The 60,689-nt window shown below is 37.9% G+C and overlaps 8 protein-coding genes across 10 annotated transcripts; 2 read left to right on the top strand and 6 right to left on the bottom strand.

Moving 5' to 3' along the window:
- Nucleotides 1-12,250: 12,250 nt before the first annotated feature.
- LOC127799652 (LOB domain-containing protein 18-like) lies at nt 12,251-12,763 on the bottom strand. Its single transcript, XM_052333872.1, has one exon. It carries the CDS (start codon nt 12,761-12,763, stop codon nt 12,251-12,253), a length of 513 nt encoding a protein of 170 aa, XP_052189832.1.
- A 5,808-nt stretch (nt 12,764-18,571) lies between these two features.
- On the bottom strand, nt 18,572-19,084 carry LOC127799653 (LOB domain-containing protein 18-like). Its single transcript, XM_052333873.1, has one exon. The coding sequence runs from the start codon at nt 19,082-19,084 to the stop codon at nt 18,572-18,574; it is 513 nt and encodes a 170-aa protein (XP_052189833.1).
- Nucleotides 19,085-24,887: 5,803 nt separating this feature from the next.
- On the bottom strand, nt 24,888-25,400 carry LOC127799654 (LOB domain-containing protein 18-like). Its single transcript, XM_052333874.1, has one exon. The coding sequence runs from the start codon at nt 25,398-25,400 to the stop codon at nt 24,888-24,890; it is 513 nt and encodes a 170-aa protein (XP_052189834.1).
- Nucleotides 25,401-31,204: 5,804 nt separating this feature from the next.
- On the bottom strand, nt 31,205-31,717 carry LOC127799655 (LOB domain-containing protein 18-like). Its single transcript, XM_052333875.1, has one exon. It carries the CDS (start codon nt 31,715-31,717, stop codon nt 31,205-31,207), a length of 513 nt encoding a protein of 170 aa, XP_052189835.1.
- A 5,817-nt stretch (nt 31,718-37,534) lies between these two features.
- On the top strand, nt 37,535-44,255 carry LOC127800159 (uncharacterized). 2 transcript variants are annotated; one of them, XM_052334615.1, is made up of 9 exons: nt 37,535-38,075; nt 38,813-38,855; nt 38,952-39,030; nt 39,139-39,184; nt 39,272-39,370; nt 41,777-41,845; nt 41,925-42,273; nt 42,413-42,567; nt 43,106-44,255. In XM_052334615.1, exons 1-9 carry the CDS (start codon nt 37,608-37,610, stop codon nt 43,898-43,900), a joined length of 2,103 nt encoding a protein of 700 aa, XP_052190575.1. In that variant the 5' UTR covers nt 37,535-37,607; the 3' UTR covers nt 43,901-44,255. The 2 variants fall into 2 exon arrangements, with proteins under 2 accessions (XP_052190575.1, XP_052190576.1); XM_052334616.1 differs by having other exon boundaries at nt 38,813-38,849.
- A 1,707-nt stretch (nt 44,256-45,962) lies between these two features.
- LOC127799491 (glycosyltransferase family 92 protein Os08g0121900-like) lies at nt 45,963-47,733 on the bottom strand. The gene has a single exon (XM_052333561.1). It carries the CDS (start codon nt 47,697-47,699, stop codon nt 45,963-45,965), a length of 1,737 nt encoding a protein of 578 aa, XP_052189521.1. The 5' UTR covers nt 47,700-47,733.
- On the top strand, nt 47,543-54,557 carry LOC127799492 (peroxisome biogenesis factor 10). The gene is made up of 12 exons (XM_052333563.1): nt 47,543-47,782; nt 48,033-48,584; nt 48,671-48,702; nt 50,312-50,401; nt 50,737-50,831; nt 50,942-51,149; nt 51,460-51,529; nt 51,627-51,705; nt 52,318-52,451; nt 53,247-53,338; nt 54,151-54,242; nt 54,354-54,557. The coding sequence occupies exons 2-12, from the start codon at nt 48,401-48,403 to the stop codon at nt 54,454-54,456; spliced, it is 1,179 nt and encodes a 392-aa protein (XP_052189523.1). The 5' UTR covers nt 47,543-47,782; nt 48,033-48,400; the 3' UTR covers nt 54,457-54,557.
- Nucleotides 54,558-55,644: 1,087 nt separating this feature from the next.
- On the bottom strand, nt 55,645-59,802 carry LOC127799493 (uncharacterized). Of its 2 annotated transcripts, none has more exons than XR_008022643.1 (4): nt 59,699-59,802; nt 58,258-58,923; nt 58,011-58,125; nt 55,645-55,901 (listed from the first exon to the last, which is right to left on the bottom strand). XR_008022643.1 is itself a non-coding variant. In XM_052333564.1 (4 exons), exons 2-4 carry the CDS (start codon nt 58,895-58,897, stop codon nt 55,789-55,791), a joined length of 837 nt encoding a protein of 278 aa, XP_052189524.1. In that variant the 5' UTR covers nt 58,898-58,923; nt 59,699-59,802; the 3' UTR covers nt 55,645-55,788. The 2 variants fall into 2 exon arrangements, 1 of the variants encoding a protein (XP_052189524.1); XM_052333564.1 differs by having other exon boundaries at nt 58,011-58,094.
- Nucleotides 59,803-60,689: the final 887 nt, after the last annotated feature.

Here is a 60,689-nt window from a genome sequence, read left to right on the forward strand (position 1 = left end):
TTTTTTGCTCTTATTTATTTATCTTTGATTGTCTTTATTTACCAATATTTGTATATTTATTTATCATTTTTAAATAGCATTTTTAGTGATTTTAAAGCTTACTTGTACCAGATTTTTAAACTGCGATAAATCACAACAAACTAAATCTCAAATGCATTTTTATTTTCTACATTTGAGGTTTGGTTTGTTACAATTTGGCCGCACCCTAACCAGAGGTCAGAAAACTGCACCAACGATTTGACGTGCTGAAAATAGTTTAAACCAGTCAAATTGCATCACGTATACCCTTATTCTTAAGTTGTGTTTGGGAGAGGTTTAATAATGAAATTGAGTAAATTAGAAACGGGTGAAATGAAATATTATGTCTCTTCTGTTTTGAAGAGGAATGAGTTAAGAAGTAACAAAATTTTGATATAAATAATGGATATATAAATCTATCTCTATCCCAGGGGACAGTATAATGCTCCTTTTGAGTAGATTAGATGGAAAAGTGTTTCGTTCAATCTCCTTTTGTTCCGTTATTAATAGGCTTTTCCAGCAAAGATACTTTATTTTCATTTGTTGCCATTTCATTTAATTCAATTAATATTTATAATAATTTAAAATACAACGTTAGTTTGTTGATGGTAAATGTGAGAGGTAAGAGAGATTATAATCGTACAACGCTTCAAATTTCGTAACAATATGCCTGATTTGTTTTTTTTTAAATATATAATATAATATAAAATTGTAAAAAATAATATATAATAATTATATTAAGATAAAATATAAATAGGAAACCTTGTCTTTGTCACGTTATCTATACTCGATGAGCATTTTAAATACTTTACTTATATTACTTTATGAGTATTTTTTAATCTTAAATTCTCTAAAATAATATAGAGTACTTATTGTCATTCATATTATTGGGATTATCGCCTTTGCGTGTTCCATGTCCCTCGTTCTTGATTTCGACAGAAGAGATAAATCGCAACAGACTTTTGATCCTTATCTAAGTCAAGTATCGAACTCATAATTTACTAGTATTAAGTCTAACGTATCACTTGTCCACTATTTAAACTATGTCATAGGGGCAATTGTCATTTATATTATTATTATTACTAAACGTAGAGTAAGTGTTGAGTCAACTTATCCATATTAATTAAGTTTTAATAATTAATAAAAAAAATAATTATTAATATACAAATTATAGTATTTTTTGTGATTAACAAAAAGAGTATTTTTCTTAAATATATTAATTATAGTATCGAATTATTTTTTATTAATTTGTAAAATATATTTTTCATAACATATGTATTACCAAAAATATTATTTTATGTTAAAAATATTTTTTAAATTAATTTATAAAGTATTTTTTTAGCTATGTATAATAAAAAAAAATAATAAAACCAACTAGATGCCCATGGCTTAATCCTAGCAAATCAAAGTTGTCATAACATTTCCTTGTCAGCTCATCTCTAAGCTTTCTTGGTTATTTGAGTACATGTATTGATTAAGTTATAATTCTATGTTTTTCCTTCCATAACGATTATATTTTATAATTCTATGTTTTTTTTGTCATAACGATTATATTTTGGACTGTTGGGAAAGTGGTTAAAATTGTTATAAATACTCTCCAAACTCATTTTTTTAGTATCTAAGTACTTCCACTACATATCTAAAGCATCCGAAAGGTCTCAAATGCTTTCAAGTAAAGCATCTAAGCAATATGAGGCTCTCAAAATATTATTACACATCCACCAAAGAGCCATAAGGTAAGAGAATAAAAGTTCTTCAAATCTTTTACAACAAATCCGAATTTCTCTATTTGAGGTTACAAATTTATTTAAATAATATTACCTTATATAATTTGTTCTTCATTGCTTATTTGTGTTCAAGTATGGACAAATTATTTGTAAACATTTAAATTATTATTGAGAATTATATAGGTTTTCTATAACCATTAAAATTTAAGTGAATCTGGTTTCCAAGGTAAAATATAGAAAAAAATATTGGTGTAGTGGTTGCCTAAAACTCATTACAATTTAGGTGTATATCTAGTTTTCAATGTGAGCTAATGTGAAAACCTTGATGATTTTGATTTAGTGGAACCCTAATAGTGGTTAGACCTCGAAAGAGTGAATTAAGTGTGTGTGAAAATACCGAACTATTATAAATTGTGTTATGTCTCATATTATTTATTCTTGTTATATTTTGTGACTTGTATTAATTATTAATCTTAAATATATTTTATTGTATTTATTAAATATATATTTTTAAATAAAATTATTAATAAAAAATATTTATTAAAAAAATATATTTTTAATTACTCAATTCACCATAGTCGTACTCTAAGGGACCAAATAAGGCCATGGTTTGAGAATGTATTAAGAAGAAATAGTATATAAAAGAAAATAAAATGAATGGATTGAAAAAGAACAAATATATATATATATATATCTTACCCTTAAATATTTGGATGTTTAATGCAGAAAATGATAGACTTAAAGTTACTTTACTCTTGTTTGCATATTTAATATAACTCTCAAATTTTATATTCTAATGCATACGACACAAAAGTAAGAGAGTGAAGAAAAGTTTTTCTAATTAAAGGATATTTACGCTTCTGACCTCAAACAAAAGTTATTTTAGTGGCTCTTAATAATATAAATAAATATTATATTTTTTAAAATATATATTTTTATTTTTTAAAATGTAAAATTACTAATTAAAATTTTATATTTAAATTTAGAAAATAATTTTTTTAATTAACAATATAAACAAAAAAAATAAAAGCATAAAAGTTGAATAAAGGAAAAATGTGGAGAGTCTGCGACTAGATCCTATGGAGTAATGTCTAGATCAATATGGATTCTCTAAATCAAATTTTCTTTGTACAAATAATTTTTTTATCAAATTATTTTTTTAAAATAATGTCATTTTTTATTTTTTTCGTTGCGTTACTAGTTTACACCTCATTATTTATTGTCTAATATTTACACATCACTATTTATTGTCTAATATTTATTGAGAGTTGAGGGCCTCATCGTTTAAATAACATATCATTATTTATTATTTAATATTAAAAAATAATTCATAGATTTGAAAAGTTGGGAAACCTCATCATGTCAATGACACCTTACTATTCATTGATTAACATTAAAAAATGATCTATCAGCTTTGAGAGTTGGCGGCCTTCTCATTCAAATAAAATAATAAAATAAATAAAACATAAATTTAAATAAAAAATTGTCATAAAATAAAATTAGTGATTTTGCATCTCAATAAATTTAAAAAAAATTAATTAATTATCAAAATTAATGATTTTGAGCCCTATTTTGGGGGGCCCTAGTGGCCGGTAAGAATGAATGAGAGAATTGCTATCTCTTTTTTATTTCTCTAAACCTTTTTCTTTCTCTCTATCTCTTTAATCCAAACATAACTTAAGTAGCGAAATGATTTACTGACCACTTTTTCAAAGTTAGAAATGACAATTTATTTGTTCTTTTCATTCTCATTGAGTCATTTACTTTATGCTAATTGTTGGGGGAAAGAGAGTGGGGACAGATAAAAATGACGAAAATTTCTATTATGGCGGCCGCAATAAAAACCTTATGATTTTGCCAATGAGAGAGCAGGGAGACTAGGCAGAATTTAAGAGTTAAATTATCAATTCATTATATTTTTTAATAATGACGATGTCATTATAATTTTTAAAATGGAACGCTTTTTTTTATATTTAAGTCAAATCTTATTAGTGGTTCATAATAATTTACTCAAAAACCAAAATTTTATATATAATAAAAATAAAGTATTTTAAAATTAGTGTTGTCATAATACAATAATTAAAACTTGTTTGTTTCGGAAAAACTCAGCAAAAAGTAAGTAGAGATAGATGAAAGAATAGGATTTGCTCAGAAGGGTCACCTGAAGAAGAAGAATGATGGCTTTCGAATGAGAAGAGTCTTCGAGTATGAGAAACCGTGGAAAGACTTATAAGAGAGCTCTGGATGGGTCTTCTAAATAAGCCTTTCGGATCTTTCAACCTACAAGATAAAATATCGTCCGAAGGTAAGTGAAGATTTCTACTGCACGAGTCATTCGATACCTAAGTTGGACGTGATCATGCCATTGAATGATGTAGGTATAATGGATGTAACATCATATTTTCCAAGAGTGTTATATCTTAAGACAATTATAGGATAATAATTTTTTTCCTTCAATACTAATGCTAAACTATATCGTTCCTCATATATCCCAAAATTTTCATTCATCTATCTCGAATGAGAACATCATAAACATCACTTGCTGAAGTTATAATTGAACCTTAACTTTAACATTAACCAATAAAAGGTTATATATCACCACTCTTCAAATGTTCAGAATTCAAAGTAACAGAACTTAAATACATAGGCTACATAACATACATTCATTACATAATACACTTTGCTAAGTGCCCTTACATGCCTATTTCATCCTCGTTTCTGTTACAATATTTACTTGTAATGTTTGAATATTCTAAGAGTAAAACCCACATTAGATGTTGAATCATCTAAGTAAGAGTATATCATTTAATACGCATGTATGTATGCAATGCACATTCATCATTACTCTATGTTTGGGTCGACTGCACCCAATTGTTGCCCGCCATTTTTACAGTCTCCCTGCCAAACCGAGGTATATGGGTGCACTATTGGCAAAACAACGACGTTAGTCCCTAATCCCAAACTCATGTAGCGTATGACCGTGAATCTTATCGTGCTCATATGCATAGTTCATAATCAGAAAATATAAATGCACTTTATGTGATGCATAACATACCAAGACATGACAATATGATAATAAAACGTTTACATGAAACTAGATTTTTGGGTTGAACCACTTATCTTAAACATATCTCATAATATCTTGATTCTCATGTCACGCTTTCAACGTACTCAATTCGAACCTCAACATACCCTGTCCATCATGTTTATTCAAGAATATCAATATTATATTTTTTCATAATTTCCTCATAATTTGCCTCTATTTCTTCTTATTTTTCCTCAATAAATTCAAATTAAATATTCTCTATAACAATTCATAAAATAACTCTATTGATTTTTAGAATTTTTTTAGGAAATTTTACTCACATTAACTTAGTCTCTCAGGCTTCCTTGGTATGCGTGTCCTAACCTCGAAATATGCGCTCGATCAATTTTCTGGTTCCGGATATACTCCTCAAGCCCAAAACTAATTCCTAGAATTTTCAAAGATTTTTCCATAATTTTCCTTTTTTCTTTTTCCTATATTTTCTTTTCTTTTTCTTTTCTTCTCATTATTTTTCCTCCTTCATTATTCTTCTTCTTCATGCGGTCGCGCCTACGCACCAACCCAACCACGGTCTGCCTGGCCTTCTCGTCGGCCGCCACTTGCCAATGCCACCGCACGCCACTGCCAACTGCCCCCGCGCGATTTCGGTCGCCCCTACTAGTAGTTCTTGTGTGCTGTCATCGCGCCACCCAGCTATTGCGATGGCAACTCTGATGCTGCCATGGTCGCCTCTAGCCATTGGAAATGGCCACATCGGCCAGCCATTGGCCTCCCCTAACCGTCACGCACCCGCCAATTGCTACTGCTGCTAGCCTTGCCTCGCTTACTTACTACTACTGCACACTGCCATGGCTACTGCAACAACAGCTTTACGACTGCCATGGCCGCTTCTCTGGCCATTTCCCTTTCTCTCACTCGATACGATCTCTCTCTCCTTCTCTCATGCATCAGATCTCTGCCTCTCCCTTTGGTTCTCTCGACCATGGCTTCAAATAAGAGAAAAAAAATTAGATTTAATTTGTGCTATCTACTATAGCATACTTGGCCCCCAAGCCACACATATATATTATAGACTTGCTTCTCCAATATTTTATTAATCCCACATAAGGAATTTTATTATGTACACTTAGGCCCTCAAAGGCCTTAAATTAATACCATCAAACCCAAAAACTCTTGATTTCTCTAAAATTAATAACCAGCGTTTACTCGATAAAGGTCGATTTTGTCTGTGCGCCTACATAGGATCTTTTCTCCACTTGAAAACATCTCAGGGTTGCCTCACTCTCAAAAGCGGACCACCTTTAGAGTCCCTTTAGCTTCCCAAAGGTCATCTTCGACCATTCAATTTTTTAGCCTGAAACGAAGTTGTACCGAAAACTGTTTCAATTCTGATTTCTTTTAATACCATAAATTTTATCTCGGAACGCTCATTGAGATCATATCATTTTCCTTAGGCATTTACACATTAGGGCATTCTCTGCAATCGATTTAGTACTTATAACTGTAATAAATTATACTTAAATCCCTAATCTTTTGATAATTTCACCTATAGCCCAAGTTAAAATTACTTTTTAGCTCTTTTAAAAATTTGAGATATTATAATGAAGATGAGTATCAAATGATATTTCTCAAATAATTAAAGGTCTTCAAAAGAGTTGGAAATAGATATTCAAATCCAAAAGATGGATCCAAAAGGTAAACGGTTAGAGGGTATTTATACCCATCGAATGATTAAAACATCTGGCAATCTATGACACATGACACATATACATGAGGGCACATGACACAAACCCTACTTGGGTGATGTCATCTAATTGTCCCTTGGTTAGGCTTTGTGCGGACTTGGTAGGCTAAGTCTTCAAGAAAACTAGTCCTTAAAAGGTCTTCAGAAAATTACCCAGATCTTTGGGAAAAGTTAGTTCGTGAAGAATTTTTGAAAAGTTGTATAAGTTTTCGAGGAATGAGGTTTTTAAAGACCCTTTTGAGGGAAGGCACTCTCTCAAGCCCAAGTTGACTCATTTGAAGGAATTCCCTCTGAAGTCATATGAATAAAATCTCGTGAAGAATATGTTACAACAAAAATATATGTGAATCGAGATAGGAGAAGAATACAAACATCTTGTACCCAACATTTTATCTTTAGTAAGTAACTTTTTTATTTCATTAATACACACCTTGTTGAATTTATTTATTTTTTGTTGTGAAATTCATCCATTGGCTAGTTCTCAACAAGACGAGTACCCATTTGCATTTATTAAATTTGCATATTTTGAAAAAATTACACAAATAACCTATTTTAATATTGGCTATCACTTTGCCTCTTTTATATACAATTACAACATCAAGGCCTTTATTTTATATAGAATGGTTAATTCGTCCTTTTGCAAAGGATTTCATAATTATTTTTTTTCATTGTTTAATGTGAAATCAAATAAGAAAAACAAAACTTTAATTGCATTGTGTACCCTCCAAGATTTAACAAAAACTACAAGAAACACTTCTCACAATAAAAAAATTATTTTAATCTTACTTGTGTTTACCATGTTATGTTGGACAAAAATAAAAATGAAAAACGTTTTCAATACTAAATAGAAATGCAAAAACGATATTTTTCAAAAAAGTTAATAAACTAAAATGCGAGATAAACTATAATTTATAAAAATATAGAGATATATATGAAATTAATTTATAATTTATATACTATAAATAATATTAAGTTGTGAACCCTATAATTGCATATCAGTGTTCAGTGTTCATTATTCTTTGCCCTGAGAAAGACCCATGCCTTCAATTTGTCTTATCGTTCGCTGTCAACGGCCGACTGCCGCCGCTTCCTCTGTCTCTACCACTATAGTTGTCTCTCTTGTTGTCGACGCGTCTCTTATCCTCATTCTTGCCGTCAATCTCGCTTCTCACAATCGACGCGTCTCTACCACCATCGCTCGCCTCTCGCCTTTATTGTAAACTGTCGTGGCACACTTCATCTCTTGCCTCGCCGCTAATTATTGTCGCATATTCTATATCTTGCCTCGTCGCGGACCTCCGTCGCTTCGTCTCTCGGTGGCTCTAGTTGTAGATCTGGTGATCATTGTCTTCCCCGCTGTAGGTGACCATTGTTTTTCCCGCTGCAGGCGACGTGGTCACTGGGAACGCGTTCTCAGTAAAAAACGCGTTTCCCACATTTTTCTGTAAAATTGCGAAATAGCCTCAGAACGTTTTGCAATTCACAAAAATAACCCAAAAATTGTTTCAGGCTGTCTTCGTCAAATTGGAAACGATTTGAAAATGTCAAAGCAATAGCTCTGAGCCATTTTTGTGCTCCATAGATGAAAAATAAGGGTAAAACAATGACTATTTTTGCCTTTTAAATAAACTTTGTATCTTATAAAAAATATATATATTTCGAGACACAAAACTGCCATTTAATAATCTAAAGTTATTGTCAGCTAACCAATCCCGACATCTAAATTTTTAAAATCCCTTTATTTTGTCTAAATTTAATTTGAATTCGAACTCAAATTCAAATGCATGCATTTAAATAAATAATTTTAAATCTTAAATTCCAAAAATTTACTGTAACGACCCGTTAGTGGGTCTAGGTGTTATGGGTATTTTAGTTTGCACATTAGAGTTGTTGCCTTTATTAATTAACTGTTAAAAATATTATATGAGTTGGTAATGGGGGTAAATTAATGAAAATAATATTTGGTGTGAAAAAGTCTCAAAGTTGTGGGCTAAATGGGTTTGGGCCTTATTTGAATTAGACCATTGATAAATAATTAAATCTTAAGTGTAAATGAATTGGGTTGAACCCAAATCTCAAGAAAAGTGCATTGGGCCTTAAATTGGATTGGGCCATATATTTTGACTTGGGCTTGGGCTATATATTTTGACTTGGGCTTGGGCCATGGGCATAGAGAATGGTATCTTAATTAAAAAGAAAAAAGATTAAGAAAATGATAAAATGACCAAAATGGGTAAGAGATATGTGAATTGTGTGTGTTAGTATGAAGGGCAAATTAGAGAAAATTAAAAGGGAGATGGATTGAAAGGAGTTGGGAGACAAGTCTCCCACATTTTTTCCCTCCTTTTCTTCTTCTTACTTTCTTGTTCCCTTCTTCTTCTCCCTCTCCCGATTGTCTCTTCTTCCTCCATTGTTCTTCTTCATTGAAGCTTTAAGTGGAGACTATGGAATTTTCAATTTCAAGGGGGTGTCTTCATCTCTTTGGATTTGCAACCATCTAAGGCAAGTTCCCTTCCTTCTTGTTTCAAATTCAAGATCTCCTTCTTCTTCTTCTCCTTATGATTGTGTAAGTTCTTCTTCTCTTGATTATCTTTTAATGCAAGTTCTTCAACCTTGTTTCCATCTTAGAAGGCTTGTTTCCTTCATTTTTAAGTTGTTGCTCTTAAATTCTTATTCTCGGATTCACTGACCATGTTATGTTCTTTGGTCTATAACTCCTTGTGTTTATATCCAAATTGAGATCCGTTTGTTGGGTTGTAAACTAGACATCTTAAGCTTCATTCTAGACACAAGAATCGAATTTTTTGACTAATATTTGATCATGTTATAGCCTTGTAAATCCCTGCTAAGATCTGGAAATTTTACTGCTTTCGAGTAAACTGACCTTGTTGTACTCTTTAGGGTATAACTCTCTGTGGTTATATCCGATTCAAGGTCCGTTTGTTTCTGTATAAACTAGACTTGATAATCTTCATTTGGTAAATTTTTTTAGAATTTTTGGCTGTGTTTTGAGCCTACAGTATCCTTGTAAATTCTTGCCCAGAATCTGGAAATTTTCTGCTCTGTTTTTGAATAATCTGTTCTTGCTTCGGTTTTTGGGGTATAATGCTCTGTGGTTATATCCAAATTGTGATCCATTTATTTTTATATAAAATAGACTTCATGGGCTTCGATTCGGTATAAGATTTGAAATTTTTGGTTATGATTTGTACCCATAACAACCTTGTTGAATTCTATGTAGAATTCTGTAAATTACTGTTACAAATTCTGCCTTGTTTCGGTTTTTGTGGAATATCTCCTTGTGGTTATTTCCGATTTCAAATCCAGTTGATGTTCCAGAAACTAGACTCATTAGGATTTGATTTGGTATATCGTTTGTGGTATTTGACCAAATATTGAGCCCAGATTGGATTTTTGAAAATATGCTTGAAATCTGGAAATTTCTGAAATATGTTGTTATTCAACTCTTCCTATGTAGTCTATCCTTCCTACGTTTAAAATTATGATTTTTGTATAGTTCTTCCATTGTTTTTTTGAATTATTCTTGATAACCCTCATTGTTGGATAAAAGGGTTTTATTTTCCTTATTTCGATAAATCTTGCAATATTAATTCGTTTTCTTGTTGAACATTGCAAAAATCTAAACAGGGTTTTGTGTCACCCTACATTTCTTAAGGAATGACATTTATTCATTAGGGTCTAGTGTCATGCAAGATTTAGTGTTTCTTGCATGTATAAATTTTGATTCCTTGCGATTATCATTGGGGTAAAAATATACCGTAAATATTGGTTTGGGCATTTCTATAAGTATGAGTCAATAAATGTATTAAAATTTACCCTGTGATCATAAGATAGTGCACACTTTAATTTATGTAATTGTGCATGTTAAGCATGATTTGAGATTTTTCTTAATCATTGAGGATTGATATGAAATGGGGATATGCATATGTGATGCATGATTATGCTGATTTGCGCACCTATTATTTTGCGCGACGGCTAAGTCCGTGGATGAGAAAGGATATCCTATGAGCGCTTGACGCGGGTGAGGTGGCCATCAACCCAGAAGGCGTGGCTCAAATTGTTATCATTTGTTGATGTATTTTCCTGATGCATGTATATTCATGAATGGATATATATATATATATATAGGCCGTGAGAGCCTTGAGAATTATGCAGAAAAAAATTCCCTACTATTGGTGCATATGCATGAGCATGGGAACGAGTGCATAATATATGTAATAATCACGGCATGGGAAATTAATGTAAACCGAGAACTTATGAGTCGCGTTATACTAATATCTCCTCATAGAGTTGTTTATTCTATCTTGATTATCTCTGCCTTTGATTCTATATCTCCATGCTTTATAAATACACTTGCTGAGCCTTGTGGCTCACCTTGTTTACTCTCATGTCATTCCAGGTACAAGTAGAGCAGTGGTTGAGGGCGAGCCCAGTGGGGCTAAAGCCCAGGGTTAGAAGTGTACAGAGACCTTCCAAATTAGATGGTCTATGTTAGCATTTGTGATGAGGGCAAGTGTGAGAAAATTTTATGTTGTAAAATTTGTTAGTGCCCTTGTATTTCATTTTGTTTAGACTATGGTCTAAGATGTTGTAAACCTTTATGTTAGCTTCCGCTGAGTTTATCTAAGGATAGTATTATGGTGTTGTATGTTATTGTTCTATATCACACTTGTGATGACCTCCTTTCGGATATCCTATGCTAGCGGGACTATCCGGTAGTGGGCCACTACAGTTTTGGTATCAGAGCAACTCGGGCCGTGTGTTGGGACCGTGTACTAGCCTAAGGCTGGGGGTACTGGACCAGTTACCGTGTATTAGCCACAGGCTGGGGGTACTGGACCGGGGACACTGGACGGGGGATTATTGGTAGGTTATAAGAGCAAAAGTTGGGATGAGAGGAGTCTTTGTACACATAGGAATGACAAGTAGAGTTAAGGGTGTGTTTAGTGGTTTGAATGAAGTTAAGCTAAGATAACGTTCAAAAGATAATTTGATTGTGTTTGAAAATGAGGGGTTAAGTCCTTTATAGCAGTGAAGAGGTGATGAAGTGGTTCGCCGAATATTGAGACCATGTATTGTCTCAAGATGTCCATAGAGAGTGAAACCCACGGAATGAGGAATGGCTCTAGCATGGAATAATACTACAGGTGATGCCTATCAGTGACGGGTTTAATGCTAGGGACCACTGAATGCAGGTGGGAGGTGGCCACTAGGTTAGCTCATGTTGAGGGACCGTGACCCTCTATATGGAATAACCAGTCTGTTGTAGAGACGATTAAACGCCGAAGACCTAGAGTAAACTATAGGTTATGTCTGGACTAAGCCTAATTTTCGTGGGGATTGTAGTGTCATGATAGTGCCACTAGCATGGCGCGGCGGTTCAGAAGTTTGTGTAGCTTGACTTAGGATGTAAAGTTCCAATCTTCGAATGAGATGACAATTAAGATTCGATATCATTTACCTCGATGTGATTAATTATTAAAAATTGTAAGAGGTTGAGATAATTTGTTTGTAATTGATATGCTATTGAGGGAAGGACAAGGGAATGAAATGTGAAAGTACTCAAAACATAACATTCATTCCATATGTTCAAATATAATACAAGAGATCAAGCCGTACAGTAAAAAAAAAAAAAAAAAAAAAAAAAAAAAAAAAGAGGGGGGCAAACCATAAAAACTGATAATGTGCCAATGCTCAAGGACGTCGGCGGTGGCCAAAGATGACTGGACCTAGCTCATCAAGGTCATCCAAGAGCGGCATCTGGCTACTGTTCGTTTCGCCAGGGTGAGGTAGAGTAGCCTCTGGGATGGTGGGAGGACTAGAGCTCCAGTTGAAATTTGGATCAAATGGAGGAACAAGTTGGGGATGCGAAGAATAATATGCGAATAGTGAATCTTGCAAATAAGCTCGATAGGCTTGCAGCTCACTAACCTGTTGCTGAAGAGCAAGAATGTGAGATACACACCCATAAACAGGATCTTGAAGCCGGGCTTGAGCTTCAAAGAGAAGTGTATCGGAAGCCCAAAATCGGTCATTTACCGAAAGTGGAGTCAAGAGGTTGACGACATTTCTGATAGTATAAACTTCACGAACGGTAGCAAAATGAGCAGTACCACTCTCACAACGAAAATAAGGAGCAAAAATGCACTGTGGATGACATCCTCTATTTAAGACTACACAGGCACCACATCGAGACCGGGGGTTCATTGTGTTGTGCCTTGGCATGATAGATATGGATTTGGTTAGATCTAAGCAAATCAGATATGTGTTAGATCTAATTGAATGGATCAAATCAGATATGGGTTAGATCTAATCTGATAAGTCAAATTAGATAGGGGTCAGATCTAGTGGGTCAAACCTGAAGCGGATCAAGTCCGGTCGGGTCGGGCCGAGTTGGATCGGGTCGGGTCAGGCCGAGTTGGATCGGGTCGGGTCAGGCCGAGTCGGATCTGGTCGGGTCGGGCCGAGTCGGATCTGGTCGGGTCAGGCCGAGTTAGATCGGGTCGGTTTGTGCCGAGTCCAGTCGGGTCAGACCGATTGGGTCGAATCGACCCCGATATGGCAGCAGTTGCAGAGGCGACGAGGGTCGCTGTGGCGGCTGAGGGAAGCCGAGCAAGGGCCGACGGCTGTGCGAGGGAGTAAGCAACGGTGACTGCGTGACCGGATCTGGCCAAGGTGTCGGCTGATTGTGCCGGTAGTGATGGTTGGGAGGAGCTAGTGATCCGTGACTAGGCGTGAGGAAGCCAAGCGATGGCTTGTGGCTGATGGCGATGCAACGCTGGGGTGGTTGCCGAGCTGGCGATGGCAGTCGTCGGAGGTGGTGGCGAGGCTCGCGGTCGGTTGCTGATTGGCCGATTTGTGAGTTGCAGAGAAGAGGAAGAGGAAGAAGAAGATGGTGATCGGCGGGTAGGGCATGAGGAAGTCACGCGGTGGCTTGCGGCTGCTGGTTACGCAGGTGCTGCGATGGCTATGGTGGAGACGGCCGATGGAGGCGGTGCACGGTGGCTGTTGCCCTAATTGTGCATTGCAGAAGAGGAAAGAAGAAGGAAGAAGGAAGAAGAAGGGAATTCGGGAGAAGAATGAGAAGGAAGGAGAAATAAAAAATATATATATATATAATATATATACCAGAAAATCCTTAATATATATATATATATAAAAAAATCCCTAGAAAATAGGAAATGGAGATTTACTAATATTTCAAAGATTTTGGAAAAAAAAAAAAAAAGGGGTTCGGGCACGTGTTTTGAGACGGTGCACAAAAAAATCGAGATAGTGCACCAGAATTGAGGTGATGCACGAGAATCGAGAATTTGCATGCGTTTCAAGGTCAAGGCACACATACCAAGGAAGTGCTTTGAGGCTCAGTCAAAGGTGTTTCGGGACTTAAGATGAAGTGACTTGTGCAAATTTTGAAGTTAACACGCAAATCAAGATGATGCGCTTATTTCAATGTAAGGCACGAATATCGAGGTAGCCCAATAAGTCTGAGAATATGGAGATTGTAGCTTAAACAAAGATGATTGAGGCTAGGTTGGTAATTAGGTAAGGGAAGTGACCCCAGTTGGCAAGTGACGTCGGATAGTAAGAAAAGTCTCATTATCTTTGTTGAACATGAAATAATTCCTAGTTAGGAGAGTGGTGTGGTGAATATCTCGTTAAGCTCGAGGTATGGACTAGGGTGGTGCCATGATAGGTGCGTGCTAATTTGGAGTTTTGGGGAAACTCAATCCTCACTATATCGGGCCGTTTGAGATTTTGGAGAAAATGGATCCTTGGTTTACAAGTTAACGTTACTTCCTCAGTTGTTAGGGATGCACAATGTTTTTCATGTATCTGTATTGAGGAAATATGTGTCAAACCCTCAACACGTGATAGATTATCGAGATTTAGAGGTTAGAGAGGATGCTTCATATGAAGAAATGCCTGTTAGCATTTTGGAGCGAAAAGAAAAAGTGTTGCGAAATCGGTCAATTCCGTTTGTTAAAGTCTAGTGGCAACGTCATCCTCCAGATGAGGCTACTTAGGAGCTCGAGAATGAGATGATACGTCGCTTTCCCCGGCTATTTGACTGACTAGGTATGAATTTGGGGGACCAAATTCCCTTAAGGGGGGAGAAACTGTAACGACCCGTTAGTGGGTCTAGGTGTTATGGGTATTTTAGTTTGCACATTAGAGTTGTTGCCTTTATTAATTAACTGTTAAAAATATTATATGAGTTGGTAATGGGGGTAAATTAATGAAAATAATATTTGGTGTGAAAAAGTCTCAAAGTTGTGGGCTAAATGGGTTTGGGCCTTATTTGAATTAGACCATTGATAAATAATTAAATCTTAAGTGTAAATGAATTGGGTTGAACCCAAATCTCAAGAAAAGTGCATTGGGCCTTAAATTGGATTGGGCCATATATTTTGACTTGGGCTTGGGCTATATATTTTGACTTGGGCTTGGGCCATGGGCATAGAGAATGGTATCTTAATTAAAAAGAAAAAAGATTAAGAAAATGATAAAATGACCAAAATGGGTAAGAGATATGTGAATTGTGTGTGTTAGTATGAAGGGCAAATTAGAGAAAATTAAAAGGGAGATGGATTGAAAGGAGTTGGGAGACAAGTCTCCCACATTTTTTCCCTCCTTTTCTTCTTCTTACTTTCTTGTTCCCTTCTTCTTCTCCCTCTCCCGATTGTCTCTTCTTCCTCCATTGTTCTTCTTCATTGAAGCTTTAAGTGGAGACTATGGAATTTTCAATTTCAAGGGGGTGTCTTCATCTCTTTGGATTTGCAACCATCTAAGGCAAGTTCCCTTCCTTCTTGTTTCAAATTCAAGATCTCCTTCTTCTTCTTCTCCTTATGATTGTGTAAGTTCTTCTTCTCTTGATTATCTTTTAATGCAAGTTCTTCAACCTTGTTTCCATCTTAGAAGGCTTGTTTCCTTCATTTTTAAGTTGTTGCTCTTAAATTCTTATTCTCGGATTCACTGACCATGTTATGTTCTTTGGTCTATAACTCCTTGTGTTTATATCCAAATTGAGATCCGTTTGTTGGGTTGTAAACTAGACATCTTAAGCTTCATTCTAGACACAAGAATCGAATTTTTTGACTAATATTTGATCATGTTATAGCCTTGTAAATCCCTGCTAAGATCTGGAAATTTTACTGCTTTCGAGTAAACTGACCTTGTTGTACTCTTTAGGGTATAACTCTCTGTGGTTATATCCGATTCAAGGTCCGTTTGTTTCTGTATAAACTAGACTTGATAATCTTCATTTGGTAAATTTTTTTAGAATTTTTGGCTGTGTTTTGAGCCTACAGTATCCTTGTAAATTCTTGCCCAGAATCTGGAAATTTTCTGCTCTGTTTTTGAATAATCTGTTCTTGCTTCGGTTTTTGGGGTATAATGCTCTGTGGTTATATCCAAATTGTGATCCATTTATTTTTATATAAAATAGACTTCATGGGCTTCGATTCGGTATAAGATTTGAAATTTTTGGTTATGATTTGTACCCATAACAACCTTGTTGAATTCTATGTAGAATTCTGTAAATTACTGTTACAAATTCTGCCTTGTTTCGGTTTTTGTGGAATATCTCCTTGTGGTTATTTCCGATTTCAAATCCAGTTGATGTTCCAGAAACTAGACTCATTAGGATTTGATTTGGTATATCGTTTGTGGTATTTGACCAAATATTGAGCCCAGATTGGATTTTTGAAAATATGCTTGAAATCTGGAAATTTCTGAAATATGTTGTTATTCAACTCTTCCTATGTAGTCTATCCTTCCTACGTTTAAAATTATGATTTTTGTATAGTTCTTCCATTGTTTTTTTGAATTATTCTTGATAACCCTCATTGTTGGATAAAAGGGTTTTATTTTCCTTATTTCGATAAATCTTGCAATATTAATTCGTTTTCTTGTTGAACATTGCAAAAATCTAAACAGGGTTTTGTGTCACCCTACATTTCTTAAGGAATGACATTTATTCATTAGGGTCTAGTGTCATGCAAGATTTAGTGTTTCTTGCATGTATAAATTTTGATTCCTTGCGATTATCATTGGGGTAAAAATATACCGTAAATATTGGTTTGGGCATTTCTATAAGTATGAGTCAATAAATGTATTAAAATTTACCCTGTGATCATAAGATAGTGCACACTTTAATTTATGTAATTGTGCATGTTAAGCATGATTTGAGATTTTTCTTAATCATTGAGGATTGATATGAAATGGGGATATGCATATGTGATGCATGATTATGCTGATTTGCGCACCTATTATTTTGCGCGACGGCTAAGTCCGTGGATGAGAAAGGATATCCTATGAGCGCTTGACGCGGGTGAGGTGGCCATCAACCCAGAAGGCGTGGCTCAAATTGTTATCATTTGTTGATGTATTTTCCTGATGCATGTATATTCATGAATGGATATATATATATATATATATAGGCCGTGAGAGCCTTGAGAATTATGCAGAAAAAAATTCCCTACTATTGGTGCATATGCATGAGCATGGGAACGAGTGCATAATATATGTAATAATCACGGCATGGGAAATTAATGTAAACCGAGAACTTATGAGTCGCGTTATACTAATATCTCCTCATAGAGTTGTTTATTCTATCTTGATTATCTCTGCCTTTGATTCTATATCTCCATGCTTTATAAATACACTTGCTGAGCCTTGTGGCTCACCTTGTTTACTCTCATGTCATTCCAGGTACAAGTAGAGCAGTGGTTGAGGGCGAGCCCAGTGGGGCTAAAGCCCAGGGTTAGAAGTGTACAGAGACCTTCCAAATTAGATGGTCTATGTTAGCATTTGTGATGAGGGCAAGTGTGAGAAAATTTTATGTTGTAAAATTTGTTAGTGCCCTTGTATTTCATTTTGTTTAGACTATGGTCTAAGATGTTGTAAACCTTTATGTTAGCTTCCGCTGAGTTTATCTAAGGATAGTATTATGGTGTTGTATGTTATTGTTCTATATCACACTTGTGATGACCTCCTTTCGGATATCCTATGCTAGCGGGACTATCCGGTAGTGGGCCACTACAGTTTTGGTATCAGAGCAACTCGGGCCGTGTGTTGGGACCGTGTACTAGCCTAAGGCTGGGGGTACTGGACCAGTTACCGTGTATTAGCCACAGGCTGGGGGTACTGGACCGGGGACACTGGACGGGGGATTATTGGTAGGTTATAAGAGCAAAAGTTGGGATGAGAGGAGTCTTTGTACACATAGGAATGACAAGTAGAGTTAAGGGTGTGTTTAGTGGTTTGAATGAAGTTAAGCTAAGATAACGTTCAAAAGATAATTTGATTGTGTTTGAAAATGAGGGGTTAAGTCCTTTATAGCAGTGAAGAGGTGATGAAGTGGTTCGCCGAATATTGAGACCATGTATTGTCTCAAGATGTCCATAGAGAGTGAAACCCACGGAATGAGGAATGGCTCTAGCATGGAATAATACTACAGGTGATGCCTATCAGTGACGGGTTTAATGCTAGGGACCACTGAATGCAGGTGGGAGGTGGCCACTAGGTTAGCTCATGTTGAGGGACCGTGACCCTCTATATGGAATAACCAGTCTATTGTAGAGACGATTAAACGCCGAAGACCTAGAGTGAACTATAGGTTATGTCTGGACTAAGCCTAATTTTCGTGGGGATTGTAGTGTCATGATAGTGCCACTAGCATGGCGCGGCGGTTCAGAAGTTTGTGTAGCTTGACTTAGGATGTAAAGTTCCAATCTTCGAATGAGATGACAATTAAGATTCGATATCATTTACCTCGATGTGATTAATTATTAAAAATTGTAAGAGGTTGAGATAATTTGTTTGTAATTGATATGCTATTGAGGGAAGGACAAGGGAATGAAATGTGAAAGTACTCAAAACATAACATTCATTCCATATGTTCAAATATAATACAAGAGATCAAGCCGTACAGTAAAAAAAAAAAAAAAAAAAAAAAAAAAAAAAAAAAAAAAAGAGGGGGGCAAACCATAAAAACTGATAATGTGCCAATGCTCAAGGACGTCGGCGGTGGCCAAAGATGACTGGACCTAGCTCATCAAGGTCATCCAAGAGCGGCATCTGGCTACTGTTCGTTTCGCCAGGGTGAGGTAGAGTAGCCTCTGGGATGGTGGGAGGACTAGAGCTCCAGTTGAAATTTGGATCAAATGGAGGAACAAGTTGGGGATGCGAAGAATAATATGCGAATAGTGAATCTTGCAAATAAGCTCGATAGGCTTGCAGCTCACTAACCTGTTGCTGAAGAGCAAGAATGTGAGATACACACCCATAAACAGGATCTTGAAGCCGGGCTTGAGCTTCAAAGAGAAGTGTATCGGAAGCCCAAAATCGATCATTTACCGAAAGTGGAGTCAAGAGGTTGACGACATTTCTGATAGTATAAACTTCACGAACGGTAGCAAAATGAGCAGTACCACTCTCACAACGAAAATAAGGAGCAAAAATGCACTGTGGATGACATCCTCTATTTAAGACTACACAGGCACCACATCGAGACCGGGGGTTCATTGTGTTGTGCCTTGGCATGATAGATATGGATTTGGTTAGATCTAAGCAAATCAGATATGTGTTAGATCTAATTGAATGGATCAAATCAAATATGGGTTAGATCTAATCTGATAAGTCAAATTAGATAGGGGTCAGATCTAGTGGGTCAAACCTGAAGCGGATCAAGTCCGGTCGGGTCGGGCCGAGTTGGATCGGGTCGAGTCAGGCCGAGTTGGATCGGGTCGGGTCAGGCCGAGTCGGATCTGGTCGGGTCGGGCCGAGTCGGATCTGGTCGGGTCAGGCCGAGTTAGATCGGGTCGGTTTGTGCCGAGTCCAGTCGGGTCAGACCGATTGGGTCGAATCGACCCCGATATGCAGCAGTTGCAGAGGCGACGAGGGTCGCTGTGGCGGCTGAGGGAAGCCGAGCAAGGGCCGACGGCTGTGCGAGGGAGTAAGCAACGGTGACTGCGTGACCGGATCTGGCCAAGGTGTCGGCTGATTGTGCCGGTGGTGATGGTTGGGAGGAGCTAGTGATCCGTGACTAGGCGTGAGGAAGCCAAGCGATGGCTTGTGGCTGATGGCGATGCAACGCAGGGGTGGTTGCCGAGCTGGCGATGGCAGTCGTCGGAGGTGGTGGCGAGGCTCGCGGTCGGTTGCTGATTGGCCGATTTGTGAGTTGCAGAGAAGAGGAAGAGGAAGAAGAAGATGGTGATCGGCGGGTAGGGCATGAGGAAGTCACGCGGTGGCTTGCGGCTGCTGGTTACGCAGGTGCTGCGATGGCTATGGTGGAGACGGCCGATGGAGGCGGTGCACGGTGGCTGTTGCCCTAATTGTGCATTGCAGAAGAGGAAAGAAGAAGGAAGAAGAAGGGAATTCGGGAGAAGAATGAGAAGGAAGGAGAAATAAAAAATATATATATATAATATATATACCAGAAAATCCTTAATATATATATATATATAAAAAAATCCCTAGAAAATAGGAAATGGAGATTTACTAATATTTCAAAGATTTTGGAAAAAAAAAAAAAAAGGGGTTCGGGCACGTGTTTTGAGACGGTGCACAAAAAAATCGAGATAGTGCACCAGAATTGAGGTGATGCACGAGAATCGAGAATTTGCATGCGTTTCAAGGTCAAGGCACACATACCAAGGAAGTGCTTTGAGGCTCAGTCAAAGGTGTTTCGGGACTTAAGATGAAGTGACTTGTGCAAATTTTGAAGTTAACACGCAAATCAAGATGATGCGCTTATTTCAATGTAAGGCACGAATATCGAGGTAGCCCAATAAGTCTGAGAATATGGAGATTGTAGCTTAAACAAAGATGATTGAGGCTAGGTTGGTAATTAGGTAAGGGAAGTGACCCCAGTTGGCAAGTGACGTCGGATAGTAAGAAAAGTCTCATTATCTTTGTTGAACATGAAATAATTCCTAGTTAGGAGAGTGGTGTGGTGAATATCTCGTTAAGCTCGAGGTATGGACTAGGGTGGTGCCATGATAGGTGCGTGCTAATTTGGAGTTTTGGGGAAACTCAATCCTCACTATATCGGGCCGTTTGAGATTTTGGAGAAAATGGATCCTTGGTTTACAAGTTAACGTTACTTCCTCAGTTGTTAGGGATGCACAATGTTTTTCATGTATCTGTATTGAGGAAATATGTGTCAAACCCTCAACACGTGATAGATTATCGAGATTTAGAGGTTAGAGAGGATGCTTCATATGAAGAAATGCCTGTTAGCATTTTGGAGCGAAAAGAAAAAGTGTTGCGAAATCGGTCAATTCCGTTTGTTAAAGTCTAGTGGCAACGTCATCCTCCAGATGAGGCTACTTAGGAGCTCGAGAATGAGATGATACGTCGCTTTCCCCGGCTATTTGACTGACTAGGTATGAATTTGGGGGACCAAATTCCCTTAAGGGGGGAGAAACTGTAACGACCCGTTAGTGGGTCTAGGTGTTATGGGTATTTTAGTTTGCACATTAGAGTTGTTGCCTTTATTAATTAACTGTTAAAAATATTATATGAGTTGGTAATGGGGGTAAATTAATGAAAATAATATTTGGTGTGAAAAAGTCTCAAAGTTGTGGGCTAAATGGGTTTGGGCCTTATTTGAATTAGACCATTGATAAATAATTAAATCTTAAGTGTAAATGAATTGGGTTGAACCCAAATCTCAAGAAAAGTGCATTGGGCCTTAAATTGGATTGGGCCATATATTTTGACTTGGGCTTGGGCTATATATTTTGACTTGGGCTTGGGCCATGGGCATAGAGAATGGTATCTTAATTAAAAAGAAAAAAGATTAAGAAAATGATAAAATGACCAAAATGGGTAAGAGATATGTGAATTGTGTGTGTTAGTATGAAGGGCAAATTAGAGAAAATTAAAAGGGAGATGGATTGAAAGGAGTTGGGAGACAAGTCTCCCACATTTTTTCCCTCCTTTTCTTCTTCTTACTTTCTTGTTCCCTTCTTCTTCTCCCTCTCCCGATTGTCTCTTCTTCCTCCATTGTTCTTCTTCATTGAAGCTTTAAGTGGAGACTATGGAATTTTCAATTTCAAGGGGGTGTCTTCATCTCTTTGGATTTGCAACCATCTAAGGCAAGTTCCCTTCCTTCTTGTTTCAAATTCAAGATCTCCTTCTTCTTCTTCTCCTTATGATTGTGTAAGTTCTTCTTCTCTTGATTATCTTTTAATGCAAGTTCTTCAACCTTGTTTCCATCTTAGAAGGCTTGTTTCCTTCATTTTTAAGTTGTTGCTCTTAAATTCTTATTCTCGGATTCACTGACCATGTTATGTTCTTTGGTCTATAACTCCTTGTGTTTATATCCAAATTGAGATCCGTTTGTTGGGTTGTAAACTAGACATCTTAAGCTTCATTCTAGACACAAGAATCGAATTTTTTGACTAATATTTGATCATGTTATAGCCTTGTAAATCCCTGCTAAGATCTGGAAATTTTACTGCTTTCGAGTAAACTGACCTTGTTGTACTCTTTAGGGTATAACTCTCTGTGGTTATATCCGATTCAAGGTCCGTTTGTTTCTGTATAAACTAGACTTGATAATCTTCATTTGGTAAATTTTTTTAGAATTTTTGGCTGTGTTTTGAGCCTACAGTATCCTTGTAAATTCTTGCCCAGAATCTGGAAATTTTCTGCTCTGTTTTTGAATAATCTGTTCTTGCTTCGGTTTTTGGGGTATAATGCTCTGTGGTTATATCCAAATTGTGATCCATTTATTTTTATATAAAATAGACTTCATGGGCTTCGATTCGGTATAAGATTTGAAATTTTTGGTTATGATTTGTACCCATAACAACCTTGTTGAATTCTATGTAGAATTCTGTAAATTACTGTTACAAATTCTGCCTTGTTTCGGTTTTTGTGGAATATCTCCTTGTGGTTATTTCCGATTTCAAATCCAGTTGATGTTCCAGAAACTAGACTCATTAGGATTTGATTTGGTATATCGTTTGTGGTATTTGACCAAATATTGAGCCCAGATTGGATTTTTGAAAATATGCTTGAAATCTGGAAATTTCTGAAATATGTTGTTATTCAACTCTTCCTATGTAGTCTATCCTTCCTACGTTTAAAATTATGATTTTTGTATAGTTCTTCCATTGTTTTTTTGAATTATTCTTGATAACCCTCATTGTTGGATAAAAGGGTTTTATTTTCCTTATTTCGATAAATCTTGCAATATTAATTCGTTTTCTTGTTGAACATTGCAAAAATCTAAACAGGGTTTTGTGTCACCCTACATTTCTTAAGGAATGACATTTATTCATTAGGGTCTAGTGTCATGCAAGATTTAGTGTTTCTTGCATGTATAAATTTTGATTCCTTGCGATTATCATTGGGGTAAAAATATACCGTAAATATTGGTTTGGGCATTTCTATAAGTATGAGTCAATAAATGTATTAAAATTTACCCTGTGATCATAAGATAGTGCACACTTTAATTTATGTAATTGTGCATGTTAAGCATGATTTGAGATTTTTCTTAATCATTGAGGATTGATATGAAATGGGGATATGCATATGTGATGCATGATTATGCTGATTTGCGCACCTATTATTTTGCGCGACGGCTAAGTCCGTGGATGAGAAAGGATATCCTATGAGCGCTTGACGCGGGTGAGGTGGCCATCAACCCAGAAGGCGTGGCTCAAATTGTTATCATTTGTTGATGTATTTTCCTGATGCATGTATATTCATGAATGGATATATATATATATATATATATATATAGGCCGTGAGAGCCTTGAGAATTATGCAGAAAAAAATTCCCTACTATTGGTGCATATGCATGAGCATGGGAACGAGTGCATAATATATGTAATAATCACGGCATGGGAAATTAATGTAAACCGAGAACTTATGAGTCGCGTTATACTAATATCTCCTCATAGAGTTGTTTATTCTATCTTGATTATCTCTGCCTTTGATTCTATATCTCCATGCTTTATAAATACACTTGCTGAGCCTTGTGGCTCACCTTGTTTACTCTCATGTCATTCCAGGTACAAGTAGAGCAGTGGTTGAGGGCGAGCCCAGTGGGGCTAAAGCCCAGGGTTAGAAGTGTACAGAGACCTTCCAAATTAGATGGTCTATGTTAGCATTTGTGATGAGGGCAAGTGTGAGAAAATTTTATGTTGTAAAATTTGTTAGTGCCCTTGTATTTCATTTTGTTTAGACTATGGTCTAAGATGTTGTAAACCTTTATGTTAGCTTCCGCTGAGTTTATCTAAGGATAGTATTATGGTGTTGTATGTTATTGTTCTATATCACACTTGTGATGACCTCCTTTCGGATATCCTATGCTAGCGGGACTATCCGGTAGTGGGCCACTACAGTTTTGGTATCAGAGCAACTCGGGCCGTGTGTTGGGACCGTGTACTAGCCTAAGGCTGGGGGTACTGGACCAGTTACCGTGTATTAGCCACAGGCTGGGGGTACTGGACCGGGGACACTGGACGGGGGATTATTGGTAGGTTATAAGAGCAAAAGTTGGGATGAGAGGAGTCTTTGTACACATAGGAATGACAAGTAGAGTTAAGGGTGTGTTTAGTGGTTTGAATGAAGTTAAGCTAAGATAACGTTCAAAAGATAATTTGATTGTGTTTGAAAATGAGGGGTTAAGTCCTTTATAGCAGTGAAGAGGTGATGAAGTGGTTCGCCGAATATTGAGACCATGTATTGTCTCAAGATGTCCATAGAGAGTGAAACCCACGGAATGAGGAATGGCTCTAGCATGGAATAATACTACAGGTGATGCCTATCAGTGACGGGTTTAATGCTAGGGACCACTGAATGCAGGTGGGAGGTGGCCACTAGGTTAGCTCATGTTGAGGGACCGTGACCCTCTATATGGAATAACCAGTCTGTTGTAGAGACGATTAAACGCCGAAGACCTAGAGTGAACTATAGGTTATGTCTGGACTAAGCCTAATTTTCGTGGGGATTGTAGTGTCATGATAGTGCCACTAGCATGGCGCGGCGGTTCAGAAGTTTGTGTAGCTTGACTTAGGATGTAAAGTTCCAATCTTCGAATGAGATGACAATTAAGATTCGATATCATTTACCTCGATGTGATTAATTATTAAAAATTGTAAGAGGTTGAGATAATTTGTTTGTAATTGATATGCTATTGAGGGAAGGACAAGGGAATGAAATGTGAAAGTACTCAAAACATAACATTCATTCCATATGTTCAAATATAATACAAGAGATCAAGCCGTACAGTAAAAAAAAAAAAAAAAAAAAAAAAAAAAAAAAAAAAAAAGAGGGGGGCAAACCATAAAAACTGATAATGTGCCAATGCTCAAGGACGTCGGCGGTGGCCAAAGATGACTGGACCTAGCTCATCAAGGTCATCCAAGAGCGGCATCTGGCTACTGTTCGTTTCGCCAGGGTGAGGTAGAGTAGCCTCTGGGATGGTGGGAGGACTAGAGCTCCAGTTGAAATTTGGATCAAATGGAGGAACAAGTTGGGGATGCGAAGAATAATATGCGAATAGTGAATCTTGCAAATAAGCTCGATAGGCTTGCAGCTCACTAACCTGTTGCTGAAGAGCAAGAATGTGAGATACACACCCATAAACAGGATCTTGAAGCCGGGCTTGAGCTTCAAAGAGAAGTGTATCGGAAGCCCAAAATCGGTCATTTACCGAAAGTGGAGTCAAGAGGTTGACGACATTTCTGATAGTATAAACTTCACGAACGGTAGCAAAATGAGCAGTACCACTCTCACAACGAAAATAAGGAGCAAAAATGCACTGTGGATGACATCCTCTATTTAAGACTACACAGGCACCACATCGAGACCGGGGGTTCATTGTGTTGTGCCTTGGCATGATAGATATGGATTTGGTTAGATCTAAGCAAATCAGATATGTGTTAGATCTAATTGAATGGATCAAATCAGATATGGGTTAGATCTAATCTGATAAGTCAAATTAGATAGGGGTCAGATCTAGTGGGTCAAACCTGAAGCGGATCAAGTCCGGTCGGGTCGGGCCGAGTTGGATCGGGTCGGGTCAGGCCGAGTTGGATCGGGTCGGGTCAGGCCGAGTCGGATCTGGTCGGGTCGGGCCGAGTCGGATCTGGTCGGGTCAGGCCGAGTTAGATCGGGTCGGTTTGTGCCGAGTCCAGTCGGGTCAGACCGATTGGGTCGAATCGACCCCGATATGGCAGCAGTTGCAGAGGCGACGAGGGTCGCTGTGGCGGCTGAGGGAAGCCGAGCAAGGGCCGACGGCTGTGCGAGGGAGTAAGCAACGGTGACTGCGTGACCGGATCTGGCCAAGGTGTCGGCTGATTGTGCCGGTAGTGATGGTTGGGAGGAGCTAGTGATCCGTGACTAGGCGTGAGGAAGCCAAGCGATGGCTTGTGGCTGATGGCGATGCAACGCTGGGGTGGTTGCCGAGCTGGCGATGGCAGTCGTCGGAGGTGGTGGCGAGGCTCGCGGTCGGTTGCTGATTGGCCGATTTGTGAGTTGCAGAGAAGAGGAAGAGGAAGAAGAAGATGGTGATCGGCGGGTAGGGCATGAGGAAGTCACGCGGTGGCTTGCGGCTGCTGGTTACGCAGGTGCTGCGATGGCTATGGTGGAGACGGCCGATGGAGGCGGTGCACGGTGGCTGTTGCCCTAATTGTGCATTGCAGAAGAGGAAAGAAGAAGGAAGAAGGAAGAAGAAGGGAATTCGGGAGAAGAATGAGAAGGAAGGAGAAATAAAAAATATATATATATATAATATATATACCAGAAAATCCTTAATATATATATATATATAAAAAAAATCCCTAGAAAATAGGAAATGGAGATTTACTAATATTTCAAAGATTTTGGAAAAAAAAAAAAAAAAGGGGTTCGGGCACGTGTTTTGAGACGGTGCACAAAAAAATCGAGATAGTGCACCAGAATTGAGGTGATGCACGAGAATCGAGAATTTGCATGCGTTTCAAGGTCAAGGCACACATACCAAGGAAGTGCTTTGAGGCTCAGTCAAAGGTGTTTCGGGACTTAAGATGAAGTGACTTGTGCAAATTTTGAAGTTAACACGCAAATCAAGATGATGCGCTTATTTCAATGTAAGGCACGAATATCGAGGTAGCCCAATAAGTCTGAGAATATGGAGATTGTAGCTTAAACAAAGATGATTGAGGCTAGGTTGGTAATTAGGTAAGGGAAGTGACCCCAGTTGGCAAGTGACGTCGGATAGTAAGAAAAGTCTCATTATCTTTGTTGAACATGAAATAATTCCTAGTTAGGAGAGTGGTGTGGTGAATATCTCGTTAAGCTCGAGGTATGGACTAGGGTGGTGCCATGATAGGTGCGTGCTAATTTGGAGTTTTGGGGAAACTCAATCCTCACTATATCGGGCCGTTTGAGATTTTGGAGAAAATGGATCCTTGGTTTACAAGTTAACGTTACTTCCTCAGTTGTTAGGGATGCACAATGTTTTTCATGTATCTGTATTGAGGAAATATGTGTCAAACCCTCAACACGTGATAGATTATCGAGATTTAGAGGTTAGAGAGGATGCTTCATATGAAGAAATGCCTGTTAGCATTTTGGAGCGAAAAGAAAAAGTGTTGCGAAATCGGTCAATTCCGTTTGTTAAAGTCTAGTGGCAACGTCATCCTCCAGATGAGGCTACTTAGGAGCTCGAGAATGAGATGATACGTCGCTTTCCCCGGCTATTTGACTGACTAGGTATGAATTTGGGGGACCAAATTCCCTTAAGGGGGGAGAAACTGTAACGACCCGTTAGTGGGTCTAGGTGTTATGGGTATTTTAGTTTGCACATTAGAGTTGTTGCCTTTATTAATTAACTGTTAAAAATATTATATGAGTTGGTAATGGGGGTAAATTAATGAAAATAATATTTGGTGTGAAAAAGTCTCAAAGTTGTGGGCTAAATGGGTTTGGGCCTTATTTGAATTAGACCATTGATAAATAATTAAATCTTAAGTGTAAATGAATTGGGTTGAACCCAAATCTCAAGAAAAGTGCATTGGGCCTTAAATTGGATTGGGCCATATATTTTGACTTGGGCTTGGGCTATATATTTTGACTTGGGCTTGGGCCATGGGCATAGAGAATGGTATCTTAATTAAAAAGAAAAAAGATTAAGAAAATGATAAAATGACCAAAATGGGTAAGAGATATGTGAATTGTGTGTGTTAGTATGAAGGGCAAATTAGAGAAAATTAAAAGGGAGATGGATTGAAAGGAGTTGGGAGACAAGTCTCCCACATTTTTTCCCTCCTTTTCTTCTTCTTACTTTCTTGTTCCCTTCTTCTTCTCCCTCTCCCGATTGTCTCTTCTTCCTCCATTGTTCTTCTTCATTGAAGCTTTAAGTGGAGACTATGGAATTTTCAATTTCAAGGGGGTGTCTTCATCTCTTTGGATTTGCAACCATCTAAGGCAAGTTCCCTTCCTTCTTGTTTCAAATTCAAGATCTCCTTCTTCTTCTTCTCCTTATGATTGTGTAAGTTCTTCTTCTCTTGATTATCTTTTAATGCAAGTTCTTCAACCTTGTTTCCATCTTAGAAGGCTTGTTTCCTTCATTTTTAAGTTGTTGCTCTTAAATTCTTATTCTCGGATTCACTGACCATGTTATGTTCTTTGGTCTATAACTCCTTGTGTTTATATCCAAATTGAGATCCGTTTGTTGGGTTGTAAACTAGACATCTTAAGCTTCATTCTAGACACAAGAATCGAATTTTTTGACTAATATTTGATCATGTTATAGCCTTGTAAATCCCTGCTAAGATCTGGAAATTTTACTGCTTTCGAGTAAACTGACCTTGTTGTACTCTTTAGGGTATAACTCTCTGTGGTTATATCCGATTCAAGGTCCGTTTGTTTCTGTATAAACTAGACTTGATAATCTTCATTTGGTAAATTTTTTTAGAATTTTTGGCTGTGTTTTGAGCCTACAGTATCCTTGTAAATTCTTGCCCAGAATCTGGAAATTTTCTGCTCTGTTTTTGAATAATCTGTTCTTGCTTCGGTTTTTGGGGTATAATGCTCTGTGGTTATATCCAAATTGTGATCCATTTATTTTTATATAAAATAGACTTCATGGGCTTCGATTCGGTATAAGATTTGAAATTTTTGGTTATGATTTGTACCCATAACAACCTTGTTGAATTCTATGTAGAATTCTGTAAATTACTGTTACAAATTCTGCCTTGTTTCGGTTTTTGTGGAATATCTCCTTGTGGTTATTTCCGATTTCAAATCCAGTTGATGTTCCAGAAACTAGACTCATTAGGATTTGATTTGGTATATCGTTTGTGGTATTTGACCAAATATTGAGCCCAGATTGGATTTTTGAAAATATGCTTGAAATCTGGAAATTTCTGAAATATGTTGTTATTCAACTCTTCCTATGTAGTCTATCCTTCCTACGTTTAAAATTATGATTTTTGTATAGTTCTTCCATTGTTTTTTTGAATTATTCTTGATAACCCTCATTGTTGGATAAAAGGGTTTTATTTTCCTTATTTCGATAAATCTTGCAATATTAATTCGTTTTCTTGTTGAACATTGCAAAAATCTAAACAGGGTTTTGTGTCACCCTACATTTCTTAAGGAATGACATTTATTCATTAGGGTCTAGTGTCATGCAAGATTTAGTGTTTCTTGCATGTATAAATTTTGATTCCTTGCGATTATCATTGGGGTAAAAATATACCGTAAATATTGGTTTGGGCATTTCTATAAGTATGAGTCAATAAATGTATTAAAATTTACCCTGTGATCATAAGATAGTGCACACTTTAATTTATGTAATTGTGCATGTTAAGCATGATTTGAGATTTTTCTTAATCATTGAGGATTGATATGAAATGGGGATATGCATATGTGATGCATGATTATGCTGATTTGCGCACCTATTATTTTGCGCGACGGCTAAGTCCGTGGATGAGAAAGGATATCCTATGAGCGCTTGACGCGGGTGAGGTGGCCATCAACCCAGAAGGCGTGGCTCAAATTGTTATCATTTGTTGATGTATTTTCCTGATGCATGTATATTCATGAATGGATATATATATATATATATATAGGCCGTGAGAGCCTTGAGAATTATGCAGAAAAAAATTCCCTACTATTGGTGCATATGCATGAGCATGGGAACGAGTGCATAATATATGTAATAATCACGGCATGGGAAATTAATGTAAACCGAGAACTTATGAGTCGCGTTATACTAATATCTCCTCATAGAGTTGTTTATTCTATCTTGATTATCTCTGCCTTTGATTCTATATCTCCATGCTTTATAAATACACTTGCTGAGCCTTGTGGCTCACCTTGTTTACTCTCATGTCATTCCAGGTACAAGTAGAGCAGTGGTTGAGGGCGAGCCCAGTGGGGCTAAAGCCCAGGGTTAGAAGTGTACAGAGACCTTCCAAATTAGATGGTCTATGTTAGCATTTGTGATGAGGGCAAGTGTGAGAAAATTTTATGTTGTAAAATTTGTTAGTGCCCTTGTATTTCATTTTGTTTAGACTATGGTCTAAGATGTTGTAAACCTTTATGTTAGCTTCCGCTGAGTTTATCTAAGGATAGTATTATGGTGTTGTATGTTATTGTTCTATATCACACTTGTGATGACCTCCTTTCGGATATCCTATGCTAGCGGGACTATCCGGTAGTGGGCCACTACAGTTTTGGTATCAGAGCAACTCGGGCCGTGTGTTGGGACCGTGTACTAGCCTAAGGCTGGGGGTACTGGACCAGTTACCGTGTATTAGCCACAGGCTGGGGGTACTGGACCGGGGACACTGGACGGGGGATTATTGGTAGGTTATAAGAGCAAAAGTTGGGATGAGAGGAGTCTTTGTACACATAGGAATGACAAGTAGAGTTAAGGGTGTGTTTAGTGGTTTGAATGAAGTTAAGCTAAGATAACGTTCAAAAGATAATTTGATTGTGTTTGAAAATGAGGGGTTAAGTCCTTTATAGCAGTGAAGAGGTGATGAAGTGGTTCGCCGAATATTGAGACCATGTATTGTCTCAAGATGTCCATAGAGAGTGAAACCCACGGAATGAGGAATGGCTCTAGCATGGAATAATACTACAGGTGATGCCTATCAGTGACGGGTTTAATGCTAGGGACCACTGAATGCAGGTGGGAGGTGGCCACTAGGTTAGCTCATGTTGAGGGACCGTGACCCTCTATATGGAATAACCAGTCTGTTGTAGAGACGATTAAACGCCGAAGACCTAGAGTGAACTATAGGTTATGTCTGGACTAAGCCTAATTTTCGTGGGGATTGTAGTGTCATGATAGTGCCACTAGCATGGCGCGGCGGTTCAGAAGTTTGTGTAGCTTGACTTAGGATGTAAAGTTCCAATCTTCGAATGAGATGACAATTAAGATTCGATATCATTTACCTCGATGTGATTAATTATTAAAAATTGTAAGAGGTTGAGATAATTTGTTTGTAATTGATATGCTATTGAGGGAAGGACAAGGGAATGAAATGTGAAAGTACTCAAAACATAACATTCATTCCATATGTTCAAATATAATACAAGAGATCAAGCCGTACAGTAAAAAAAAAAAAAAAAAAAAAAAAAAAAAAAAAAGAGGGGGGCAAACCATAAAAACTGATAATGTGCCAATGCTCAAGGACGTCGGCGGTGGCCAAAGATGACTGGACCTAGCTCATCAAGGTCATCCAAGAGCGGCATCTGGCTACTGTTCGTTTCGCCAGGGTGAGGTAGAGTAGCCTCTGGGATGGTGGGAGGACTAGAGCTCCAGTTGAAATTTGGATCAAATGGAGGAACAAGTTGGGGATGCGAAGAATAATATGCGAATAGTGAATCTTGCAAATAAGCTCGATAGGCTTGCAGCTCACTAACCTGTTGCTGAAGAGCAAGAATGTGAGATACACACCCATAAACAGGATCTTGAAGCCGGGCTTGAGCTTCAAAGAGAAGTGTATCGGAAGCCCAAAATCGGTCATTTACCGAAAGTGGAGTCAAGAGGTTGACGACATTTCTGATAGTATAAACTTCACGAACGGTAGCAAAATGAGCAGTACCACTCTCACAACGAAAATAAGGAGCAAAAATGCACTGTGGATGACATCCTCTATTTAAGACTACACAGGCACCACATCGAGACCGGGGGTTCATTGTGTTGTGCCTTGGCATGATAGATATGGATTTGGTTAGATCTAAGCAAATCAGATATGTGTTAGATCTAATTGAATGGATCAAATCAGATATGGGTTAGATCTAATCTGATAAGTCAAATTAGATAGGGGTCAGATCTAGTGGGTCAAACCTGAAGCGGATCAAGTCCGGTCGGGTCGGGCCGAGTTGGATCGGGTCGGGTCAGGCCGAGTTGGATCGGGTCGGGTCAGGCCGAGTCGGATCTGGTCGGGTCGGGCCGAGTCGGATCTGGTCGGGTCAGGCCGAGTTAGATCGGGTCGGTTTGTGCCGAGTCCAGTCGGGTCAGACCGATTGGGTCGAATCGACCCCGATATGGCAGCAGTTGCAGAGGCGACGAGGGTCGCTGTGGCGGCTGAGGGAAGCCGAGCAAGGGCCGACGGCTGTGCGAGGGAGTAAGCAACGGTGACTGCGTGACCGGATCTGGCCAAGGTGTCGGCTGATTGTGCCGGTAGTGATGGTTGGGAGGAGCTAGTGATCCGTGACTAGGCGTGAGGAAGCCAAGCGATGGCTTGTGGCTGATGGCGATGCAACGCTGGGGTGGTTGCCGAGCTGGCGATGGCAGTCGTCGGAGGTGGTGGCGAGGCTCGCGGTCGGTTGCTGATTGGCCGATTTGTGAGTTGCAGAGAAGAGGAAGAGGAAGAAGAAGATGGTGATCGGCGGGTAGGGCATGAGGAAGTCACGCGGTGGCTTGCGGCTGCTGGTTACGCAGGTGCTGCGATGGCTATGGTGGAGACGGCCGATGGAGGCGGTGCACGGTGGCTGTTGCCCTAATTGTGCATTGCAGAAGAGGAAAGAAGAAGGAAGAAGGAAGAAGAAGGGAATTCGGGAGAAGAATGAGAAGGAAGGAGAAATAAAAAATATATATATATATAATATATATACCAGAAAATCCTTAATATATATATATATATAAAAAAATCCCTAGAAAATAGGAAATGGAGATTTACTAATATTTCAAAGATTTTGGAAAAAAAAAAAAAAAGGGGTTCGGGCACGTGTTTTGAGACGGTGCACAAAAAAATCGAGATAGTGCACCAGAATTGAGGTGATGCACGAGAATCGAGAATTTGCATGCGTTTCAAGGTCAAGGCACACATACCAAGGAAGTGCTTTGAGGCTCAGTCAAAGGTGTTTCGGGACTTAAGATGAAGTGACTTGTGCAAATTTTGAAGTTAACACGCAAATCAAGATGATGCGCTTATTTCAATGTAAGGCACGAATATCGAGGTAGCCCAATAAGTCTGAGAATATGGAGATTGTAGCTTAAACAAAGATGATTGAGGCTAGGTTGGTAATTAGGTAAGGGAAGTGACCCCAGTTGGCAAGTGACGTCGGATAGTAAGAAAAGTCTCATTATCTTTGTTGAACATGAAATAATTCCTAGTTAGGAGAGTGGTGTGGTGAATATCTCGTTAAGCTCGAGGTATGGACTAGGGTGGTGCCATGATAGGTGCGTGCTAATTTGGAGTTTTGGGGAAACTCAATCCTCACTATATCGGGCCGTTTGAGATTTTGGAGAAAATGGATCCTTGGTTTACAAGTTAACGTTACTTCCTCAGTTGTTAGGGATGCACAATGTTTTTCATGTATCTGTATTGAGGAAATATGTGTCAAACCCTCAACACGTGATAGATTATCGAGATTTAGAGGTTAGAGAGGATGCTTCATATGAAGAAATGCCTGTTAGCATTTTGGAGCGAAAAGAAAAAGTGTTGCGAAATCGGTCAATTCCGTTTGTTAAAGTCTAGTGGCAACGTCATCCTCCAGATGAGGCTACTTAGGAGCTCGAGAATGAGATGATACGTCGCTTTCCCCCGGCTATTTGACTGACTAGGTATGAATTTGGGGGACCAAATTCCCTTAAGGGGGGAGAAACTGTAACGACCCGTTAGTGGGTCTAGGTGTTATGGGTATTTTAGTTTGCACATTAGAGTTGTTGCCTTTATTAATTAACTGTTAAAAATATTATATGAGTTGGTAATGGGGGTAAATTAATGAAAATAATATTTGGTGTGAAAAAGTCTCAAAGTTGTGGGCTAAATGGGTTTGGGCCTTATTTGAATTAGACCATTGATAAATAATTAAATCTTAAGTGTAAATGAATTGGGTTGAACCCAAATCTCAAGAAAAGTGCATTGGGCCTTAAATTGGATTGGGCCATATATTTTGACTTGGGCTTGGGCTATATATTTTGACTTGGGCTTGGGCCATGGGCATAGAGAATGGTATCTTAATTAAAAAGAAAAAAGATTAAGAAAATGATAAAATGACCAAAATGGGTAAGAGATATGTGAATTGTGTGTGTTAGTATGAAGGGCAAATTAGAGAAAATTAAAAGGGAGATGGATTGAAAGGAGTTGGGAGACAAGTCTCCCACATTTTTTCCCTCCTTTTCTTCTTCTTACTTTCTTGTTCCCTTCTTCTTCTCCCTCTCCCGATTGTCTCTTCTTCCTCCATTGTTCTTCTTCATTGAAGCTTTAAGTGGAGACTATGGAATTTTCAATTTCAAGGGGGTGTCTTCATCTCTTTGGATTTGCAACCATCTAAGGCAAGTTCCCTTCCTTCTTGTTTCAAATTCAAGATCTCCTTCTTCTTCTTCTCCTTATGATTGTGTAAGTTCTTCTTCTCTTGATTATCTTTTAATGCAAGTTCTTCAACCTTGTTTCCATCTTAGAAGGCTTGTTTCCTTCATTTTTAAGTTGTTGCTCTTAAATTCTTATTCTCGGATTCACTGACCATGTTATGTTCTTTGGTCTATAACTCCTTGTGTTTATATCCAAATTGAGATCCGTTTGTTGGGTTGTAAACTAGACATCTTAAGCTTCATTCTAGACACAAGAATCGAATTTTTTGACTAATATTTGATCATGTTATAGCCTTGTAAATCCCTACTAAGATCTGGAAATTTTACTGCTTTCGAGTAAATTGACCTTGTTGTACTCTTTAGGGTATAACTCTCTGTGGTTATATCCGATTCAAGGTCCGTTTGTTTCTGTATAAACTAGACTTGATAATCTTCATTTGGTAAATTTTTTTAGAATTTTTGGCTGTGTTTTGAGCCTACAGTATCCTTGTAAATTCTTGCCCAGAATCTGGAAATTTTCTGCTCTGTTTTTGAATAATCTGTTCTTGCTTCGGTTTTTGGGGTATAATGCTCTGTGGTTATATCCAAATTGTGATCCATTTATTTTTATATAAAATAGACTTCATGGGCTTCGATTCGGTATAAGATTTGAAATTTTTGGTTATGATTTGTACCCATAACAACCTTGTTGAATTCTATGTAGAATTCTGTAAATTACTGTTACAAATTCTGCCTTGTTTCGGTTTTTGTGGAATATCTCCTTGTGGTTATTTCCGATTTCAAATCCAGTTGATGTTCCAGAAACTAGACTCATTAGGCTTTGATTTGGTATATCGTTTGTGGTATTTGACCAAATATTGAGCCCAGATTGGATTTTTGAAAATATGCTTGAAATCTGGAAATTTCTGAAATATGTTGTTATTCAACTCTTCCTATGTAGTCTATCCTTCCTACGTTTAAAATTATGATTTTTGTATAGTTCTTCCATTGTTTTTTTGAATTATTCTTGATAACCCTCATTGTTGGATAAAAGGGTTTTATTTTCCTTATTTCGATAAATCTTGCAATATTAATTCGTTTTCTTGTTGAACATTGCAAAAATCTAAACAGGGTTTTGTGTCACCCTACATTTCTTAAGGAATGACATTTATTCATTAGGGTCTAGTGTCATGCAAGATTTAGTGTTTCTTGCATGTATAAATTTTGATTCCTTGCGATTATCATTGGGGTAAAAATATACCGTAAATATTGGTTTGGGCATTTCTATAAGTATGAGTCAATAAATGTATTAAAATTTACCCTGTGATCATAAGATAGTGCACACTTTAATTTATGTAATTGTGCATGTTAAGCATGATTTGAGATTTTTCTTAATCATTGAGGATTGACATGAAATGGGGATATGCATATGTGATGCATGATTATGCTGATTTGCGCACCTATTATTTTGCGCGACGGCTAAGTCCGTGGATGAGAAAGGATATCCTATGAGCGCTTGACGCGGGTGAGGTGGCCATCAACCCAGAAGGCGTGGCTCAAATTGTTATCATTTGTTGATGTATTTTCCTGATGCATGTATATTCATGAATGGATATATATATATATATATAAGCCGTGAGAGCCTTGAGAATTATGCAGAAAAAAATTCCCTACTATTGGTGCATATGCATGAGCATGGGAACGAGTGCATAATATATGTAATAATCACGGCATGGGAAATTAATGTAAACCGAGAACTTATGAGTCGCGTTATACTAATATCTCCTCATAGAGTTGTTTATTCTATCTTGATTATCTCTGCCTTTGATTCTATATCTCCATGCTTTATAAATACACTTGCTGAGCCTTGTGGCTCACCTTGTTTACTCTCATGTCATTCCAGGTACAAGTAGAGCAGTGGTTGAGGGCGAGCCCAGTGGGGCTAAAGCCCAGGGTTAGAAGTGTACAGAGACCTTCCAAATTAGATGGTCTATGTTAGCATTTGTGATGAGGGCAAGTGTGAGAAAATTTTATGTTGTAAAATTTGTTAGTGCCCTTGTATTTCATTTTGTTTAGACTATGGTCTAAGATGTTGTAAACCTTTATGTTAGCTTCCGCTGAGTTTATCTAAGGATAGTATTATGGTGTTGTATGTTATTGTTCTATATCACACTTGTGATGACCTCCTTTCGGATATCCTATGCTAGCGGGACTATCCGGTAGTGGGCCACTACATTTACCCTTTATTTAAAATTCTTACACTTGTAATGCAATTGTATTTTATTTTTCTGATAGCATATGGTGCAATTGTCTGCACAAGTTTTAAATGGGAAAATTTTCAAATCCAGTAGTTTTATTATTATGTTTTACAAAATAAATAAATAAATAAAATATAACGTGATTAATATTTGGTAAAAAATTTATTCATATATCTGATAAGGGAATTGTTTCAATTAAATACATATCTAAAGTTATAGTTTTGTGACGTGTACATGGTAACATGAGCCGATAGGAATTAGGAAAGGAATGGAATGGAATGGAATGGAGGGTCATAATAATAATAATCTAATAATCTATTATGTCATTCTCAATAAGAAAGCTGCTTATTCCGCAATTTATCCAAAACAACGTTAGTTGACTCGTGTATTTGGATTAAGCAAAAATTCGTCTCTAACAAAATGACCACTTTTGGAAAGCGGTTGACTTTGTCCAAATTTCTCTTCGGTCTTCGTCGGCTTAGATATCAGTTATTTACTCTCTAAATGTTAGAAGGGAAAACGGGTGAGTTGTAAACAAACTAAGAATTAAGATATTATTTATTTTAGTTAGAAATAATAATTGTATAATAATAGTTGGTTTAAAGATTATAATAATAATAATAATTATTATTAAGTAGAAATAAAAATATATAAATGTAGTGAATTATTTATTAATTAATTAATTTATTATGTGAGTAGATGATGATTTTTAAGATTTTAAGGTCGATAAAGTTTGAAAGGAAGGAAGCGTTAAATTTTGGAAACGGGGAATGTGAAAACTGGGTGTGGGTGTGGGTGGGGTTGGAGCGCAGCGTGCGCCGTGGGGTGACGGAAGTCACGTGCCGCACCGCTCAATCATTTAATACGTGTGACTCCCACGTACGAACGCCCAACCGCACCCAATCGCGTGCCCATAAATAAAAAAATAAATAGAAAATAAAAATAATTAACGCCCGTTTGGGGGAAAGGGGGAGAGATAGAGAGAGAGAGAGCACAGAGGCGAGAGGGAGAGAGAGAGAGAGACAGAGGAATGGGTAAGGTATCGACAGCCGAAATGAGGAAGAAGAAGAAAGGGCGTCCCTCTCTCTCGGATCTCCAAAAGCGCAATCTCAAACAGCTGCCGGATCAGCCAGAGGAACAGCATCCAGAAACCCTAATTGCTTCTGGCCCTAATTTCAACACGCCTCCCCGTCGATCCACTCGCCGGAACCCTAGCCTCAACGGAACCACTCCGCCCTCCGGGGCAGACCGCGTCAGCCACGATGAAGACGAGGACGAGGACGACGACGAGGACGAGCGCAAGGAGAAAAAGGTCAAGCTCGTGGTGCGTTTGCCCCATTCCAATCACCATTACTCTCACCCTAGATCGTCGGCGGCCAATTCCCTGTCCCTGAACTCGGCTTCCTGCGGCTCGGATTCGAATGCCGACGGGGACAATCACGATGTGCCTCTCAACAATCCCAAGATCAATGCCGCTGGCGTTGGATCTGGTGATCAGGTGTGATAAAATAAGACTCTGAATTTATCTGTTGATTTTGAAGCTTCTAGAATCTGGCTGCGCCTCTCTCTGCCCCTCTATTTTTGGAAAATTGTGAAAGAATTTGTTCTTCTTCTTTTTTTCTATTTTTAAAAAAATCTTGTGCCTTGGTGTTTCAGTTTCTCTTGTGATTTAAATTGGTTGCTATTTCGCGCGTAAGCCGCTGGGACTTTCTTGTACGGTCGCCCCGTTGGCTTTCAGGGTCGAGACTGAGTGCATGCGTCTTGACTGGGTTACAGTTTCGGATATTTTTACATATACTCATAAATATGGGCAAACCTGTTCTTTGATTTTTTTAATGTTTACATGCTTCTTTTTATTTTCAATTTCTGTAACCTGGCTGGGTTTTTAGTTTTTAACTTCTCGATATTATACTTACTATTATTAAATATATTCTTTTGATTGTTTGTATTCAGTCAATTTTTATTTTTGTGCAAAGGATAAGCCCACCATCATGTCTTGAAAAAAGTTTTGATTTGTCTTTTGTTTGATTATTATTTTCAATTATTGTCACATGTACTTCCCCTTCTGTCGCTGTTTAATTCTCTGACTCTTGTGAATGAACTTTTTCACTGTACCCTCCCTTTGATGAATCTTCAATAAATGCTGGTCTCTTTCCAGTCTTATGTTTCCTTCATATTCTTATTCTTCTTCATCTCTTCTAACCCAGTCACTGGTATTGGATTAATTTTTTGCAGTTAGAAAAGGTTCAGAAAGCGATGGACACTCTACATGGTTCCGGTCAAATTCCCCATTCTTGAACTAAAGGCAGTTTGTTGAGAATTCCCAGTAGTAGTTTTTTAATTTAATCTAACTATGTCCTTTATTTGTGAACAGGGTCGCAGTTGGAAACTGGCCCCACAACACCTTTGCCAGATAAAAAGTTTTTGGTCTTCATTCTTGATAGGCTTCAAAAGTGTGTGTTTTCTTTTATAGCTTATAAGATTTTTTTTCTGCCTCTTATTTTCTTATACTATTCCGTTTTGGTTTGCGAGCTCATTGGTTTTTATTTACTGAGCTGCAGGAAAGATACTTACGGGGTATTCTCAGAGCCTGTTGATCCGAATGAGGTGCTTCTTTTGGAAATGTTACATTTCAATGATGATTCTTATCTTCCCCATTTTTTAAATTGGTACTGAAACAGCTTTTTTATTCAGCTTCCTGATTACCATGAAATTATAGAGCACCCAATGGATTTTGGAACTGTGAGGAGGAAACTAGAGGACGGGCATTATCCTAACTTGGATGAGTTTGAGGTTGGTTTTTGACTGTCTTAGCTGATTTGCGAGGTTGATAGTTTTGTTTTTAGCTGTTGTTAGTTGGAGTTTTTGCTAAAAAAAGGAAAAAGCAGCTAGGAGTTAATTGGGGGTTACATGATTAATGTCTAGCTCTCGGCCAATCTGTGGATCTTTTATGGTTTTATTTTGTGAATATGGCTATCTAAAACGTGGCTTCATGTTGCTCCCCTGAATGAACCTCCTTGGCTTCATTTTCTTATTCTTGAGTTCTTTTACTAGTTCTGGTAAGGGTCATGTTGAACTTAATGTCTGCCAATATTGTCGACCTGAGTTGCTCTCAGTTTACTGAGAAAGACATGGGTTATCACTTATCAGGCTGAAACGAGTAACGGGAAATAAATGCTGGGATTCATGTTGAGTAAATGTTCTGAGCTTTCAGTAGGCATTAGTCCTGATGCTTGATGGAAATAATTGCTGGAAAATACTTTTGAAATAGATTTTCATTTGAACAGTGGTTAGTAACTGCACAAATGTTATAGATTCAAATATTGTTTTGATGTGAATATTCTATTCGTGCTCTGGAAAATAGGTTAGTTAATGTGAAACTTCCATGGTTAGCTAAAAAAAAAAACTTGCATTTGCATGCTGTGCGCACTTAATCCATTTTGCCATGTATTTATGTTCTTGATTGCTATTTCTAGTCTACTTTAACCTTTTCCAAGTCTTCCGCCTGTTTTCTACTAAAGGATGACCCATTGCCCAAGGCTTGTTTTGGTCTCTTTTATACGTACTTTTACCCTTTGCAAAGGGGTCTTTTCCGGAACTTGAACTTGTGACCGTTTAGTCGCAAAGGAGCAATTTTATTGCTGCCACCAAAGCACACCCTCTTCTATCTTCCTTTATACTACTCCTAAATGTTGTAAATAACATTATTCACATTTGATGTACCTTGAATTGACTGTTGATGCAGACACTGGCTTGTCCCTTGAATTTCAGGTTGACAAGGTGGATGGGATAACCAAACAAATCTATTAGTTTTGTATGTTGCAGAGGAGGAACCATTCCATTATTAAAATTAATCAAATTATCAAGTGATGTTTTTTGTTTTTGACCTAGAAATGTCTGCTAGGTTCGTGAGGAAGACTTGAATGAGTTACAATTCTGCATCTAGCCCTAGTCAAGGAAACAAGTAAATTGATTAGCTCATCAAATATCATTGGTGTAAAGATGGGTTCACCTCTACAACCACGGGGAAAAGTCCAGAGTTGAACTGAGGGGACCTCCTGGAGAATTTTACCATCAGTCCCCATTATTCTATTAGGCTACCACCCTTGGTGTTGAAGCCCATTTTCTGTATGAGACAGATATATCTATATCTAATATGGTTCTTGATCTATGGATTTCATCCTAACATTTCTACTTCAATATAATTTGATTGATATTGTCCACTAGATTTTTGGCTATCCTTCCGGGATACTTTTCATGTTCAGCACAGTTCTACTCTTGTTATATTATTTATATCCATACCACTTGACTTAATGAGTGTTTCAATAAGTTATAATTTTTCTTCCTCTTCTTCCATTTTAAGACACCAAATCTATTCTGTAGTATGAAGGCATATAAGGAATAGGGAATCTTTAATGTTGTGGCTATTTGAGTTAACAAATTTACTTTGATTTCGTGACATTGAAAGTCCTTAATGTGGATCTGGATAGCCTATGCCTATACTTTCTGTGGTGCATGTGCTGGTTCCTGCTACCTGACCTTACCTATTTTTGACCGTGCACTATGGTCATTAAGAAGAATGCCATTCCTGAAGTGGCCTTAATGAAGATTTCTCTTCTATATTTTAGCGAAATTTGTCATAATTTCCAGGCTGGGCCCATGTGTCCTTGTTAATAGATTGTAATGTACTTGGTTCTACTTTCTGCAATCACATGAATGTTGGTGATGACCCTTCAAACTGATTGAATTAGTTCTTCTTTCAGAGTGATAATAATAAAATGTAGCATATTAATTGTTAGATGGATCTTATATCATGTTCCTTGTATGAGCTATGTTTTTAATTCATGACCAGATGACATTGCTGGAAGTTATTGCCAGGTCACAAATTTTAACTGGCAGAGTGTTTAATGGTTTGAGAAAATAACATTATTATTCCTACGTGCTTGAGGATTTTACAATAAAATTTTTATTACTTTGGTTCAGTTAATAAAATCAAATGATATGCTTTTTATTCTTTCTAAATTAAAATTCGAGAATTTACTATGGCTGAAACTCTTGTTTTCTCCATGAGCTAGCAAAATTTTGATTTTGCTACTTCCCATGTAGAGTTGACTTGATTCTTTTTATTTCTGTTTTGGCATTTGCTAAAATATCCAATACTACTTCTAAGGCTTTTGAACTTTTATTTTGGTTATGCAGGCAGATGTCTCCTTGATATGTACAAATGCAATGCTGTATAATGCTCCAGATACCATTTACTATAGACAGGTATGTTTGTGCTAGGTTCACTCCAAGTTTGCCAATTCAGTTTATTTTACTGTACTTTCAATGTTCCAACTTGCTGTAGGCACGGTCCATAAAAGATCTGGCGAAGAGGGACTTTGAAAATTTGAGACAAGTCAATGATGATGGTGAACCAGAACCAAAAATTGTGAGGAGAGGCAGACCACCTAGCAAGAATTTGAAAAAGTCTGTCGGAAGTCCTCCATTTGAGCGTGTTGGTCCTGAGTCCTCGTCTGATGCAACTCTTGCTACTGTTGGAGATAATGCAATTGGATCTAATTCTTACAATCTGAGAAAGGCACCTATGCCATTCAGATTTCGTTCGGATGATTCATTATTTAGGGCTGCTCACCAATCCCGCAATAGTGAAACAGGCACAGACTGGTTATCTGAATGGAATAGCGAATTTCCAGGTTCAGTAGTTGCTCTTACTGTTATCCACCTTGAACATGATATTTAATTTACTAATTTTGAATATTTTCTTTGTGGCCACTTTTATGTACTATAAGGCTCTCTCTCTTTTTCTTTTTTCTTTTTTTATCTGGTTTGCAGCTTCTGTTTTAAAGGCCGAGGCAAAATATGGAAAGAAACAATTTCCTTTAGATGAGAACAGGCGTGCCACCTACAAACAATTCCATCCTTCAGCTTTTGCTCATGATCCATCTGCATTGACTACCCTCAATGGAGACATAAAACAGCTGATGGGGGTATGCCTTTGATGGAATCATATTCACATTCTTTGCGTTTTTAGCTGGTTAATGGAGCTACTGTTTAATAAATAATAACCATGAATGTTTCAAGCACTGGTATTGAAATGTTTTCTATTACTAGTTCTTGTAGTAATTGTTAAGCATCCTACCTTGTGAGAAAGATGTTTGGCCTGGTAATTTTTGGGGAAATCTATGAGTGTTGGTTTGTCAAATAATCTTTAGGTGTGAGGCATATATTAGCTCACTGACAATTGCTGAAGGCACAAGCTAATGGGGCCAGTTCTGTATAATATACTTAATGCCCTTTCCTGAGTGTAATGAGGCTGCATCCTGTATTTGGAGAGTGGGCAGGTTGGGGTTGTGAGCTGTCCTGATATTATATTGTCAGATCTATTTTCAGATGCCTAAAGCTTTTGGGACAGTTTGTTTCTTGACACAACTCACTCCTGATCATGAATCTATTTTTAGTGTTTCGGTGCATGCTGAATATTATGAACTTGATGCATTTCCTGTTTTCCTTTTTTCCACAATTCAGGTAGGTGTACATTCAGAGCATGGTTATGCAAGAAGCTTAGCACGGTTTGCTGCAAATCTTGGGCCAGTTGCTTGGAAGATTGCTTCAAGGAAAATTGAGCATGTTCTGCCACCTGGAGTAAAATTTGGTCCTGGTTGGGTAGGAGATGATGGGGTATCATCACGTTCACCATCTGCATTACAGGAGCAGAAATATTCAAACAATTTGGTCCATGATGCACATCCACAGGAACGAGTTGAAGGTGTTAGTGGACATAATTCCAACAACGAGTCAGATGTATCGAAGAGCGGTTTTGGTGGAATAAGCCCAGGACCTTCCTTCCAGACTCAGCAGAAGCTCATACTTCAGCCCCATAGGAGTGGTTTCAATGGCGTCTCAGGTTATGATCTTTCCTCTCAGATGGGGATGGTAAGAGGACGACTACCATTGTCAACAGGTCAATCTGGGCTGGAAGAGGCTTCCGTGCCTTCTCAGATGCTTGGTGTGGTTCCCAGAGGGAATACATCATTGACTCCTCCATCGGTGCCTAATCATATAATACCAGAATCCAACCTGCCCGGAAATTCTAACAGTACACATGAAAACATTGCAACTCGAGTTACAGCACCCAATTCACGTGCAGCAGCAGCACCTGAAGTGGCCTGGCAGGGATTCTCATCGCAGCAGCAAAAACAGTATTCTCACCCAGTTCCACCACCTGACCTGAATGTCAGATTCCAGGCACCAGGTTCGCCTCGTTCTAGTTCTCGCAATATGGGGTCACCGCAACACCCAGATTTAGCATTGCAGCTGTGATGTGAGTTGGAGTGCTAATTTTTCTTACTGGACTTGGGCGTGAGAAGAGGGAGATTGCCGCTGCCTGCTGGGAATAAGTGGGGGATCAAAAATCCCAGTGCTGGAGATATTATGGGCAGACAGACCCAACCTCTGATACCTGATTGGTGTTTCAGGTCAGTTATAGAATTGGAGTTAGAATAGGATAGAGCGTAGGGGGAAGAAGTCTTGTACAGATTAATGTACCAATTTTTTAGGGTTAAAACCACAGAATCTTATTGCCAAGATCTGAATTGGTTTTCAGTTGGATACTTTAAATTAATTACTAATTGAATAAATAGCAAAAAAAGCCGCAGGAAATGTATTATTATTGTTATTGTTAGTATTATTATTATTATTAGTAGTAGTAGTAGTTTAATGTTGCGGACAAACCATGTTGGAATTATGGGCATATATGGATATAGTGATTGATGGCTGCGATGCTTTGGGTTCTTTTCTGACCTGGTGGCTGATGGTTGGTGGGACGGCGACTTTGCTTTTTAAGTTGTTCGGAAGATTATGTTTGAACTTAACTTTGCTCGAGTTGAACCGAAAGCCGCTTGCTTGGGCTGGAATTAGTTGAACTGGCCTAGTTTGATTGGAGCTGGTGTTATTTTTGTTGGTTTTGAGTGTTATTTTTTTTTCATCTTAAATTTATGTTAATGATATTATTGTTATATGGACTTCTTTTGGGATTATTTTTTAATATACTTTAAAATCTATTTAGTATTTTGAGATGAGTTTTACTCTCTTGTTTTTTAGTTTTAAATTTTAATTATTTTATATTTAATTATGAAGTTGATTCGAACTACGAAATATTACCTCTGATTATTAAAAATAAGTACAATCTGAATTAAAATTAATTTTATTATTTATTTATTTAATAAAAACAAGACAAAAGGTCTCATTTAACTAGCCTAACAGATAACCATCCTTCCTCGGATGTTACCAATACCAGTTGTGTAGTATACTACATATTATTATTAAAATCACATCATCCAAGGGGAATGGAAGGAAGCAAACTGGTTTTGAAAAGACTAAGCCATAAGGTGATAACTGGTGAGATGATTAAAAACTTGAAGACGAGTACAATTTTTTATTCATTGGGGGGAGGGGCAGAGGAGGACATTTATACCCAGAGGAAAAATAAGGTACAAATGTGGAGTTGAAATCCTAAAAAGCATTAGAAAAATGTACCCTCATTCTTTGCTTTTTAATTATTATTATTGTGACAACTAGAGGAATACTAACAAAACATGAACATCACTACAGAATTTTCTAACCCTTGCTTTATACGGCAAACTTCAATCCCATCATTTTCATTATGATGATTAATTGCTTATCTACCCTTGTTTGAAGTTTGAACATCATTATTATTATTATTCCCATGTATGTTTTCTATTGGCAACTCATTCAAGATGTGACGTCTGGAATCAGTGATCATTAGAACTTGCCAAATACATAAATGTGGAAATTCCTTGCTTGTTTGTTTGGCGTTTGGCGTTTGGAATCCATAACTAATTAAGCTCATCATGATCATAATCATAATAATAATTAGTGATTAATGATAAAAGTAAAGTAAATTAAGCAATTAGATCAATACACAACTCCCAACTCTCCCCATGGTTGTTGACAAAGGGTAAAAATGGGTTTTAACATGATATATTATTGAGTATCTCTTCCGACACCTAATTAATTAGTGCATTTAAACCATGTAATTTTTACTAAGAAATCAACAAAAGATCGATCGATGTTGGAGGTGTGGTTCCCTGATCAACTTCAAATCTCCAAAAATCTTAATTACTCAGTCCGTCGGTCTCTGGAAGCTGCTGTTTCTAAACAGCAGGCAGGTAAGCAGCAGCAAGACAGTAAGTACATCATCCTGAACTAAAAAAATATAATAATAACTAAGAATTCAAATTACACAGATCAATATTGATCACCTGATCCAGAGGAATTAATTAATGCATACTAAACTATCTGAAAATATTGTGTATTCATTAGTACGAGGCATTGGCAAGAGTTCTGGTGGCTGCTGGTCGGTTCATATCAATCTTTGCCAAGCCATGTGGTACCCGGACGACGATGACGACGATGGTGATTCAACGGCAAACCATCTCGCCGTCAAATCCTTCAAGTTGTTATCATACACCTGGCAGAACTTCCCCGGCCAGCCTTCCGGCTGAACCGGCTCATTCCCCAATCCCGGCGTCCTGTCCTTGGACGAGCGGTTCCTTTCCTCCATCCAATCCCTCACGTAAGTAGACACCCGCCGCCTGAACTTCGTCTCAAACTCCGGCCAGGCCTGGAACTTGTAGTGATTCACCACCGCCACATTCGTTCTCAACTTCTTCGCCCTATAACCTTCCTTCAACTTGAAATGGTGCACCACGTTAAGCAACGACTCATCGATCGCATCCAGCCGCACAATCGACTTGTGCCGGTTGTCGCCCCTCCTCCGGCAATTGTAGCCCTGAGTCACTCCCATCGCCGGGTGAGATCTCTGGTTCGACGGCCCAAACTCACGGCAACTAATCATCACTTGCCCAACCATCTTCCTATTTGGCAACAGAGATTTCAGCATTTGGCGCGAGGCGTTCGAATCGAGCCATGACGGAGAATAAACAAACTCATCCACGTCAGTGAACATCATCCACGAACAGGAGTCGTTGAAGTTAATGGCACAGTGAGAGAACCCAGCTTCTTGCGCCTTCGGCCATACCCAAATTAGCTTGACTAGATTATAGCCTTGTTTCACGAGCTTGCCGACAACTTCTTCCAAATCATCGTCACTCCCATTGTCGTATATCACGAATTTCTCGATCCCAATCGCCGAGTGGTACATCACCCACTCTTTCAGGAACTTGGCGGCGTTGTACACCATGGTGCAAGCGCACAGACACTGTTTTTGCTGCGCCACCGCTATCCTGAGAGGCGGAGTGTAGTACGCCACGGAGGGCACCGCCAACCTCCGTTCGGGGATCTCGATCGTGACTTTCATTGGCCCTGCTTCGTCTTCGTAAGGAGAAACGTTAAAGGCCGTTAGCTCCGGGCGTTGACACCGGAAAACCTCTTGCGCGGACGACGTAACGGCCGTCCTGACGCCGTTATCGACGTCCTCCCCGAACACGCACTTGAACTTGTTCGGCGCTCTGTTGATGCCTTGGCGGTGGTTGAGGCCCTTCACAAACAATACGACGTCGCTTGCCGTGAACGAGTTGTAAACGAGGAAGTTCCATCGGAGCAACTCCAACTCCGACTCCTTATCTCGTCTGTCCGGCGGACTCTCCGGCCTTGGAGTGAGAATAGGCTGGAGGAAGGGGATTCGCCGGCGGAGCCTCTCAGGAAAATCACATGTAAATGTTTTCCGATCCGGAGAGGAAAGAGTTCCGGCGGTTCTCGCAGGTGAGGTATCATTGCTGGGGAATAGGCACGTGTAGTTTTGTCCAGCAACCGAGCCCGGCGGCGAAACAATGACGAGGATTTCCCAAGCCGGAAGCAGCACGGAATCCAGGAAGACGGAGTCAGCGACGGTGGTAATGTTGCGGCTGCTCCAGCGAGCGGTTTCTTCCTCTTCCCGTTCCTGATCCTGATCTTGATAATTGACTGATAAATTGGCGGTGTTGGCTTCGGGATGGAGAATGACAGGCGGCGACCGGAGGACCCGGCCGGAGATGATTGGGTGGCGGTGGAACCAGTAGAAACGTTGATTAGCGAAGAACCCAAGGAAGAGGAATAACGCCACGACGCCGACAATGATTGAGCGAACTTTCCGGGCCATCGGTCGTTGGAAGGGAAAATGGAAAGGATAAACGAAGAAGACTTTAGACCGCCAACCGCCATTCTTTTTATAATAATAAATTGGTAAGTTTTTTTTTTTTTTTAGTTTTCCAAAATACAGCGATTTCTCTTTTTAGTTTCTACAAAAAAAAATGATAAAATAATCCAAAAAGGTTAATGAAAATAAGAAACAGATTATTTCTCCAAAAAGAATTTTAATGCATTTATGCTGACACCCACAAAATTAATAATTAAATTATCACCGTTTTTTAAAAATTAATAATTAAACTATTTCAAATTTCAAAAAAGTTAAAATTTAATTAAAAAATTGCAGGCTAAATTCACTTTAAAGAAGAGAAGGGAGCCCAAGACTGGAGTGCAGATTGAGATTGGGTTTCTGGAAAGGAAACCGGAGATCCGGAATCCGAGATCCGAGATCCGCGATCCGCCCAACGAAAATCCACGAATTTGTAATCTTCGGAGTTGGGGCAGAGCTCCAGCTCGAGATCGACTGTACCGTCTTGTCTCTCCACGTATAGGTTATCTTTCTGGTGCCAGAAACAGCAGGGATTTTGTGAGCTTGGACCGCTGCCCCTGGACAGTGAATTATTGAAGCCTAGGGATAGTAGGCTGATGGTGTTCTAGGGTTCCAAGTCGGAGAAGAGAAGCTGGGTTTTGTTTGCTGCTTAATTGCGAAGAGAGATGGGGGTGGTGGGTCGGAAAGAGCAATCGTCTGGTTCGGGAGACGCCAGTAGCAGTGGCGGCGGCGTGAGGGGTTTTCCGGCGGCGGGACAACCAGAGATAATGAGGGCGGCGGAGAAGGATGATCACTACTCCTCCTTCCTCTTGTACGATGCCTGTCGCGACGCCTTTCGGCACCTCTTTGGTCTCTCCCTTGCCCTTCTTTCAGTATTCCCCCAAATTCACATATTTGTTTGTTCTGATGATAATCTGAAAAGCATCTTGTTTCAGGTACAAGAGTTGCTGTGGCGTATCAAAATGAGGCAAGTTCCTTCCCCTTCCCTCTTCTTCTTCCTTTATTTAATCCGCATAGTGGTGAAGGGCTTTACGACAATGTTAAAAATTGCAGCTTTTGTACTAGTTAGATGCTTTATGTTATGTCAGAACCAGCCATCTTTAGTTGCAAATTTGATTACACGCTTCAATTAAGCTTTATTTCTTTGTTGGTTTTATTAGCAATTGCTTACTGCTCTACTCATGGAAATATGATTCAGATTGCGGTGTTTTCTATAATTGAGATATCAGTTAATGAGATCGGGAGATATATATTGATGGATGTGCTTGTATGTTACAGCTGTATTTGGTTCATGGACTACTAAATCTGCTTTATACTCCCCAGTATTCACATTCATCTCAAACTCCGTACTGAAGTAGAACTATATGCGAGGGTCCTTTTGGGTACCCTTTTTTGATCCTTTCATTTGTCATTTGGAATTCCAAATCCTTCTTTTGTATATATTATATTTGAAAGCATTTGAATTTGGGTCCAAAAAACATAGAAGAGTTTAATTAAATCCCTGCGAGAGGGCTGGTAATAGAAATGATAGAATTTGAAATCCAAGTATTTCAACTTACAAGTTTCAAATGACATCTGTTAGAGTTCATTTGTACTAGAAGTTAGGGTCTGACCGAATTGGTTGTAACTGCCAGTTTTGGGTAGTCGGTCAGGAAGCTCTCCCGCCCTCTATGGCTTATAAATAGGGGCTGAGAGTTAGGTTTTTTGAGTGTGCTTTCTATTGTGGGTTTCAAGCTGTCTTGGGGCGAGATTGTGCAGTGAGGAAGAGTGAATATCTTTCTGGTATACAACTCTATATAGCTTTCAGGTTTATGGGTTAGGTGAGAGTTGGGTTTGAGTGCACTTGTAATCTTGTATTGATATTCAAGATAGTGGAGAAAGCAGGGGCGAAAGCCAAGCTGGATGTAGGTCTTTCATTGAGACTGAACCAGGGTAAATTCTTGTGTGTTGTGTGCAGTTCTTAATTGGTTTCTTGGTTGTATTCTGATTTCTATTCATTGCAAATTAGAGAGAGCTCGCTGTGTGAGTTTTGAGTGATTGAGTGATCATACATAAGGGTGAGATCTAGGTTAACAACATCGTTTGAAATCCCTCCATCAAGATGCAGCTTAAGAGAATTTGGTTTTTGATGTTATTGGTGTCTTCATTGCTCCTACAAAAACTAGATGACTGGTCCACTGGACAAAGGAGACGATGCAAGCATCAATTCTTGGTAACAATACTTGAGCTTGTTACTGATAAGCTCCTTTCTGAATTTAACAGAGACTACTTTAGAGATGTGTTAAGACATAGTCCTGTCCTGTTTTTCTTTCTATTTGTGACAAGTATTTTCGCAATTTAATTTTTTAGCTTATATTTATTAATTTGTGGATGAGTTGGAAATTTGCAAGAAAGCCTCATTGCTAATAGAAATATATTACAGATTTTGAAATAATCCTTTGATGGTATCATTTTGCTGATTTACTTTCTTTACTTCTCTTCTGCCCACCTTTTACTATAAAGCTCATCTGGCTAGAAATTTTAGTCATGGATTTGATTCTCAATATGTTACTTCTGTGTCTTTTTGTTATTCACAGACCAAACTTTTGGGACAAATGCTTTATTATGTATTAACAACAGGTTCAGGACAGCAAACACTTGGAGAGGAATATTGTGACATCACTCAGGTATACTCCCTTTCTTTCTTTACTGTTCATGATGCCTTAGGTCATCAAACAAACTAGGCATAGTTGCTTCAGCTTTTAGTTAATCTTTTGGGTTCTTAATACGTGGAGATATATCTGCATATCCATGTAATTGAACATGTTTGTTTTCCATTTCACTTGTGTTTTCCAACACAACAAAATGTTTACCCTGTGATGTTTATAAACTTCCAGTATCTTCAAAAACGTCCTATTTGTATTGGTGGCTCATCAGAAGTAACAGAAAAGTTTCTTATGACATTGAGGTAACCATGAAAATTTTACCACTTAATTTGTTTTTCTGCTATTTGATTTTACAGGTTGCTGGACCATATAACCTGCCTCCAACAGCTGCAAGGCGTACTCTATTCATTGTCTACCAGACAGCAGTTCCTTATATTGCAGAAAGAATTAGGTTTGAATATGCTTCTTCTGTAATTTTTAGAATACTTCAGTTCATTAGTGCGCCTATATAATTGTCCAACATTCTGCTTCAATATATTGCTTTTTTCCTCCCATTTACAGTTCTAGAGTTGCCTCCCGTGGCATTGCACTTGCTAACTCACTATCCGACGATCAGTTTGAAAACAATGCTCCAGGGAGCAATCAGGCTAGATCATCTGCAGTTTCTGAAAACCTATCCTCTCCTTCAACTGCAGCCATTTCAGTTTTATCGAAATTGAAGCAAAAACTTAAAGGGTTATGGTTATACATAGTTCGGACATGGCCTTCGGTAAACTTATATAGTTGCATAGATTGCTCACTGTAGTATTGGAAACTGAATTGAGTTTTGATTCATTTGGGTTATGTGGAATCATTTGATTCTTTTCTACATATTACTCAGTACACTACCTTTTTATTAAGCTAACACTTCAATGACCTCTTTGCAGAATAATCTCAGTACCTTTTTTTTTGCTTAGCATAATCTCATAATTTTCTCTCTATTCATGTTCCTTTTGGTTCTTTTTCTTTGAACTTGATAAAAGTCTTTATATTCTATGTTATATTCTTTCTTAACAATTTCTATGGTTTGGAAATTTCAGATGCATCCGTTAGCCCGAGAATTTTTGCAAGTGTTTATTCGCACCAACCTCATGTTCTTCTACTTTGAAGGTGATACTTATTTTTTGTGGACACATGTTCATAGTAGAAATTCAAATTGAGCATGGAGAAAAATACTGCCTGTCTTTTAAATTCTCTTGTTCTGCAGGCCTATATTATCATATATCAAAACGTTTGGCAGGCATTCGTTATGTGTTCATTGGAAAACAAATAAACCAAAGACCTCGGTAGGTTTTCTTCATGGAATGATTGATGAGTGTTGACTTTTCTCATAGAATGTTTAGTAAATACCTACTTTTCTGTTCAATTTGTGTGTTTTTAAAATGCCTCCATCTTCTCCAAATTATCCATGGACACATGATGCCTTGACTTGCGTCAAATGATCCACAAATTACATTTCTGGGTAACTACATTTACTCTCCATTGGTTACCCATTACTGTTGACAATCAGGGCCACAATGAGAATTGCAGACTCCAGAAATACAGTACATGTCAGCTCCTAGTTGTAATGAGAATTGCAGACTCCAAAAAAGTGATCCTTGTGGCATCTGATCTCCTAGTTACTAGACGAACAGCGTAATCTCCCCTGCCCGCCCCCAACACACACACACACACACCAAACCTCCCAACCAAACCCAAAACTCCTATTTGTTGCCCGAGAATTTTGCTTATATCAAATACTACCCGAATATTACTTTGTGTTCAAGCCTGATAATCTTAATGGAACAAATTTTGTTTTGTTAAATTGTCAATGGCATATTTTTTCCATAATAGTTCAACAAGAATTTTTACTCAGATTTATCAGAAGAGTTGTTCTAACTCGATTTCATGTGATGCAGATACCAAATATTGGGCGTATTCCTTTTAATTCAGCTATGCATCATTGCTGCTGAAGGACTACGGCGCAGCAATTTATCTTCCATTGCAAGTTCAGTTCGCCAAACATCGCTGGCGACACACCATAGTTCATCAGGTTTTAATTTATAAATTATATAATTAATTTTTTCTATGCTGTCTTTATATGACACTATTTCCTTAAAATTTGTACAAATATAATGGCCAGAAATTTTCTCTGTTACAGTGCTCAAAACCTACTTGCAGGTTTTGTACATCAGAGGCAAGATAAACTCGGCACCTAATTTTGATCATTTACCATCAACAATGAATTTGCTTCATTGCCATAGTTTATTAGTCCTGTATCTTTCTGAGGTTCTTGTTACAAACAGAACAAATCCTGTAATGGGATTATGATGTTAGCCCTCTTGTTTTCATAGTGGATTCTAAGCAGTTTCACTTATACTTTGGACTCTTCCCCATGAAGAAAGGGGGAAAGAGTAACATCATCATCATTAACTACACCTTATCCTAGTTAGGGTCAGTGGCATAGCATTCATATTGTTAATTGGCTTTTTAGGTCACATTGACAATAGAAATCCATACAAAAGAACAATGAGGCAAAATTTTACTCTGGATCCCCTTTCTGATACAACTCTTTAGTGAATGGAAAGAGTAAACACCCCCTCCCCCTCAAAAAAAAAAAAAAAAAACACTGCACAGCCCCTTTCTCTCCCCTTTAATAGCCTACTTTCAATCCCCATGCACAAACTCTTATCCTTTTTTTTTTTTTGTGGGGTGGGTGGATCATCTATGTTGAATTATAGCTGTCAGACTGATATTTTCTTTTTATTTTCTTCCTTGCATATTGATTGATTTATCATCTCCAATTCACTATCGTTACAAGTTGTCTCTTTCTCATTCCTTATGTTAGGTCGAGGTATACCCGTTTTAAATGAAGAAGGTAACTTCATAACTTTGGACTCTGAGAAGGGAAGTTTTGTTTCTGATACATCAACCTCAGAGGTAACTTTTCAATTTTGCCATCATATAGCACTGTGTGTGTGTGGTTTTTTTTTGTTTTTTTGGGGGGGGGGGGGGGGGGGGGGGGAAGAAGGATGGATTTGGGGTAATAACACCAAGGGTAAACAGGAAAATAGAAACTTGGGAAATAATTTATTACTTTCTGAAGATTCTTATGATTGCCATAATCAGAACTGTCAACAGTGGTAATGATCAGATAGGTTAACTGTAGTGAACATGTTAACAATAGTGTTGGTGTAACTATTAAGTAATGTATGGCCGCAAGACCATGTGAACCCTATATGGGAGCATGGGATTTGATTTGTTGCCCGCGTCAAATCCGATGGGAGCATTGTTTTCTTTATTTAGATTTGGAAAATAACTGACATACCAACTACCAAGCCTTTATTCCATTAAGTGGGCTTGACTACATGAATTTTAACTTTCCAATCATTTCTATCCATGGCCTTATCTTTTCTATAAGGCCCATATACTTGATATCAAACCTTAAGTACAAAATTTCTATTAAATTTATGCTTGCGTCAACACTAATTAAGACGTATTCTACACACAGTAAACCCGACGTAAAAAAATATGATGTCTTCCGAGATTTACTTACCACCCATGTTTGGTTGTATTCCCCAAGGGCTTGTTTCTATGGTTATGTGTAAAAGCTGAATCACATGGTAGTCTATTCACATGCTTGTTATGGCATGGATATTCATATCCTCAGATATATGAATCTCATATCATGTGGAGCAATTTGAAGTGGTTTCATGATACTAACTCCATTATGGAATACTTTGTTTATCTAGTCACAAGCAACAAGTGGAGTTGGCAAATGCACACTTTGCCTTGGTAATCGCCAATACCCAACAGCCACACCATGTGGTCATGTATTCTGCTGGTATTGCCCCCACTGACCCACAAATTTTTTTTTTTTTTTTTTTAATTGGTCTCAACTCATTTATTTTCATATGTCTGACTCTCACTCTCCTCCTCCGCGTTGTTTTTGTAGGAATTGCGTAATGGAATGGTGCAACGAAAAGCCCGAATGCCCACTTTGTCGTTCTCCTGTAACACATTCGAGTTTGGTCTGTTTATATCATTCAGATTTCTAGTACCTGATTATGTTGCAGTGCTAAACAGGAGAACAACATTTAAGGAATTGCCATCAGCATAATAACAAGGAGATTATATAGGTGAGGGTCGTCTTGATCAATTTATTTATTTATTTTCTTTTCCGGATGGGCAAGTGATATGTGTTGTGCTGCAGTCTCTATACATGGCATTTTTTTTTTTTTTTTTAATCATAGACTTAACATGCATGGAGACTCTGACGTCTTTGTCTAATACTTGTAAGCCAGTTTTTTTAGTTCTTCTGGGAGAAAAAAAAAAAAGAAAAAAAAAAAAGGGATAAGTTCTGTGAACCCAACAACCCTTAGCTGCACTGTGTCCCCTTTTCCACTTATATCATCTGTTCCTCAAGACGACTGCAAAATGAAATGTGCCTGCCGTTTGATATTGTATTTGTAGAAGCCACCACCGGGGTTTTGTTGAAAACTGCTTAAGGCCATTTGATTTGTGAGTCAGTTTTCTTCTGTTTGTATTTTTGGATTTAAGTTTTCAAATTTGTGCTTGAAAAAATAAAAATTGAGTCTATCGTTTGATTTTTGATGTCATTTTCAAAAATTTGAATGAAAACACAAGATGCCGTTGTTGGGTAAATTTATTTGTGTTAAATGTGCTAAATATTTTTCATGTATGTAGCATGTGTAATATAATTATTTTACATATATATTCATTATTCGTGAAAATGCATATGTTGAAGAAAGTCGAGTTAGAAAATGGGAACTGAAACAAACACAATGCGAAAACATTATCCATTTTTTAGAAAATAAATTCTGTTTTTAAAAAGCAACACCACCTAGTTAAAGTCAAACGGTGCTTTTTCTTTCTTTTTATTTTTGTTTTTAAATCAAAATTTAGAACGAACACGAAAAATTAAAAAACAGCACAAAATGAAAGACTAAAAATTCTTAGTCATGGTGAATTCTCTGTTAGCACCTGCAATTATTCATTGTTCGAGACGCATAAGATCTGTATATCATTTATCAGAAGGGTTACATCATACAATTACAGACCACAATCCTACTATCAAAGAGAAATGCCCCAAAATAAATGACATAACATCAGCTATCCTATCTTCACCAAAATCACAAAAAGCATGATTGTAGTTCCATGTTAAGGAGCAACCTGTATGTGCTGACAAGATTATGTGCCCCTCGGCATGAAACACCCCCCCCCCCCCCCCCCCCCCAGAAGCAGCCTGTAAGCAGAAAAAATGAGGAGGAAATTCATGTCCAATTGTCCCCAAGAAGAAGTTGGGGCAGGACCCAAAACGTGTTTGCTCGTCAATCACCAAACTGTTAACAGATTGCCATTCTCACGTTTCATTTATTAGATAGGGGTTGTTGAGCTTGAGCAGTCAGCAATGGGCTCGGGCTGTTCCCTGGGTCCGGCTTCACCAAGACGTTTAGAGCTTTCATCCGTTGCAGCTGTTTTCCTGCAATAGAGGGAGAAAAACATGAGAGGTGAGATTTTCACCATGATCCCATTAGTCTGGTTCGCCCAAAGTAATCAAAGCCGGAAATTGTTAAAATTCATGGAAAGGGAAACCAAAAATAGAACTGAAGTTGGTATTGAACACCTATCCTTCCAGTGAAAAACCCAGAAACAAATAATGGAGAACTACGAACAGTAGTTTTGAACAGATTATTAAGAAGAGATCCAAGCTTAGCTGACTTGAAAATCTAGAACCAACAAGGTGACCAAAGAAAAAATAACTGCATCTCAAGGAAAACGATAAGCAGTTCAAACTTTTGGGCAAGATAAACCACACAACGTATCTGAGGAAGTTCGGAAAATTTGTATACTAAATCACCCTTTATTTATCAAAATGGCGATAAAGAAAACCAAAATTCCATTTAACTTGAAATGTAACTTTTGGTAACCAATGAAGCACATCGTTGGGCTCGAAACCTTTCATTCTAGTCGTGATATTCAGTGTCAGCTTGTCAAGCAATTTATATACAGATATATCTGTATCTATATGTATATATCTGATCCCCCTATATGTTACTTTAGTCTCTTCTACTCGGGACAAACAAGAGAAGTCAGTTGTCTGAAGATAAAACCCTTGAATAATGCTATTGATGCTTTTAGCTATTCACACACTGAAAGGTGGACGACAAGACATGTAGGGGGAGAAATATTCATAAGATCATCATCTCCATCCTGCAGAAGTTAAATGACTTCCAACATACCAACCAAGGAAAGACAACATGATGGATAAAGTTGATTCCACACACATTATGTTGATAGCTTAAAGGTCAACTATGTTGCTTGAACATATGAAAGTTGTGTGCAATTATCCAAAATTTCATTTTCTATACAAAAAGAGCATGAAAAGTTTAGAGTAACGTAAAGAAAAGGATGAAAAAGATAGGAAGTAATCCATTTCTATTAGCATAAGTCTTTTTTCCTAGAGGGAAAACAAGCATCGCTTGATAAAGAAATTGACTAAACAAACACCGCGTTGGTCATAAACAGCCAAAACTTTACCAATTACCCTTGCAGCCGCGAAAGAGAGTACATTTTATTTTGGCTGTGGACCACCAAGCGTATTGTGCATGCAAGTCCATGCAATTTGAATGAGATTATCATGGTGCTCCATTTGATCTCCCAGAAGTAGAAGCTAAAATTGTAGAGCATGTAGAAATATATGCAGGATACAGTCCATCTTAACAGTTAACTCCTAGTGGAAGCCAATGCCCTAGGTCGTAGAGACTCGTTCTTCTTGAAAAAAGGAACAAGTTCTATCAACTTAAAAGCATTGTGTTTCAGGTTAACCATGGATCAGATATGACCACGGATGGAGATAGCTGGAAATCTAGAATTTATGTAGCCAACACACCTGGTGGAATTGGCTTGTGATAGTTGTAGGCTAACAGGGATCAAAATTGGGAAAGGCAATACCCGTAAAATTTTTTAATTTATATTGAGGCAACACCAGGTGGACTCAAGAACTTCACTGAGAAGGGGCAGTATAGAATTATTTAGGGAGGGCAAAGGGTTTGTTTTAAAGGGGGGAAGGGGTGACAGTACATAATCCCTGTCAATAAATTAACTAAAATTTTGAGGGAACCTGGATGGAAGTTTTGCAACTTAGGGCCATGACCCTTGTTGGTCCCGTACGTCTACCAGTGCAAGAAGTATGAACACTTTATAATACTGTAGATGTAAATGGTACTTGTAAGCATCAACCAATTTATTACTTGCAAATTCTTTATTTTGTTTTTGACTGGGAAGGAGAGGGCCATTAAATAAACTTCTGGTGCTAGGAAAAAGGATAATATCTGCCAATCATGCATATGGTGAATCTACTGTTTTTTTTTTTTTACATATTTTGGGGTGTTTCTTTATTTGGAATACTAAACTTAGTAAAACTTATTTCCATTGTAAAAGATGTTTTCTTTTCCCTCAAATTTACAGTTTTCCTATGCAAAACATTATGAACCTGGAGTGAGGTTAATCCTGTCACAAGAATAAGTTTATTCATAAATTAATTCGAGAAAAGAAGGCAACGAAGGTAAGAACAGCAACCACTTGTTACCTTCTTCAATTGTTAGCTGCATTGCTCTTTTCTCCAACTCAACTGCATGTCTGCTCAGTTCAGCAGGTGGCAAACTTTGAAGCACTGGCGATGTTACAGAGAATAAAAGATAAGACTGAAATTTCAAATAGGCGAGATAAAACAAATAGTATTATTAACTGGTATAGACAAAAAATGGGAAGACAAATACGTCAAAACAATTGAGGCCAAAGACAATATATAATTGAATCTGGATGCAAGGACTTACTCTGGATATAATCCCGACTAGATTCATTGCATTGCTTCAAGAACGTCTGCAAATGAAGAAACCTTTCCTGTCTGTGTTGATCATCAGTTACTGTAGGATCAAATGGATGACAGACCTCTGAGCTGAATTTAATGCCATTGAATTCAGCAGCAGAAAAGCCATTTCCAGGCTTCCCAAGAGAAATGGGAACTGAAGGTCCGCCATGGGGAAAGGTCATCATGGAACTCATAAGATTTGGCCTAAATACAGAAGTGAAATACAGATTGTTGTCTCTTATCTGAGTTTGTTTTGATGGAAATTCAGCACTTGTGTCCATAATGTTCTGAATTCTTCCTTTGCCTGATTCTGATTTAAACTTTATCTGGCGAGCCATAAGATGCCCATTTTTACCATTTTTGCTCATGGAAGTGTCAAAATGAGGGCTTAATGGGCACTCAGTTGTGAGTTTCTTGGTTCCAATAACTTTGGTTGCATCGGCAATGGGTCTTCCCTCCAGGACACGGGAACCTTCTGAAATTCTATTATCATTCTGGACATCTCTTAGCGGCATCTTTTTTATTAGAGGCGAGTGGCTACGGTTAGAAGCCACGAAAGTCCCACTGCTGCCCAACTCATTTTTGTTTATTTCAGAACTGATCATTATGGAATCAAAATTCCCAATTCAACCTGGAGGAAATTGAGGAGGAGTTCAAAAAGAGGCAAAACCACAACATGATGAAAGATAAACCAACAAGCCCCTAGCGCCCCCCCCCCCAAAAAAATAAAATAAAAATAAAATAAAATAAAATAAAATAAAATAAATAAACCAATGGGCAAGGAGTGAAAGACAATTCGCAATCCCTACCGATAAACCAAAGACTACATAAACATGTGATTTGCAAACACAGTATGGAAGCAAAAATCAAGACATTACTGTTACGGCCGATGCTCAATTGTAGTGTAGCGCAACCTAATTTTGTTAGGTAGCTTTTTGTCAATTTCTAGATACCCAGCACAACTCGATTTCCGATTACTACTACTGCGCCAGCCGTTTTATTGCTTTTAGCGGATAAAAGCTGAACAAATGCTCAATATCCAACAAGTAAGTCTTGAGCAATCTAAAACGTCACTCGCAAACAACTAAAATCCCGCCGTGTTTCAAAAATTTATTCAGGCTAAATTTTCAATCAGCCAATACGTTCATCACGTGGCTGTATCTGACATCTATCTAATTCGTCTCAAATATATGCAGCAACACAAAGAAAAGTAGGCCTTCGATTTAAACTTTCAGATAAATTGCCCTAAAGTCTCGGTTACATGACCCAAAGCGATAAATTCGAGAAAGATCTAGAATCAATCGCAAAGTTAGTCTCTGACTTAGAAGGGCGGGATCTAAGAGGAATATTCCAGAAGTAGCTGATTGGATATTGTCGTACAAGTAAGAGCAGCCGAAGAGACTTACCTTGCTCTGTAACAACAATGGAGTTCGCAATTGATCGAGAGAGAGAGAGAGAAACAGAGATAGAGAGACGGATGCGTTTTTCAAAAGAAGCGGCTTTGGCTCCAAAGACTCAAGAACTATGAGTCTGTCTTCGGCATTTTATCATTACGGCCCAACGTGCAAACGGCCCGTAACCGAGTTGGGCCTCCCTTATGGTTATGAGAAGGTGTCCTATTACATCATCTTTCTGACATGCCCGTCCCAGTTTATTATTATGCTTAGGAATTTAAAAAATGCTATTCCTACTCTAAAGATTATATAAAATAGTTAAAATATTATTTATCTAAAGTGATAAAGTGAGGCGGTGAAGCGACGTAAAATGGTGACACGCATGATTAAAATATCTCTCACCTAAAGTGATAAGGTGGCAAGAGACGGTGAGGAACAATGAAGTGAGGCAGTGAGATGTGATGAACATTTTTATCATTTACGATATATTGTGTAGCCTATGAAGTACTTATAACATGATTTTAGGAATTTATATTAAAAAGAATAAAGAGATTAATTTAAATACATGATAATGTATAATTAACACATTTTAGAATTGTGGATATATGACAATTAGTTTTTCATAAATTTAAAATTAAAATAAACTTTAGTTTAATTTAACTAATTGTTATTTGTTCACTATTTAAATACATGATAATCTATAATTAAATTGTAATACTATATTATTAACATGATATTAATTGGATTTATAAGGAAAATAATTTAAATTACTAGTTATAAAATAATAAAATTGTGATTTAAAAAATAAAAAGATATAACAAATTTGTAATAATTAAATTATTGTTGCTCAAATACAATAATAAATTTATTCATGAAGAATGTCATCTTTGTTTAGAATTTATAAGAAAGAGAATGATTAGAGAGGGTATGGCACTTCACTTTCCTATAGTTAAGTCAAACTTTTGAATTTGTTGAAAACTTTGACGTAGTATTAAAATCAGTA

The sequence above is a fragment of the Diospyros lotus genome, chromosome 4 (assembly GCF_014633365.1).
Source record: "Diospyros lotus cultivar Yz01 chromosome 4, ASM1463336v1, whole genome shotgun sequence".
In the NCBI taxonomy this organism is placed as follows: Eukaryota; Viridiplantae; Streptophyta; class Magnoliopsida; order Ericales; family Ebenaceae; genus Diospyros; species Diospyros lotus.

Coding starts and splice junctions, on each gene's coding strand:
- LOC127799652 (XM_052333872.1), bottom strand. CDS start 12,763: ATGAACCCCCGGTCTCGATGTGGTGCCTGTGTAGTCTTAAATAGAGGA.
- LOC127799653 (XM_052333873.1), bottom strand. CDS start 19,084: ATGAACCCCCGGTCTCGATGTGGTGCCTGTGTAGTCTTAAATAGAGGA.
- LOC127799654 (XM_052333874.1), bottom strand. CDS start 25,400: ATGAACCCCCGGTCTCGATGTGGTGCCTGTGTAGTCTTAAATAGAGGA.
- LOC127799655 (XM_052333875.1), bottom strand. CDS start 31,717: ATGAACCCCCGGTCTCGATGTGGTGCCTGTGTAGTCTTAAATAGAGGA.
- LOC127800159 (XM_052334615.1), top strand. CDS start 37,608: ATGGGTAAGGTATCGACAGCCGAAATGAGGAAGAAGAAGAAAGGGCGT. Junction 38,076..38,812: donor GCGTTGGATCTGGTGATCAG/GTGTGATAAAAT, acceptor AATTTTTTGCAG/TTAGAAAAGGTTCAGAAAGC. Junction 42,274..42,412: donor ATGGAATAGCGAATTTCCAG/GTTCAGTAGTTG, acceptor TCTGGTTTGCAG/CTTCTGTTTTAAAGGCCGAG.
- LOC127799491 (XM_052333561.1), bottom strand. CDS start 47,699: ATGGCCCGGAAAGTTCGCTCAATCATTGTCGGCGTCGTGGCGTTATTC.
- LOC127799492 (XM_052333563.1), top strand. CDS start 48,401: ATGGGGGTGGTGGGTCGGAAAGAGCAATCGTCTGGTTCGGGAGACGCC. Junction 50,832..50,941: donor TATATTGCAGAAAGAATTAG/GTTTGAATATGC, acceptor TCCCATTTACAG/TTCTAGAGTTGCCTCCCGTG. Junction 53,339..54,150: donor CTGATACATCAACCTCAGAG/GTAACTTTTCAA, acceptor TTGTTTATCTAG/TCACAAGCAACAAGTGGAGT.
- LOC127799493 (XM_052333564.1), bottom strand. CDS start 58,897: ATGATCAGTTCTGAAATAAACAAAAATGAGTTGGGCAGCAGTGGGACT. Junction 58,095..58,257: donor TAGTCGGGATTATATCCAGA/GTAAGTCCTTGC, acceptor TAACATCGCCAG/TGCTTCAAAGTTTGCCACCT. Junction 55,902..58,010: donor GCAGCTAACAATTGAAGAAG/GTAACAAGTGGT, acceptor CCTCTATTGCAG/GAAAACAGCTGCAACGGATG.